We start from the raw sequence: 71846 nt of genomic DNA, 5'->3' as shown, positions 1-71846 counted from the left end.
TCTGCAACCCACTGCTAAATTGTGCTTCCTAGCTGTTTTTATTTAATCACTGAATCAAATCTAACTCTGATTACATCAGAAAAGGCCAGGTACCCTACACCATAACAGGGGGTTTGAAATTTTGACTTGTCTACTTAAAGATCACCAAAATCTGATAACAAGGTCAATTACGTCCCTGGGTGGGATTGAACCACCAACCTTTTGGTTAGTAGCCGGACACACTAACCGATTGCGCCACAGAGACACTTCACAAAAAGTACATACTGACAAAGGCTAATAAGCATACATCTAGAACATTTCCTAGAAAAACTTTAAAAAGTCAATAATCTGGAGAGTTTTTGTAAAATGTTTCTTCCATCAACCAACAAAGAAACACATTGGTACTTTCCCATGATGAGTGAGTGCTTCAGGATCTCTTGCACTTACATGTGCAGCAGAGTACTGCAATGGAAGCATACAGGGCCCATAATCCAGAGGTAGGCAGATTGAAACTATCCTTTGCTATATGCATTTTTTTTGTTAATTTAAGTAATCAAAACTGGGATTGATATTTTTGCTCTTTTATTTTTACTTGAAGTACAATAATTTTTACCATTTTAATTTGTTTAAATCCACTTAATTTTCTTTACCCTATTATTAAAAGGGTAATTGACAAAAACAAACTACATTGTCACCAGAAGAGCAATACAAAATGTACACGTGATATATTAAAATCATCTTTCCAGCTTGAATTTCAATGATGCATTGGGGCAACGATTTTGTGAGAAACATCTTCACCCTTAAATAAAGATTTTCTTAATTCCTTACCTGTGTGCTAATTAGATATCACCTTGTTTTCACATTAAACAGACTTCCACATGAGAAAGCAGCAAGGATGCAGTGGCGTTAATGTTTCCTGGTGTCAACCTGTATTATTTCAGTAGAAATTGAAATGAAGATGCATCTTGCTGCCTTTCCAATGAAGCAAGTTTAATTTAGTAATAGGTGAAAAACCATCCCTACAAAGGTGTTAATCAGAGACTTGGCTTTGTGGACACTTTTCAGAGAACAAATTTGTTAGCATAAAAATAAAGCCAGAAAATGAAGAGCTGTTTAATCACTCAATTGGATTTTTCTGCCAGCATATTTCTTTTTCTCTGCAAACCACTGCTAAATTGTGCTTCCTATCTGTTTTTATAAAATCACTGAATCAAATCTAACTCTGATTACATCAGAGAAGGCCAGGTACCCTACACCATAACAGGGGGTTTGAAATTTTGACTTGTCTACTTAAAGATCACCAAAATCTGATGACAAGGTCAATTACGTCCCGGGGTGGGATTGAGCCACCAACCTTTTGGTTAGTAGCCAGACACACTAACCGATTGCGCCACAGAGACACTTTGTAAAAAGTACATACTGACAAAGGCTAATAAGCATACATCTAGAACGTTTCCTAGAAAAACTTTAAAAAGTCAATAATCTGGAGAGTTTTTGTAAGATGTTTCTTCCATCAACCAACGAAGAAACACATTGGTACTTTCCCATGATGAGTGAGTGCTTCAGGATCTCTTGCACTTACAGATGTAGCCAACTTTATCTTGACTGTTTCTCCGCCGAGACGGGCGTCTAGCCACGCTAATGCGATAGCTGAGTTTCATCACAGGCAGGCGCGTTGAGACGATCTAGATACTCATCATGCATTACACATCTCCACCACTGTGTCGCTAATGCTCCACTAATCCAGTACTTTCGATCGTACAGTATAGCGGCGGATTGATCTACAGCTCTGGCAATACTGTAGGCGTAACGGGAGGCGGTGGAAAAAGTATGGAGTATTGTACAGTACAGTATGTGTATGGAGACGCAACTACAGTAATTGTGTAAAAGGAAGAATGTACAGTACAATGCATAAACACCGTGCTTTTAAAATATATGAGCGTCTGAGTTCGCTAATGCATAATGGGAATGGAGGACTAGCAGGAGGCGGAGGAAAACACCGTGCTTTACAAATGCGAGCGTCCGAGTCCTCTAAGGCATAAACCAACAGCAATGGGGCGGGGGCCGGGCGCTGTTTGCAGTACTTTCACACATGAAATTGGAAATCTCTCATGAGGCGTCGTGGGCTAGGGGTGAAGGCTCCCACCTCCCTCGCTGGGAGTCCAGGGTTCGAGACCTGATGTGCTTTCTTTCTTTTTTTTTTTTTTTCTGTAATAATGCACTGTATTATTTTATTTACATTGTAAGACAGTCAATGGAAGGATGCACACAGGTTTCACATAAATCAAAGTACATCTGCAGGAGCGATTCTTTACGCTAAATGCACCTAAACAGCGGGAATGAAATGAGTGTATTCTGACGCTACCAACTGAGCAAAACAGTACTGTAGATCTTCAGCGTTTGTGTATTGCACAGGACCTGAATTTCCTCCCTGTGCAGGCCCCCAGGGGGGAAGGGCGATGGGGGTAGGGGGGAGACGATGGAAAATACTGTGCCTTTGAAATGCAATTACAGTACATGAGCGTCCGAGTACACTACGGCATACTGTAAACCAACACCAATGGGAAGGAAGTGCCAACCTTATTTTTAATGTGTTCCCGTGACATTCACTTTAAAAAAAAAAAAATTCTCTCCAATACAGTACATCCAATGGAAGGATGCACACAGGTTTCACATAAATCAAAGTACATCTGCAGGAGCGATTCTTTACGCTAAATGCAACCTACAGTACGGTACTGTAAGTGAGCAAAATAGTACTACAGTGGGCGTTTGTGTATTGCACATGACCTGCATTCCCTCCCTGTCTACTGCATGATCTGTGCAGGCTCCCATGGGGGAAGGGCAACAGGCTAGCAGGAGGCGGAGGAAAACACCGTGCTTTACAAATGCGAGCGTCCGAGTCCTCTAAGGCATAAACCAACAGCAATGGGGCGGGGGCCGGGCGCTGTTTGCAGTACTTTCACACATGAAATTGGAAATCTCTCATGAGGCGTCGTGGGCTAGGGGTGAAGGCTCCCACCTCCCTCGCTGGGAGTCCAGGGTTCGAGACCTGATGTGCTTTCTTTCTTTTTTTTTTTTTTTTCTGTAATAATGCACTGTATTATTTTATTTACATTGTAAGACAGTCAATGGAAGGATGCACACAGGTTTCACATAAATCAAAGTACATCTGCAGGAGCGATTCTTTACGCTAAATGCACCTAAACAGCGGGAATGAAATGAGTGTATTCTGACGCTACCAACTGAGCAAAACAGTACTGTAGATCTTCAGCGTTTGTGTATTGCACAGGACCTGAATTTCCTCCCTGTGCAGGCCCCCAGGGGGGAAGGGCGATGGGGGTAGGGGGGAGACGATGGAAAATACTGTGCCTTTGAAATGCAATTACAGTACATGAGCGTCCGAGTACACTACGGCATACTGTAAACCAACACCAATGGGAAGGAAGTGCCAACCTTATTTTTAATGTGTTCCCGTGACATTCACTTTAAAAAAAAAAAAATTCTCTCCAATACAGTACATCCAATGGAAGGATGCACACAGGTTTCACATAAATCAAAGTACATCTGCAGGAGCGATTCTTTACGCTAAATGCAACCTACAGTACGGTACTGTAAGTGAGCAAAATAGTACTACAGTGGGCGTTTGTGTATTGCACATGACCTGCATTCCCTCCCTGTCTACTGCATGATCTGTGCAGGCTCCCATGGGGGAAGGGCAACAGGCTAGCAGGAGGCGGAGGAAAACACCGTGCTTTACAAATGCGAGCGTCCGAGTCCTCTAAGGCATAAACCAACAGCAATGGGGCGGGGGCCGGGCGCTGTTTGCAGTACTTTCACACATGAAATTGGAAATCTCTCATGAGGCGTCGTGGGCTAGGGGTGAAGGCTCCCACCTCCCTCGCTGGGAGTCCAGGGTTCGAGACCTGATGTGCTTTCTTTCTTTTTTTTTTTTTTTTCTGTAATAATGCACTGTATTATTTTATTTACATTGTAAGACAGTCAATGGAAGGATGCACACAGGTTTCACATAAATCAAAGTACATCTGCAGGAGCGATTCTTTACGCTAAATGCACCTAAACAGCGGGAATGAAATGAGTGTATTCTGACGCTACCAACTGAGCAAAACAGTACTGTAGATCTTCAGCGTTTGTGTATTGCACAGGACCTGAATTTCCTCCCTGTGCAGGCCCCCAGGGGGGAAGGGCGATGGGGGTAGGGGGGAGACGATGGAAAATACTGTGCCTTTGAAATGCAATTACAGTACATGAGCGTCCGAGTACACTACGGCATACTGTAAACCAACACCAATGGGAAGGAAGTGCCAACCTTATTTTTAATGTGTTCCCGTGACATTCACTTTAAAAAAAAAAAAATTCTCTCCAATACAGTACATCCAATGGAAGGATGCACACAGGTTTCACATAAATCAAAGTACATCTGCAGGAGCGATTCTTTACGCTAAATGCAACCTACAGTACGGTACTGTAAGTGAGCAAAATAGTACTACAGTGGGCGTTTGTGTATTGCACATGACCTGCATTCCCTCCCTGTCTACTGCATGATCTGTGCAGGCTCCCATGGGGGAAGGGCAACAGGCTAGCAGGAGGCGGAGGAAAACACCGTGCTTTACAAATGCGAGCGTCCGAGTCCTCTAAGGCATAAACCAACAGCAATGGGGCGGGGGCCGGGCGCTGTTTGCAGTACTTTCACACATGAAATTGGAAATCTCTCATGAGGCGTCGTGGGCTAGGGGTGAAGGCTCCCACCTCCCTCGCTGGGAGTCCAGGGTTCGAGACCTGATGTGCTTTCTTTCTTTTTTTTTTTTTTTTCTGTAATAATGCACTGTATTATTTTATTTACATTGTAAGACAGTCAATGGAAGGATGCACACAGGTTTCACATAAATCAAAGTACATCTGCAGGAGCGATTCTTTACGCTAAATGCACCTAAACAGCGGGAATGAAATGAGTGTATTCTGACGCTACCAACTGAGCAAAACAGTACTGTAGATCTTCAGCGTTTGTGTATTGCACAGGACCTGAATTTCCTCCCTGTGCAGGCCCCCAGGGGGGAAGGGCGATGGGGGTAGGGGGGAGACGATGGAAAATACTGTGCCTTTGAAATGCAATTACAGTACATGAGCGTCCGAGTACACTACGGCATACTGTAAACCAACACCAATGGGAAGGAAGTGCCAACCTTATTTTTAATGTGTTCCCGTGACATTCACTTTAAAAAAAAAAAAATTCTCTCCAATACAGTACATCCAATGGAAGGATGCACACAGGTTTCACATAAATCAAAGTACATCTGCAGGAGCGATTCTTTACGCTAAATGCAACCTACAGTACGGTACTGTAAGTGAGCAAAATAGTACTACAGTGGGCGTTTGTGTATTGCACATGACCTGCATTCCCTCCCTGTCTACTGCATGATCTGTGCAGGCTCCCATGGGGGAAGGGCAACAGGCTAGCAGGAGGCGGAGGAAAACACCGTGCTTTACAAATGCGAGCGTCCGAGTCCTCTAAGGCATAAACCAACAGCAATGGGGCGGGGGCCGGGCGCTGTTTGCAGTACTTTCACACATGAAATTGGAAATCTCTCATGAGGCGTCGTGGGCTAGGGGTGAAGGCTCCCACCTCCCTCGCTGGGAGTCCAGGGTTCGAGACCTGATGTGCTTTCTTTCTTTTTTTTTTTTTTTTCTGTAATAATGCACTGTATTATTTTATTTACATTGTAAGACAGTCAATGGAAGGATGCACACAGGTTTCACATAAATCAAAGTACATCTGCAGGAGCGATTCTTTACGCTAAATGCACCTAAACAGCGGGAATGAAATGAGTGTATTCTGACGCTACCAACTGAGCAAAACAGTACTGTAGATCTTCAGCGTTTGTGTATTGCACAGGACCTGAATTTCCTCCCTGTGCAGGCCCCCAGGGGGGAAGGGCGATGGGGGTAGGGGGGAGACGATGGAAAATACTGTGCCTTTGAAATGCAATTACAGTACATGAGCGTCCGAGTACACTACGGCATACTGTAAACCAACACCAATGGGAAGGAAGTGCCAACCTTATTTTTAATGTGTTCCCGTGACATTCACTTTAAAAAAAAAAAAATTCTCTCCAATACAGTACATCCAATGGAAGGATGCACACAGGTTTCACATAAATCAAAGTACATCTGCAGGAGCGATTCTTTACGCTAAATGCAACCTACAGTACGGTACTGTAAGTGAGCAAAATAGTACTACAGTGGGCGTTTGTGTATTGCACATGACCTGCATTCCCTCCCTGTCTACTGCATGATCTGTGCAGGCTCCCATGGGGGAAGGGCAACAGGCTAGCAGGAGGCGGAGGAAAACACCGTGCTTTACAAATGCGAGCGTCCGAGTCCTCTAAGGCATAAACCAACAGCAATGGGGCGGGGGCCGGGCGCTGTTTGCAGTACTTTCACACATGAAATTGGAAATCTCTCATGAGGCGTCGTGGGCTAGGGGTGAAGGCTCCCACCTCCCTCGCTGGGAGTCCAGGGTTCGAGACCTGATGTGCTTTCTTTCTTTTTTTTTTTTTTTCTGTAATAATGCACTGTATTATTTTATTTACATTGTAAGACAGTCAATGGAAGGATGCACACAGGTTTCACATAAATCAAAGTACATCTGCAGGAGCGATTCTTTACGCTAAATGCACCTAAACAGCGGGAATGAAATGAGTGTATTCTGACGCTACCAACTGAGCAAAACAGTACTGTAGATCTTCAGCGTTTGTGTATTGCACAGGACCTGAATTTCCTCCCTGTGCAGGCCCCCAGGGGGGAAGGGCGATGGGGGTAGGGGGGAGACGATGGAAAATACTGTGCCTTTGAAATGCAATTACATGAGCGTCCGAGTACACTACGGCATACTGTAAACCAACACCAATGGGAAGGAAGTGCCAACCTTATTTTTAATGTGTTCCCGTGACATTCACTTTAAAAAAAAAAAATTCTCTCCAATACAGTACATCCAATGGAAGGATGCACACAGGTTTCACATAAATCAAAGTACATCTGCAGGAGCGATTCTTTACGCTAAATGCAACCTACAGTACGGTACTGTAAGTGAGCAAAATAGTACTACAGTGGGCGTTTGTGTATTGCACATGACCTGCATTCCCTCCCTGTCTACTGCATGATCTGTGCAGGCTCCCATGGGGGAAGGGCAACAGGCTAGCAGGAGGCGGAGGAAAACACCGTGCTTTACAAATGCGAGCGTCCGAGTCCTCTAAGGCATAAACCAACAGCAATGGGGCGGGGGCCGGGCGCTGTTTGCAGTACTTTCACACATGAAATTGGAAATCTCTCATGAGGCGTCGTGGGCTAGGGGTGAAGGCTCCCACCTCCCTCGCTGGGAGTCCAGGGTTCGAGACCTGATGTGCTTTCTTTCTTTTTTTTTTTTTTTTCTGTAATAATGCACTGTATTATTTTATTTACATTGTAAGACAGTCAATGGAAGGATGCACACAGGTTTCACATAAATCAAAGTACATCTGCAGGAGCGATTCTTTACGCTAAATGCACCTAAACAGCGGGAATGAAATGAGTGTATTCTGACGCTACCAACTGAGCAAAACAGTACTGTAGATCTTCAGCGTTTGTGTATTGCACAGGACCTGAATTTCCTCCCTGTGCAGGCCCCCAGGGGGGAAGGGCGATGGGGGTAGGGGGGAGACGATGGAAAATACTGTGCCTTTGAAATGCAATTACAGTACATGAGCGTCCGAGTACACTACGGCATACTGTAAACCAACACCAATGGGAAGGAAGTGCCAACCTTATTTTTAATGTGTTCCCGTGACATTCACTTTAAAAAAAAAAAAATTCTCTCCAATACAGTACATCCAATGGAAGGATGCACACAGGTTTCACATAAATCAAAGTACATCTGCAGGAGCGATTCTTTACGCTAAATGCAACCTACAGTACGGTACTGTAAGTGAGCAAAATAGTACTACAGTGGGCGTTTGTGTATTGCACATGACCTGCATTCCCTCCCTGTCTACTGCATGATCTGTGCAGGCTCCCATGGGGGAAGGGCAACAGGCTAGCAGGAGGCGGAGGAAAACACCGTGCTTTACAAATGCGAGCGTCCGAGTCCTCTAAGGCATAAACCAACAGCAATGGGGCGGGGGCCGGGCGCTGTTTGCAGTACTTTCACACATGAAATTGGAAATCTCTCATGAGGCGTCGTGGGCTAGGGGTGAAGGCTCCCACCTCCCTCGCTGGGAGTCCAGGGTTCGAGACCTGATGTGCTTTCTTTCTTTTTTTTTTTTTTTCTGTAATAATGCACTGTATTATTTTATTTACATTGTAAGACAGTCAATGGAAGGATGCACACAGGTTTCACATAAATCAAAGTACATCTGCAGGAGCGATTCTTTACGCTAAATGCACCTAAACAGCGGGAATGAAATGAGTGTATTCTGACGCTACCAACTGAGCAAAACAGTACTGTAGATCTTCAGCGTTTGTGTATTGCACAGGACCTGAATTTCCTCCCTGTGCAGGCCCCCAGGGGGGAAGGGCGATGGGGGTAGGGGGGAGACGATGGAAAATACTGTGCCTTTGAAATGCAATTACATGAGCGTCCGAGTACACTACGGCATACTGTAAACCAACACCAATGGGAAGGAAGTGCCAACCTTATTTTTAATGTGTTCCCGTGACATTCACTTTAAAAAAAAAAAAATTCTCTCCAATACAGTACATCCAATGGAAGGATGCACACAGGTTTCACATAAATCAAAGTACATCTGCAGGAGCGATTCTTTACGCTAAATGCAACCTACAGTACGGTACTGTAAGTGAGCAAAATAGTACTACAGTGGGCGTTTGTGTATTGCACATGACCTGCATTCCCTCCCTGTCTACTGCATGATCTGTGCAGGCTCCCATGGGGGAAGGGCAACAGGCTAGCAGGAGGCGGAGGAAAACACCGTGCTTTACAAATGCGAGCGTCCGAGTCCTCTAAGGCATAAACCAACAGCAATGGGGCGGGGGCCGGGCGCTGTTTGCAGTACTTTCACACATGAAATTGGAAATCTCTCATGAGGCGTCGTGGGCTAGGGGTGAAGGCTCCCACCTCCCTCGCTGGGAGTCCAGGGTTCGAGACCTGATGTGCTTTCTTTCTTTTTTTTTTTTTTTTCTGTAATAATGCACTGTATTATTTTATTTACATTGTAAGACAGTCAATGGAAGGATGCACACAGGTTTCACATAAATCAAAGTACATCTGCAGGAGCGATTCTTTACGCTAAATGCACCTAAACAGCGGGAATGAAATGAGTGTATTCTGACGGACTGTGCATCTTCGGTATTTGTGTATTGCATAAGACCTGTGAAGGCTCCCAGGAGGGAAGGGCGTAGGGCAAGACAGTGGAAAATACTGTGGTCAAAGAAAGGGCATATTTAAAACTAAGGGAAACTGTCACAAAGTACAGTAACTACAGTACTGTACGTTGAATGCCTGGACCGCATGACGTCTGAGACGCACGACGTCTGAGGCGCACGACGTCTGAGACGCTCATTGAGCATAAGGACGGTTATGGCTGCTGCACGGGACCGTCCCTATGCTCTTGGTGAGCTGCGTCTCCTCGTTCGCTGGCGGGACAGAACTCTCGCCAGCAACGAGGAGAAAGTGAGGGCATACCGGAGGGCCAGCAGGGACATCCTCCGGAAGTATAACAGGAGGAGAACGGTGAGGTCTCTCCAGAGGAGGTGGAGTGACCTCGTGAGGCGGACCCCACGACGCCTGCAGGCCATAAGGGATTGTAAGTACAGTACATTACTGTAGATAACTGTACTTTAAGTTACTGTAGTTACAGGTACAGTACATTATAGCAGGGGCTGCTGTAGCAGCAGGTATCCGGTCTATACAGCACTGTACAGTATTTGTGGTAAACAAATGGTTAAACAAGGACCAAACATTAACCCGGGTCAAAAGGTCAATTTGTTTTTTTGCGTCGACCTAGATGGTGCGGCTTTTGAAATTGGTTGACACCAGTTACTGTAGGTTGACATGGTCGTTAAGTTGACATGGAAAAAGATCGACATGCGTTTTACAAAAACAATTGTTATTTTTTTAAACTTGTGTATATACAGTAGTTCTTTACAATCCAGGTGGTCTACGATTGTGCAGTGTACAGTATCATGCAGTGTACAGTATATGCAATGTATCACAGTGTATCGTGCTGCGTAATTGCAGCGTGTCATGCAGTGTACATTCAGAATATGGTATTGTGCAGTGATTGTAATACATAGTGAATCACATCGTGCAGCAGAGCCGGCCTTAGGCATAGGCAAACTACAGTAGGCAAATGCCTAGGGCATTTGCTATGCTTAGGGGCACCAGCAGCTTCTGCTGATTAAAATGATATGCGGCATGCCTATATTTTGCGTGACTGCGGCTGTATCTGTACCTGGCTAGGGCCAGCACTGTCGTGCAGTGTACTGTATACACATGTGGTAATTGCAGTTTTTTGTGTAGTGTACATTGTATCATATTTTGCAGGGAAATGTGCAGTTTGTCATATCACGCAGTCGTGCAGTGCATTGTGTGGTTTAATTGCAGTGTGCCGAAATTTGTGTTTCAGATAGTACAGTGTTCTAAGGGATGTTACTTTGGCAGAAATTATTCTAAGGGATGTTACAGTGGCCTAATGTGTTCTGACGTGCATTACTCTTGCATAAGGTTCATGACTGGCAGATCTCTACTTTGTGACGTAATGTGGATATACTACTGCACTACTGTGACGTACAGTAACGTGAATAAGGTGCTCTACTGTGTGACACAACGTGAATCAAGGACAGTACTGTGACGTGAATACGGTGCTCTACTGTGTGACACAACGTGAATCAAGGACAGTACTGTGACGTGAATAAGGTGCTCTACTTTGTAGGCAGACTTGCTGTGTGGATCTTCTCCGACCTTTCAGAAATCTCCTGATAATTTGCTCTCCGTTTCTGCCTTCGAAAACTTCTTCACAGGCCATACTGTTCCAGCTCATTGACACAGTTTCGTCATACAGTATTTGACCGGTAATTCTTTCATTTACAGTTTACAATTATTTATATACAGTACTGTACTGTACTGTACGTAAATGATGAATGTCCCTGTGCATTGCTCCATGGCCTGTACAACTTATCCCGGTGTATTTTAAAATGTATACCATCTCTCACTACATATCCGAGCGCTGCCACGTGCTGGGAGTTCACGGTCGGCGGCCATGTTGTCAGGTTGCTAAGCGATCCAGCTCGGTATACCGTAATGTGCATAGACCTCGCTTATCCCAATGTAATTGAGCTAGGGGATTGTGACGCTCCTTCAGCATTGCCCCCTGAACTGTGAAATGTATGCCATATTGTATCTCACTACATATCCGAGCGCTGCCACGTGCTGGGAGTTCACGGTCGGCGGCCATGTTGTCAGGTTGCTAAGCGATCCAGCTCGGTATACCGTAATGTGCATAGACCTCGCTTATCCCAATGTAATTGAGCTAGGGGATTGTGACGCTCCTTCAGCATTGCCCCCTGAACTGTGAAATGTATGCCATATTGTATCTCACTACATATCCGAGCGCTGCCACGTGCTGGGAGTTCACGGTCGGCGGCCATTTTGTCAGGTTGCTAAGCGATCCAGCTCGGTATACCGTAATGTGCATACAGTAGACCTCGCTTATCCCAATGTAATTGAGCTAGGGGATTGTGACGCTCCTTCAGCATTGCCCCCTGAACTGTGAAATGTATGCCATACTGTATCTCACTACATATCCGAGCGCTGCCACGTGCTGGGGGTTCACGGTCGGTGGCCATTTTTTGTGTGCATAGAACTCGCTTATCCACATAGGCCCCTGTGTTTTTAACTACTATATTGAGATGCACATTTCTAGGCCTACAGTATTTAATATACAGTAAGCAGCATTGTTGTTAGGCAATAATTGAAGAATTTACATACAGTACTGACATGTACTGTATGTAATGCTTGTACATCATGTCAGTCGACCCTTATGCTGTACACTACTGTAAGTCTCACAGGGCCCATGCACTTCCAAGGAGGGTTATTTACTGTACTGTATCTGTTTCATACAGGAAACTAATTGCAGTCCATAACACTGAAGTTGTATTTTCAGTACTGTACAGTATACAATACTTAAATTTGAACATCAGGTACTGGATAGTAAACATGTACAGTATTAACTTCTATCATAAAACTCTTATGCATTTTCAGATGTGTAAATTTTAGACTACAGTATTCACAAATGTTTTCTCTCCATACAGGAATTATAGTTGGACAACATGCCAGTAACTATCAACAAAACGATGAGCAAGATAATCGCCAACATGAAAAAAGAAAATAAAACCATCAAAGAGATCCATGCATGGCTCAAGGAAAGTGGCATTATAGTCACTTTAGAAACGGTGCGCTATCATGCATTCGAGAGAACAACGCCCAGATTTGTATTTCCTACAAAATGCACATGGTACGTACTGTACACTACTGTAATGTTTAAATGACTTGCTTTATACCATAAACATTTTTTTTGAAATAAAATTAAAACTTCATCAATTGTAACTGTGATTGTGCTGTTCATGAATTCATATTTTTCATACTGTATTGTACTGTAGGAGAGTGCAACAAATTGTGGAGGAACTAACTCGTGAGGATGATGAGCGTACTGCTCTGCAAATAAAACGAATTCTCCATTCCAAGTATGACCTGGACATATCGGCCACCAGCATCAGAAGGATGCGACGGAAAATGGGATGGACCTTTGGCGCAACAAGGTAAAATACTGAAAGCAGTATAAACCATACAGTAAATGCACTGTTAATAATCCCTTGATACGTGATATAATAATGCCATAAATCATTATACAGAGTGTGTACTTTATACTATATACAGTATGTGTGTGTGTATATACTGTATATACAGTATTCTATCCCAAAAGAGATACCTACTGTATAGGCACTCAGAGACAGCAATGAAGCAGAATGTCATTCAGGAAACGTAACCATATCTCTTTAAAACCACGCCCAAAGCATCCATTGAAAATCCATGTATGGGGAGGCATATCACGATTAGGAGCTGGTCCCCTATTATTTTTCGAAGGTACAGTACAGTACTATACTTTATTCTGTGCCTGTGTTCTGTAAAAATACATGTTGTACTGTAGAGTACGTGTAACTGCACAATAAAAGGAGTTGCTTATTAATGAACAACATTTTTTGATTTCTGTAGGAATCATGGATAAGAAATATTTCCAAGAAACAATAGTAGAGAAATGTATGGTGCCATTTGTGAATAAATATTACCCAACTCACCATAGGATATTCCAAGACAATGATCCTAAACACTCCGCCTCAGCCAAATTTATGGAAGAGAAAGGTATGAATTGGGAACGCACACCACCAGAGTGAGTATTCTTTCAACAGTGTACAAGTAAAATTTTGGATAGCACTCTAGTACTGTAAAAAAAAAATTTGTTTAATAAACAGTACAATATTGTATGTTTAATTTTCTCTATTTACTGTAATGTACTGTAATTAATTTTTTCTATACGCTTTTTTTTTTTTTTTAATTAGATCACCAGACATGAACCCAATCGAATTAGTGTGGGCTCAATTGAAGAGGTACGTTAGGAGTGTTGCAAAGCCAACAACAAAACAGCAACTGGTGGATGGGATAAAGAAATTTTGGCTAGAAGTACTCACACCTGAACATTGTAATAATTATATAAATCACCTGTATAAAGTATTACCTGTTGTAGTTGAAAGAAATGGTCAAGCCACAAATATGTAGTTCTGTATTTTCTGTTTAAAATTTTAAATTGGTGCATTATTAAAAAAAATGATAAAATTGCCTTTGTCTGATTATTGCATAAACTAATGTAGAATATTATACAGTAGTAATGTTATTGATGTGTACTGTATGAACAGTTATTTTCAGTTTTATAAGTCCTGAATAAGAGTACTGTACATTTTGATCAGTGCAGTACATGGAATCGGATGTTGTAATACTTTATTTTTACATTAATATTGATGTTTTTCCAATAAATATTCAATTTTACAGTATGGTACGGTACAGTACATGAGGGTACCTGTACAGTATGATACGTCATTATGGGGGAGAAATACTGTATCCACTAAATGTACAGTAAAATGTTTTTTTCTTATTACAAACACACAAATGCATCTCAGATGGAAATATGCTATACACAGCAGACAGCTTATGGTGACAGAACTTCCCTACTGTATCCCCACCCATAGTCGTGGTATATTTTAGATTGCCTAATGAGACACTCCTGCAGCATTGCCAATGATTCATGTAAAACCTGTGTGCAAACAGTATCTGTATTGAATGCAAAGTACAGTAAGAGTACAGTATACAGTATTATCAGAGCCAAACCTGACCAACATGATGCCCTAGGCTAGATTTTGGCTGATGCCCTCTTGCACAGATGCTACGTAGTTCCGCCTCTAACCCTGCACCCCTTTCCCAGCACCATCACCCATTTTGGCGCTCCTACCCCCTATAATCTAAATAAGAACAATGTGCACATTTAGTGCCAGCCCAAAACAGTGTACAGTATGTTCTTGCTGGGAAGGGGCATGGTAACACAATAATACCCGAAGATGAAATGACACAACACAGTACTGCAACTTTATTCACATTATATCATGCAGTGGTGTCTCTTATTCTCATGACATCATATCATAGTACCACATTACTCCTAACAGTAATGCCCCTTATTCACATTACACCCCACCACATTCATCTTTATTTACATTAGACCACAGGTTCTCAAACTCAGTCCTCAGGACCCCACACAGTGCAGGTTTTGCAGGTCTCACAGAATCACAAGTGAAAAAATTAGCTCCACCTACTGTATGGACCTTCTAAAATGTGTCAGTTAGTAATGAATACATCTGTGCACTTGCTGGTTTACCTGCAAAACATGCACTGTGTGGGGTCCTGAGGACCAAGTTTGAGAACCACTGCATTAGACCATGCAGTAGTGCCCTTTCCTTATGTTACACCAGAAAATATTGTAGTACACCTTATACACATACAGTACAGTAATGCCACACATTAGTAATGCATTTCATATTTAAATTTTCTGATTTAATTTCATAGAGCCGCAGTCACTCACAGAATATAGGCATGTACTGTAGCATCTCATTTTATTCTGCAGAAGCTGATTATTCCCGTTTGGCTAGTTTGCCGCCTCTGTACAGTACAGTATATCACAATAGAAAAAAGTTATAGTGTCAGTGAAAAAAGCACCTCATGACAGATACTGTACACAAGCTCATGTCTAAATACTGTATACTGTAAGCAGTGACATTAAGGGGTACAGTACTGTATATGCAATTGCAGTCGAATTCCGGAAGGAATACGGAAAAAATGGACACGGGATCCCCCATCTTTTTAGAACCAGCACCGGGCTCTGCGCCTGGTCCTGGTGCAAAAAATAAGGGGGACAAAAAAAGCGTAGGGGTTCCCCATATTTTTTGAATCAGCACTGGGCTCCACTAGCTGGACAGATAATGCACAGCCGGGGGAGACTTTTATACAGGTCCCTGCGGCCATGGAATTAAATACCCAACTAGTCACACCTGGCCGGAGTACCCTGGAGGAGTGGGGGCCCCTTAAATCAAGGGGACCCCCCTCCAGCCACTCGATTATCTCTATCACCCCTGTGTATTGTAGCTAGGGGATTGTGACGCTCCTTCAGCATTGCCCCGTAGCCTGCAAAATCTGTGCTGTTATTTGCTCCATAGCTGAGTGCCTCCTAGGAGCTACTGTAGGAGTCACAGGCGGTAGCCATTTCAATTGAGTCTGCCCTGCTATAGAATTGTACAGGTATGTGTACATTACCGTACGGTGCATAGAACCTTTACAGTAGAAACTCTCCTGCAGCTTTGGCCTGCTTTACTGTATGTACTGTAAAACTTGTGTTTTGTCAGTTTGCTATGCGACCGAGCCCGGTGTAACGTACTGTACAGTACTGTAATGTGCATAGACCTCGCTTACAGTATCTCTGTGTATTTTGGCTAGGGGATTGTGACGCTCCTTCAGCATCGCCCCGTAGCCTGCACAGCTTATGCCATTTCTCATTCCATACCCAACTGCTGCCTGCCACGAGGTGGGGGTTCAGGAGGTGGGGGTTCATGGGTAGTGGTCGTTTTGACAGTGTGCTATGCGATTGAGTCCGGTGTACCGTAATACTGTATGCAATCCTACAGTAGCTTATCCCTCCCCTGTGTATTTTGGCTAGGGGATTGTGACGCTCCTTCAGCATAGCCCCATAACCTGCACAAGGGTTCAGGGGCGGCGGCCATTTTGCCAGTGTGCTACAGTATGTCATCGAGTCCGGTGTACCATAATATGCATACTGTGTATTTTAGCTAGGGGATTGTGACGCTCATTCAGCATTGCCCCATAGTCTGTACAATCTGGACTATTACTTGCTCCGTAGCCTAGGGCCTCTGTGGGGCAAGGAGTCATAGGTGGTAGCCATTTCTATTCAGTCTGCCCAGCTACAGAATTGTATGTGTACTGTGTACGGAGCATAGTACCTTAACCTGCATAGAACCTGCAGATTATGGTACACCGGACTCGATCGCATAGAACCGCTCATGCAGCTACTGTATGCCCTGGTTTGCAGTATGTGAATAAAAAAAATAATAAAGTGTCTGAAAAAAACTACAGTAACATGCATTCGTACAGTACTTAAGGAATCGAACCCTGGACTCTGAGTATAGGAAGCGAAACACTTCACCACTTCGCCGCAGACAAATGTATAAATCCGTTGGTTTTGATTATGCTGTAATGGCTACGGGATTAGGACGATAACACTGTAGAAAATTCCTAATCTTGAGAGGCAATAGTGAACTTGTAACACACATCCATTTGCGACAGTGTACACTACTGGTTTTACAGTACTGTGTTTTGTCTGCGGGACTTGCACGCTCACATACAGTATTCATAAAGTATTGTAGATGGATCATATACTGTATGCTGTACTACTGTATTTGCGTCGGTGTCGTACTGTATATACTGTACAGTACTGTATTAAATAATGCAGCGTAATGAGTACAGTATTTGCTGTATGCAGCGTAATGAGACGCCTTAGTAAAGTAGTCCTTATTATGTATGTCAGTATTGTATTTTACGGGAGACCACACGCATGCGCAGTGGTGATTGTAAAAAGCGACATCTGGTGGCTGATCGCAGGTATTACACGTAAAGGTAACGCCAAACGTCAAATGTCTGTCTCCGTGCGATTAGATAGCCTCTCTGTGGCTAGGCGTGCCTCGCTACGCCACAGTACGCTGCGTATGGTCGAACGGGCCAACCGCCGCGGCCACTCAAGATAAAGGTGGCTACATCTGTACATGTGCAGCAGAGTACTGCAATGGAAGCATGCTGGGCCCATAACCCAGAGGTAGGCAGATTGAAACTATCCTTTGCTATATGCATTTTTTTTTTGTTAATTTAAGTAATCAAAACTGGGATTGATATTTTTGCTCTTTTATTTTTACTTAAAGTACAAAAACTTTTACCATTTTAATTTGTTTTAATAGTATATTGACAGTATAGTTTTCTTTAAAAAATCCACTTAATTTTCTTTACCCTATTATTAAAATGGTAATTGACAAAAACAAACTACATTGTCACCAGAAGAGCAATACAAAATGTACAAGTGATATATTAAAATCATCTTTCCAGCTTGAATTTCAATGATGCATTGGGGCAACGATTTTGTGAGAAACATCTTCACCCTTAAATAAAGATTTTCTTAATTCCTTACCTGTGTGCTTATTAGATATCACCTTGTTTTCACATTAAACAGACTTCTACATGAGAAAGCAGCAAGGATGCAGTGGCGTTAATGTTTCCTGGTGTCAACCTGTATTATTTCAGTAGACATTGAAATGAGGATGCATCTTGCTGCCTTTCCAATGAAGCAAGTTTAATTTAGTAATAGGTGAAAAACCATCCCTACAAAGGTGTTAATCAGTGACTTGGCTTTGTGGACACTTTTCAGAGAACAAATTTGTTAGCATAAAAATAAAGCCAGAAAATGAAGAGCTGTTTAATCACTCAATTGGATTTTTTTTGCCAGCATATTTCTTTTTCTCTGCAACCCACTGCTAAATTGTGCTTCCTAGCTGTTTTTATAAAATCACTGAATCAAATCTAACTCTGATTACATCAGAGAAGGCCAGGTACCCTACACCAGAACAGGGGTTTTGAAATTTTGACTTGTCTACTTAAAGATCACCAAAATCTGATAACAAGGTCAATTACGTCCCTGGTTGGGATTGAACCACCAACCTTTTGGTTAGTAGCCGGACACACTAACCGATTGCGCCACAGAGACACTTTGCAAAAAGTACATACTGACAAAGTCTAATAAGCATATATCTAGAACGTTTCCTAGAAAAACTTTAAAAAGTCAATAATCTGGAGAGTTTTTGAAAGATGTTTCTTCCATTAACCAATGAAGAAACACATTGGTACTTTCCCATGATGAGTGAGTGCTTCAGGATCTCTTGCACTTACATGTGCAGCAGAGTACTGCAATGGAAGCATGCTGGGCCCATTACCCAGAGGTAGGCAGATTGAAACTATCCTCTGCTATATGCATTTTTTTTGTTAATTAAAGTAATCCAAAACTGGGATTGATATGTTAGCTCTTTTATGTTTACTTAAAGTACAATAACTTTTACCATTTTAATTTGTTTTAATAGTATATTGACAGTATTGTTTTCTTTCAAAAATCCACTTAATTTTTTTTACCCTATTATTAAAATGGTAATTGACAAAAACAAACTACATTGTCACCAGAAGAGCAATACAAAATGTACAAGTGATATATTAAAATCATCTTTCCAGCTTGAATTTCAATGATGCATTGGGGCAACGATTTTGTGAGAAACATCTTCACCCTTAAATAAAGATTTTCTTAATTCCTTACCTGTGTGCTAATTAGATATCACCTTGTTTTCACATTAAACAGACTTCCACATGAGAAAGCAGCAAGGATACAGTGGTGTTAATGTTTCCTGGTGTCAACCTGTATTATTTCAGTAGACATTGAAATGAGGATGCATCTTGCTGCCTTTCCAATGAAGCAAGTTTAATTTAGTAATAGGTGAAAAACCATCCCTACAAAGGTGTTAATCAGAGACTTGGCTTTGTGGACACTTTTCAGAGAACAAATTTGTTAGCATAAAAATAAAGCCAGAAAATGAAGAGCTGTTTAATCACTCAATTGGATTTTTTTTGCCAGCATATTTCTTTTTCTCTGCAACCCACTGCTAAATTGTGCTTCCTAGCTGTTTTTATAAAATCACTGAATCAAATCTAACTCTGATTACATCAGAGAAGGCCAGGTACCCTACACCATAACAGGGGGTTTGAAATTTTGACTTGTCTACTTAAAGATCACCAAAATCTGATAACAAGGTCAATTACGTCCCTGGTTGGGATTGAACCACCAACTTTTTGTTTAGTAGCCGGACACACTAACCGATTGCGCCACAGAGACACTTTGCAAAAAGTACATACTGACAAAGTCTAATAAGCATATATCTAGAACGTTTCCTAGAAAAACTTTAAAAAGTCAATAATCTGGAGAGGTTTTGTAAGATGTTTCTTCCATCAACCAATGAAGAAACACATTGGTACTTTCCCATGATGAGTGAGTGCTTCAGGATCTCTTGCACTTACATGTGCAGCAGAGTACTGCAATGGAAGCATGCTGGGCCCATTACCCAGAGGTAGGCAGATTGAAACTATCCTCTGCTATATGCATTTTTTTTGTTAATTAAAGTAATCCAAAACTGGGATTGATATGTTAGCTCTTTTATGTTTACTTAAAGTACAATAACTTTTACCATTTTAATTTGTTTTAATAGTATATTGACAGTATAGTTTTCTTTAAAAAATCCACTTAATTTTCTTTACCCTATTATTAAAAGGGTAATTGACAAAAACAAACTACATTGTCACCAGAAGAGCAATACAAAATGTACAAGTGATATATTAAAATCATCTTTCCAGCTTGAATTTCAATGATGCATTGGGGCAACGATTTTGTGAGAAACATCTTCACCCTTAAATAAAGATTTTCTTAATTCTTTACCTGTGTGCTAATTAGATATCACCTTGTTTTCACATTAAACAGACTTCCACATGAGAAAGCAGCAAGGATGCATTGGCGTTAATGTTTCCTGGTGTCAACCTGTATTATTTCAGTAGACATTGAAATGAGGATGCATCTTGCTGCCTTTCCAATGAAGCAAGTTTAATTTAGTAATAGGTGAAAAACCATCCTTGCAAAGGTGTTCATCAGAGACTTTGCTTTGTGGACACTTTTCAGAGAACAAATTTGTTAGCATAAAAATAAAGCCAGAAAATGAAGAGCTGTTTAATCACTCAATTGGATTTTTTTGCCAGCATATTTTTTTTCTCTGCAACCCACTGCTAAATTGTGCTTCCTAGCTGTTTTTTATAATATTACTTAATCAAATCTAACTCTGATTAAATCAGAGAAGGCCAGGTACCCTACATCACAGGTTCTCAAACTCGGTCCTCAGGACCCTACACAGTGCATGTTTTGCAGGTAACCCAGCAGGAGTACAGGTGTATTAATTGCTCACTAACACATTTTAAAAGGCCCACAGGTGCAGCTAATTATTTCACTTGTGATTCTGTGAGGATACCTGCAAAACATGCACTGTGTGGGGTCCTGAGGACCGAGTTTGAGAACCTATGCCCTACATCATAAGAGGGGGTTTGATATTTTGACTTGTCTACTTAAAGATCACCAAAACATGATCACAAGGTCAATAACATCCCTGGGTGGGATTGAACCACCAACCTTTTGGTTAGTAGCCAAACACACTAACTGATTGCACCACAGAGACACTTTGCAAAAATGCATACTGACAAAGGCTAATAAGCATTCATCTAGAACGTTTCCTAGAAAAACTTTAAAAAGTCAATAATCTGGAGAGTTTTTGTAAGATGTTTCTTCCATCAACCAATGAAGAAACACATTGGTACTTTCCCATGATGAGTGAGTGCTTCAGGATCTCTTGCACTTACATGTGCAGCAGAGTACTGCAATGGAAGCATGCTGGGCTTATAACCCAGAGGTAGGCAGATTGAAACTATCCTCTGCTATATGCATTTTTTTTTATTAAAGTAATCCAAAACTGGGATTGATATTTTAGCTCTTTTATTTTTACTTAAAGTACAATAACTTTTACCATCTTAATTTGTTTTAATAGTATATTGACAGTATTGTTTTCTTTCAAAAATCCACTTAATTTTCTTTACCCTATTATTAAAATGGTAATTGACAAAAACAAACTACATTGTCACCAGAAGAGCAATACAAAATGTACAAGTGATATATTAAAATCATCTTTCCAGCTTGAATTTCAATGATGCATTGGGGCAACGATTTTGTGAGAAACATTTTCACCCTTAAATAAAGATTTTCTTAATTCCTTACACCTGTGTGCTAATTAGATATCACCTTGTTTTCACATTAAACAGACTTCCACATGAGAAAGCAGCAAGGATGCAGTGGCGTTAATGTTTCCTGGTGTCAACCTGTATTATTTCAGTAGACATTGAAATGAGGATGCATCTTGCTGCCTTTCCAATGAAGCAAGTTTAATTTAGTAATAGGTGAAAAACCATCCTTACAAAGGTGTTAATCAGAGACTTGGCTTTGTGGACACTTTTCAGAGAACAAATTTGTTAGCATAAAAATAAAGCCAGAAAATTAAGAGCTGTTTAATCACTGAATTGGATTTTTTTTGCCAGCATATTTCTTTTTCTCTGCAACCCACTGCTAAATTGTGCTTCCTAGCTGTTTTTATAAAATCACTGAATCAAATCTAACTCTGATTACATCAGAGAAGGCCAGGTACCCTACACCATAACAGGGGGTTTGAAATTTTGACTTGTCTACTTAAAGATCACCAAAATCTGATAACAAGGTCAATTACGTCCCTGGGTGGGATTGAACCACCAACCTTTTAGCTAACAGCCGTGCACACTAACTGATTGCGCCACAGAGACACTTTGCAAAAGTCAATCCTGACAAAGGCTAATAAGCATTCATCTAAAACGTTTCCTAGAAAAACTTTAAAAAGTCAATAATCTGGAGAGTTTTTGTAAGATGTTTCTTCCAACAACCAACGAAGAAACACATTGGTACTTTCCCATGATGAGTGAGTGCTTCAGGATCTCTTGCACTTACATGTGCAGCAGAGTACTGCAATGGAAGCATGCTGGGCCCATAACCCAGAGGTAGGCAGATTGAAACTATCCTCTGCTATATGCATTTTTTTTTAATTAAAGTAATCCAAAACTGGGATTGATATTTTAGCTCTTTTATTTTTACTTAAAGTACAATAACTTTTACCATCTTAATTTGTTTTAATAGTATATTGACAGTATTGTTTTCTTTCAAAAATCCACTTAATTTTCTTTACCCTATTATTAAAATGGTAATTGACAAAAACAAACTACATTGTCACCAGAAGAGCAATACAAAATGTACAAGTGATATATTAAAATCATCTTTCCAGCTTGAATTTCAATGATGCATTGGGGCAACAATTTTGTGAGAAACATCTTCACCATTAAATAAAGATTTTCTTAATTCCTTACCTGTGTGCCACTTAGATATCACCTTGTTTTCACATTAAACAGACTTCCACATGAGAAAGCAGCAAGTATGCATTGGCGTTAATGTTTCCTGGTGTCAACCCGTATTATTTCAGTAGACATTGCAATGAGGATGCATCTTGCTGCCTTTCCAATGAAGCAAGTTTAATTTAGTAATAGGTAAAAAACCATCCCTACAAAGGTGTTCATCAGAGACTTGGCTTTGTGGACACTTTTCAGAGAACAAATTTGTTAGCATTAAAATAAAGCCAGAAAATGAAGAGCTGTTCAATCACTCAATTGGATTTTTCTGCCAGCATATTTTTTTTTCTCTGCAACCCACTGCTAAATTGTGCTTCCTAGCTGTTTTTTTATAAAATCACTTAATCAAAACTAACTCTGGTTACATCAGAGAAGGCCAGGTACCCTACACCATAAGAGGGGGTTTGAAATTTTGACTTGTCTACTTAAAGATCACCAAAATCTGATCACAAGGTCAATTACATCCCTGGGTGGGATTGAACCACCAACCTTTTGGTTAGTAGCCAAACACACTAACTGATTGCACCACAGAGACACTTTGCGAAAATGCATACTGACAAAGGCTAATAAGCATTCATCTAGAACGTTTCCTAGAAAAACTTTAAAAAGTCAATAATCTGGAGAGTTTTTGTAAGATGTTTCTTAGATCAACCAACAAAGAAACACATTGGTACTTTCCCATGATGAGTGAGTGCTTCAGGATCTCTTGCACTAACATGTGCAGCAGAGTACTGCAATGGAAGCATGCTGGGCTTATAACCCAGAGGTAGGCAGATTGAAACTATCCTCTGCTATATGCATTTTTTTAATTAAAGTAATCCAAAACTGGGATTGATATTTTAGCTCTTTTATTTTTACTTAAAGTACAATAACTTTTACCATCTTAATTTGTTTTAATAGTATATTGACAGTATTGTTTTCTTTCAAAAATCCACTTAATTTTCTTTACCCTATTATTAAAATGGTAATTGACAAAAACAAACTACATTGTCACCAGAAGAGCAATACAAAATGTACAAGTGATATATTAAAATCATCTTTCCAGCTTGAATTTCAATGATGCATTGGGGCAACAATTTTGTGAGAAACATCTTCACCATTAAATAAAGATTTTCTTAATTCCTTACCTGTGTGCCACTTAGATATCACCTTGTTTTCACATTAAACAGACTTCCACATGAGAAAGCAGCAAGTATGCATTGGCGTTAATGTTTCCTGGTGTCAACCCGTATTATTTCAGTAGACATTGCAATGAGGATGCATCTTGCTGCCTTTCCAATGAAGCAAGTTTAATTTAGTAATAGGTAAAAAACCATCCCTACAAAGGTGTTCATCAGAGACTTGGCTTTGTGGACACTTTTCAGAGAACAAATTTGTTAGCATTAAAATAAAGCCAGAAAATGAAGAGCTGTTCAATCACTCAATTGGATTTTTCTGCCAGCATATTTTTTTTTCTCTGCAACCCACTGCTAAATTGTGCTTCCTAGCTGTTTTTTTATAAAATCACTTAATCAAAACTAACTCTGGTTACATCAGAGAAGGCCAGGTACCCTACATCATAAGAGGGGGTTTGAAATTTTGACTTGTCTACTTAAAGATCACCAAAATCTGATCACAAGGTCAATTACATCCCTGGGTGGGATTGAACCACCAACCTTTTGGTTAGTAGCCAAACACACTAACTGATTGCACCACAGAGACACTTTGCAAAAATGCATACTGACAAAGGCTAATAAGCATTCATCTAGAACGTTTCCTAGAAAAACTTTAAAAAGTCAATAATCTGGAGAGTTTTTGTAAGATGTTTCTTAGATCAACCAACAAAGAAACACATTGGTACTTTCCCATGATGAGTGAGTGCTTCAGGATCTCTTGCACTAACATGTGCAGCAGAGTACTGCAATGGAAGCATGCTGGGCTTATAACCCAGAGGTAGGCAGATTGAAACTATCCTCTGCTATATGCATTTTTTTAATTAAAGTAATCCAAAACTGGGATTGATATTTTAGCTCTTTTATTTTTACTTAAAGTACAATAACTTTTACCATCTTAATTTGTTTTAATAGTATATTGACAGTATTGTTTTCTTTCAAAAATCCACTTAATTTTCTTTACCCTATTATTAAAATGGTAATTGACAAAAACAAACTACATTGTCACCAGAAGAGCAATACAAAATGTACAAGTGATATATTAAAATCATCTTTCCAGCTTGAATTTCAATGATGCATTGGGGCAACGATTTTGTGAGAAACATTTTCACCCTTAAATAAAGATTTTCTTAATTCCTTACCTGTGTGCTAATTAGATATCACCTTGTTTTCACATTAAACAGACTTCCACATGAGAAAGCAGCAAGGATGCAGTGGCGTTAATGTTTCCTGGTGTCAACCTGTATTATTTCAGTAGACATTGAAATGAGGATGCATCTTGCTGCCTTTCCAATGAAGCAAGTTTAATTTAGTAATAGGTGAAAAACCATCCTTACAAAGGTGTTAATCAGAGACTTGGCTTTGTGGACACTTTTCAGAGAACAAATTTGTTAGCATAAAAATAAAGCCAGAAAATTAAGAGCTGTTTAATCACTTAATTGGATTTTTTTTTGCCAGCATATTTCTTTTTCTCTGCAACCCACTGCTAAATTGTGCTTCCTAGCTGTTTTTATCAAATCACTGAATCAAATCAACTCTGATTACATCAGAGAAGGCCCGGTACCCTACACCATAACAGGGGGTTTGAAATTTTGACTTGTCTACTTAAAGATCACCAAAATCTGATAACAAGGTCAATTACGTCCCTGGGTGGGATTGAAGCACCAACCTTTTAGCTAATAGCCGTGCACACTAACTGATTGCGCCACAGAGACACTTTGCAAAAGTCCATACTGACAAAGGCTAATAAGCATTCATCTAAAACGTTTCCTAGAAAAACTTTAAAAAGTCAATAATCTGGAGAGTTTTTGTAAGATGTTTCTTCCAACAACCAACGAAGAAACACATTGGTACTTTCCCATGATGAGTGAGTGCTTCAGGATCTCTTGCACTTACATGTGCAGCAGAGTACTGCAATGGAAGCATGCTGGGCCCATAACCCAGAGGTAGGCAGATTGAAACTATCCTCTGCTATATGCATTTTTTTTTTATTAAAGTAATCCAAAACTGGGATTGATATTTTAGCTCTTTTATTTTTACTTAAAGTACAATAACTTTTACCATCTTAATTTGTTTTAATAGTATATTGACAGTATTGTTTTCTTTCAAAAATCCACTTAATTTTCTTTACCCTATTATTAAAATGGTAATTGACAAAAACAAACTACATTGTCACCAGAAGAGCAATACAAAATGTACAAGTGATATATTAAAATCATCTTTCCAGCTTGAATTTCAGTGATGCATTGGGGCAACAATTTTGTGAGAAACATCTTCACCATTAAATAAAGATTTTCTTAATTCCTTACCTGTGTGCCACTTAGATATCACCTTGTTTTCACATTAAACAGACTTCCACATGAGAAAGCAGCAAGGATGCATTGGCGTTAATGTTTCCTGGTGTCAACCCGTATTATTTCAGTAGACATTGAAATGAGGATGCATCTTGCTGCCTTTCCAATGAAGCAAGTTTAATTTAGTAATAGGTAAAAAACCATCCCTACAAAGGTGTTCATCAGAGACTTGGCTTTGTGGACACTTTTCAGAGAACAAATTTGTTAGCATTAAAATAAAGCCAGAAAATGAAGAGCTGTTCAATCACTGAATTGGATTTTTTTGCCAGCATATTTTTTTTTCTCTGCAACCCACTGCTAAATTGTGCTACCTAGCTGTTTTTTATAAAATCACTTAATCAAAACGAACTCTGGTTACATCAGAGAAGGCCAGGTACCCTACATCATAAGAGGGGGTTTGAAATTTTGACTTGTCTACTTAAAGATCACCAAAACCTGATCACAAGGTCAATTACATCCCTGGGTGGGATTGAACCATCAACCTTTTGGTTAGTAACCGAACACACTATCTGATTGCGCAACAGAGACACTTTGCAAAAGTGCATACTGACAAAGGCTAATAAGCATTCATCTAGAACGTTTCCTAGAAAAACTTTAGAAAGTCAATAATCTGGAGAGTTTTTGTAAGATGTTTCTTAGATCAACCAACGAAGAAACACATTGGTACTTTCCCATGATGAGTGAGTGCTTCAGGATCTCTTGCACTTACATGTGCAGCAGAGTACTGCAATGGAAGCATGCTGGGCCCATAACCCAGAGGTAGGCAGATTGAAACTATCCTCTGCTATATGCATTTTTTTTGTTAATTAAAGTAATCCAAAACTGGGATTGATATTTTAGCTCTTTTATTTTTACTTAAAGTACAATAACTTTTACCATTTTAATTTGTTTTAATAGTATATTGACAGTATTGTTTTCTTTCAAAAATCAACTTAATAGTATCTCACCTGGCAGGTAAGTAGGAGTTGGGCTAGAGCTGGGGAGGGTCGCTGCTCGGGCACCCCCCTGTCAAGTGAAGGAGATCCAACTGAGGCAGCACAAGGGAACTCTCGAAAGAAGAACAAGGCTAGAGGAAGATCTGAGACAAAGAAATCTGACTTTTACCAGAGCTGACCAGAGGAAAGCACAAACACAGTCCCCCACTACCACAAATAATGCAGTCGAGTTTCCCACATTTGGGGAAATCACAGGGGTCAGCATACCCAGAATGCAATGAATGAACCTCACCCTGGGAGAACAATCTTCATGACCATGGTATCTCCTATGCAAAATAAGTATGATTTGGGATAGGGCTGGGGAGGGCCGCTGCTCAGGCACATCTCTGTCAAGTAAAGGAGATTCAACTGAGGCAGCACAAGGGAACTCTCATCTGGGGACAACAACTGCAGGGAGAACACATATTTTCAGATGAACATGGGAGGGCAGAAGGCTGCCTAATACTGAAGCACCCCCAAACAACAAACCAAATGCAACAACTAGGCAAGCATTCCTGGGGGAAGGCCTGCAGCAGATGGATTTGCATATGGTGATGTCATCAAAGCAGTGGGTCAAAGTTGGCTTCAACCCTCGTCTGCATATGAAAAGAGAAAAGGGGCGTGCAGGGCATGGCAGCCTTTTGCGGCGCTTGGAAGACCCCTAGTTCGCATTAAACACCTCCACCCTCCTTCGGTGTGGGGCTCATGTTGGCTATGCCCCAGCCCCTGAAGCATTCAAGCTGATTTCTTGCAGCGGCTGGGCACTGTAACAGCTCCAGAGCTGATCTGTAAGGCAAGTAAAAGGGTGTGGGCCCTGCAGCACTACCTGTAGTTCGCATTGTGCGTTGGAAGGCACAAATTAAGCAGACGGGAGAAGTCAGGATAGTGCGCAAGGGCATAGAAGGGAGTGGCTCAAGAAAAGAGAAGTGGAAACAGACAGCAAACTAGGCTGGAGAGAGACCTGAGACAAAGAGATCTGAATTATACGAGAGCCGACCAGGGGAAACACAAATTATGCAGTCAAGTGTCCAACATTTGGGGAAACCGCAGGAGCAGCACACCCAGAGTGCAATGGGTGAGCCTTGCCCTGGGAGAAGCACCTTCATGATCATAGTATCTCACCTGGCAGGTAAGTAGGAGTTGGGCTAGAGCTGGGGAGGGTCGCTGCTCGGGCACCCCCCTGTCAAGTGAAGGAGATCCAACTGAGGCAGCACAAGGGAACTCTCGAAAGAAGAACAAGGCTAGAGGAAGATCTGAGACAAAGAAATCTGACTTTTACCAGAGCTGACCAGAGGAAAGCACAAACACAGTCCCCCACTACCACAAATAATGCAGTCAAGTTTCCCACATTTGGGGAAATCACAAGGGTCAGCATACCCAGAATGCAATGACTGAACCTCACCCTGGGAGAACAATCTTCATGACCATGGTATCTCCTATGCAAAATAAGTATGATTTGGGATAGGGCTGGGGAGGGCCGCTGCTCATGCACATCTCTGTCAAGTAAAGGAGATTCAACTGAGGCAGCACAAGGGAACTCTCAGCTGGGGACAACAACTCCAGGGAGAACACATATTTTCAGATGAACATGGGAGGGCAGAAGGTTGCCTAATACTGAAGCACCCCCAAACAACAAACCAAATGCAACAACTTGTGCAAGCATTCCTGGGGGAAGGCCTGCAGCAGATGGATTTGCATATGGTGATGTCATCCAAGCAGTGGGTCAAAGATGGCTTCAACCCTTGTCTGCATATGAAAAGAGAAAAGGGGCGTGCAGGGCATGGCAGCCTTTTGCGGCGCTTGGATGACCCCTAGTTCGCATTAAACACCTCCACCCTCCTTCGATGTGGGGCTCATGTTGGCTATGCCCCAGCCCCTGATGCATTCAAGCTGATTTCTTGCAGCAGCTGGGCACTGTAACAGCTCCAGAGCTGCTCTGTAAGGCAAGTAAAAGGGCGTGGGCCCTGCAGCACTACCTGTAGTTTGCATTGTGCGTTGGAAGGCACAAAGTAAGCAGACGGGAGAAGTCAGGATAGTGCGCAAGGGCATAGAAGGGAGCGGCTCAAGAAAAGAGAATTGGAAACAGACAGCAAACTAGGCTGGAGAGAGACCTGAGACAAAGAGATCTGAATTATACGAGAGCCGACCAGGGGAAACACAAATTATGCAGTCAAGTTTCCCACATTTGGGGAAATCACAGGAGCAGCACACCCAGAGTGCAATGGGTGAGCCTTGCCCTGGGAGAAGCACCTTCATGATTATAGTATCTCACCTGGCAGGTAAGTAGGAGTTGGGCTAGAGCTGGGGAGGGTCGCTGCTCGGGCACCCCCCTGTCAAGTGAAGGAGATCCAACTGAGGCAGCACAAGGGAACTCTCGAAAGAAGAACAAGGCTAGAGGAAAATCTGAGACAAATAAATCTGACTTTTACCAGAGCTGACCAGAGGAAAGCACAAACACAGTCCCCCACTACCACAAATAATGCAGTCGAGTTTCCCACATTTGGGGAAATCACAGGGGTCAGCATACCCAGAATGCAATGAATGAACCTCACCCTGGGAGAACAATCTTCATGAAAATGGTATCTCCTATGCAAAATAAGTATGATTTGGGATAGGGCTGGGGAGGGCCGCTGCTCAGGCACATCTCTGTCAAGTAAAGGAGATTCAACTGAGGCAGCACAAGGGAACTCTCATCTGAGGACAACAACTGCAGGGAGAACACATATTTTCAGATGAACATGGTAGGGCAGAAGGCTGCCTAATACTGAAGCACCCCCAAACAACAAACCAAATGCAACAACTAGTGCAAGCATTCCCGGGGGAAGGCATGCAGCAGATGGATTTGCATATGGTGATGTCATCCAAGCAGTGGGTCAAAGTTGGCTTCAACCCTCGTCTGCATATGAAAAGAGAAAAGGGGCGTGCAGGGCATGGCGGCCTTTTGCGGCGCTTGGATGACCCCTAGTTCGCATTAAACACCTCCACCCTCCTTCGGTGTGGGGCTCATGTTGGCTATGCCCCAGCCCCTGAAGCATTCAAGCTGATTTCTTGCAGCAGCTGGGCACTGTAACAGCTCCAGAGCTGCTCTGTAAGGCAAGTAAAAGGGCGTGGGCCCTGCAGCACTACCTGTAGTTTGCATTGTGCGTTGGAAGGCACAAAGTAAGCAGACGGGAGAAGTCAGGATAGTGCGCAAGGGCATAGAAGGGAGCGGCTCAAGAAAAGAGAAGTGGAAACAGACAGCAAACTAGGCTGGAGAGAGACCTGAGACAAAGAGATCTGAATTATACGAGAGCCGACCAGGGGAAACACAAATTATGCAGTCAAGTGTCCAACATTTGGGGAAACCGCAGGAGCAGCACACCCAGAGTGCAATGGGTGAGCCTTGCCATGGGAGAAGCACCTTCATGATCATAGTATCTCACCTGGCAGGTAAGTAGGAGTTGGGCTAGAGCTGGGGAGGGTCGCTGCTCGGGCACCCCCCTGTCAAGTGAAGGAGATCCAACTGAGGCAGCACAAGGGAACTCTCGAAAGAAGAACAAGGCTAGAGGAAGATCTGAGACAAAGAAATCTGACTTTTACCAGAGCTGACCAGAGGAAAGCACAAACACAGTCCCTCACTACCACAAATAATGCAGTCCAGTTTCCCACATTTGGGGAAATCACAGGGATCAGCATACCCAGAATGCAATGAATGAACCTCACCCTGGGAGAACAATCTTCATGACCATGGTATCTCCTATGCAAAATAAGTATGATTTGGGATAGGGCTGGGGAGGGCCGCTGCTCAGGCACATCTCTGTCAAGAATTTATAAAGTCTATACATATATATAACCAAATGTCAATATATATATATAGAACCCAGCGCTCCTATCAAAACGTATCTATTTCACCAATTTGTTGCTTATTTAATCTTTATACATCTATTAATTTTCACCATATATTATAAAATGCTGCTCCCATAGGTAGTACTGTTCTACCAATAATAAACCAAATTTTAAAGATAATCACACTTGTTATCAAGGGAGCGCAAAAAATAAAATATACAAGCTCTTTATTTAAAAAAATATATATATAGACAGAAGAAACCCACATTCAATAAAATACAATGGAGTCAACATATATAGGCACCACTATCCATATCTAAATGTAATCAGTATCTATTTCATATTGCCCTTGATGACAACGGAATGTCTATTAAAGTGTCCAAAAAATCCTCCTGGATACAGCTGTTGTAATTTAATCGTTACTTTCCAATTGTAATTGATACATTAAATTCCTTCTTGTGGATGAACAGCAACAGTTGTAACCAACGCCTCTTATTTACTGCAGTTAAAGTTCATATGTAACTCACGTGAGTAATGAAAGAAAACAGGGGGAGAGCGCTGTGATGGTTGATGAAACACAGCGGTATGCTACGACCCCCGTTAACCGTGGCTGGATCTTATTGGCACTCGCGGTCGGGATATTCCTCCCTGCCGTGGGGTAGAGACCTCCTTTTGCTCGCTCTCAAATTGCTTTTTCCCCTTCACCGCTGTCTTTACATCAGACGTCCGCCGTGATGTAGCTCGTTCATGAACGTGCTTATATCTCAGCAATCAGAGTGTCCGGTAGTCACCTTCTTACGCGTTTCTCCGCTGTTATCCAAGAGCGGTTTCGTCAGAGGATACATCAGCAGCCTAGCAGGCTCTTTTTAAAATGCACCGGACCAATAGCATTACTAATTAGTTGATTGGATACATACATATACTAATTGGATGCATACATGTAATGACTCATATATGGAACAACTTTCTAATTGCAATTGCACATATAAAGGCATTTCATAATATAAAAATAAGCAACATGGTGATTAAAAATAATAATAAAATAAGCAACAAGGTGGTTTAAAAAATAACAGAAAATATATAATCTATATACAGATTAACCTCTAATCTTTCAATCAATACCTCATATCTATAATCACATATACATAATTCAGAAACTCAGCACTAAGGATCCCCATTTACTTATATAAAACCTTTTAGGGTAACATAAATCCATGCCACTATTAAAGCTGCTCTCGTGGCGCAGGGGAAACATCACCTGCACTCTATGCAGTGAGTCCCATGTTCGAATCCAACCCGCTCAGCTTAACATCCATATTATTTATTTACTTTTAATGGGATCATTCTATCAATTCATTTTTACCTTTAATTTTTGTTAATATTATTTCTATATTTCATTATTTTAACCCCTGGAATAATTACATTGCTGCTTAAACAACAAAAAGAATTGAAGAAAAAATAAATATTAAACAGACAATTTAAGGATTCGAAGATTTAAAGATTTAAAGATTTTAAAATTTAAAACAGGGAGGGGGGGAGGGAGGGGGGCCTTTTGGGAGAAGGAGGGGAAAAAAATAAAATAAAAATAAAAATATATATATATAGAACCAAGAGAAAGTGTAAAAAGAGGATGGAGGAAGAAATCTGATGTTCATCATTACTAGTGGATTTTACTAAAGAACTTTAAAGGAACACACACAACAGGATTATACAGTTTCATCCTAAGAGGAAAGCTGTTTCCAAAATAGCTACTTCTAATAATTTTGTTTATTTATTAAACATACAATAAATGGATATTCAATAAATAATATATTAGGTAAATCAATAGATAAAATCTTCAGAGACTGCCAATGTTGTTCAGTTCGATGCTCTCATTCAGACCATCAGGTGTAAGGGTACCCAAAGAATAAATCCAAAATGCCTCCCTTGTCAAGTAAAGGAGATTCAACTGAGGCAGCACAAGGGAACTCTCATTTGGGGACAACAACTGCATGGAGAACACATATTTTCAGATGAACATGGGAGGGCAGAAGGCTGCCTAATACTGAAGCACCCCCAAACAACAAACCAAATGCAACAACTAGTGCAAGCATTCCTTGGGGAAGGTCTGCAGAAGATGGATTTGCATACGGTGATGTTAGCCAAGCAGTGGGCCAAAGTTGGCTGGAACCCTCATCTGCATATGAAAAGAGAAAAGGGGTATGCAGGGCATGGCGGCCTTTTGCGGCGCTTGGGTGACCCCTAGTTTGCATTAAACACCCACACCCTCCTTTGGTGTGGGGCTCATGTTGGCCATGCCCCAGCCCCTGAAGCATTCAAGCTGATTTCTTGCAGCAGCTTGGCACTGTAACAGCTCCAGAGCTACTCTGTAAGGCAAGTAAAAGGGCGTGGGCCCTGCAGCACTACCTGTAGTTCGCATTGTGCGTTGGAAGGCACAAAGTACGCAGACGGGAGAAGTCAAGATAGTGTGCAAGGGCATAGAAGGGAGCGGCTCAAGAAAAGAGAAGTGGAAACAGACAGCTAACTAGGCTGGAGAGAGACCTGAGACAAAGTGATCTGAATTATACGAGAGCCAACCAGGGGAAACACAAATTATGCAGTCAAGTTTCCCACATTTGGGGAAATCGCAGGAGCAGCACACACAGAGTGCAATGGGTGAGCCTTGCCTTGGGAGAAGCACCAAATCATACTTATTTTGCATAGGAGATACCATGGTCATGAAGATTGTTCTCCCAGGGTGAGGTTCATTCATTGCATTCTGGGTATGCTGACCCGTATGATTTCCCCAAATGTGGGAAACTCGACTGCATTATTTGTGGTAGTGGGGGACTGTGTTTGTTCTTTCCTCTGGTCAGCTCTGGTAAAAGTCAGATTTATTTGTCTCAGATCTTCCTCTAGCCTTGTTCTTCTTTCGAGAGTTTCCTTGTGCTGCCTCAGTTGGATCTCCTACACTTGACAGGGGGGTGCCCGAGCAGCGACCCTCCCCAGCTCTAGCCCAACTCCTACTTACCTGCCAGGTGAGATACTATGATCATGAAGGTGCTTCTCCCAGGGCAAGGCTCACCCATTGCTGTCTTGTACCTTTGCATTTTTCTCCCAAACGAAGGAAACTACAAAGAAAATTTTAAAGCCTCCTGTTAGGCCATCAACTACACGGCATAGCCCTGAATTTTCCAATGCGCAGCTTTGTGCAAAAGAGAGATATTGGCAAGGAAAAGCTGTCTTGTACCATTGCATTTTTCTCCCAAACGAAGGACACTACAAAGAAAATTTTAAAGCCTCCTGTTAGGCCATCATCTACACGGCATAGCCCTGAATTTTCCAATGCGCAGCTCTTTGCAAAAGAGAGATATTGGCAAGGAAAAGCTGTCTTGTACCTTTGCATTTTTCTCCCAAACGAAGGACACTAGAAAGAAAATTTTAAAGCCTCCTGTTAGGCCATCATCTACACGGCATAGCCCTGAATTTTCCAATGCGCAGCTTTGTGCAAAAGAGAGATATTGGCAATTAAAAGCTGTCTTGTACCATTGGATTTTTCTCCCAAACGAAGGACACTAGAATGAAAATTTTAAAGCCTCCTGTTAGTGCTTCATCTACACGGCATAGCCCTGAATTTTCCAATGCGCAGCTCTTTGCAAAAGAGAGATATTGGCAAGGAAAAGCAGTCTTGTACCTTTGCATTTTTCTCCCAAACGAAGGACAATAGAAAGAAAATTTTAAAGCCTCCTGTTAGGCCATCATCTACACGGCATAGCCCTGAATTTTCCAATGCGCAGCTCTTTGCAAAAGAGAGATATTGGCAAGGAAAAGCTGTCTTGTACCTTTGCATTTTTCTCCCAAACGAAGGACACTAGAAAGAAAATTTTAAAGCCTCCTGTTAGGCCATCATCTACACGGCATAGCCCTGAATTTTCCAATGCGCAGCTTTGTGCAAAAGAGAGATATTGGCAATTAAAAGTTGTCTTGTACCATTGGATTTTTCTCCCAAACGAAGGACACTAGAATGAAAATTTTAAAGCCTCCTGTTAGTGCTTCATCTACACGGTATAGCCCTGAATTTTCCAATGCGTAGCTCTTTGTAAAAGAGAGATATTGGCAAGGAAAAGCTGTCTTGTACCTTTGCATTTTTCTCCCAAACGAAGGACACTAGAAATAAAATGTAAAGCCTCCTGTTAGGCCATCATCTACACGGCATAGCCCTGAATTTTCCAATGCGCAGCTCTTTGCAAAAGAGAGATATTGGCAAGGAAAAGCTGTCTTGTACCTTTGCATTTTTCTCCCAAACGAAGGACACTAGAAAGAAAATTTTAAAGCCTCCTGTTAGGCCATCATCTACACGGCATAGCCCTGAATTTTCCAATGCGCAGCTCTTTGCAAAAGAGAGATATTGGCAAGGAAAAGCTGTCTTGTACCTTTGCATTTTTCTCCCAAACGAAGGAAACTACAAAGAAAATTTTAAAGCCTCCTGTTAGGCCATCAACTACACGGCATAGCCCTGAATTTTCCAATGCGCAGCTTTGTGCAAAAGAGAGATATTGGCAAGGAAAAGCTGTCTTGTACCATTGGATTTTTCTCCCAAACGAAGGACACTAGAAAGAAAATTTTAAAGCCTCCTGTTAGGCCATCATCTACACGGCATAGCCCTGAATTTTCCAATGCGCAGCTCTTTGCAAAAGAGAGATATTGGCAAGGAAAAGCAGTCTTGTACCTTTGCATTTTTCTCCCAAACGAAGGACACTAGAAAGAAAATTTTAAAGCCTCCTGTTAGGCCATCATCTACACGGCATAGCCCTGAATTTTCCAATGCGCAGCTTTGTGCAAAAGAGAGATATTGGCAAGGAAAAGCTGTCTTGTACCATTGGATTTTTCTCCCAAACGAAGGACACTAGAATGAAAATTTTATAGCCTCCTGTTAGTGCTTCATCTACACGGTATAGCCCTGAATTTTCCAATGCGTAGCTCTTTGCAAAAGAGAGATATTGGCAAGGAAAAGCTGTCTTGTACCTTTGCATTTTTATCCCAAACGAAGGACACTAGAAAGAAAATTTTAAAGCCTCCTGTTAGGCCATCATCTACACGGCATAGCCCTGAATTTTCCAATGCGCAGCTCTTTGCAAAAGAGAGATATTGGCAAGGAAAAGCTGTCTTTGTACCTTTGCATTTTTCTCCCAAACGAAGGACACTAGAAAGAAAATTTTAAAGCCTCCTGTTAGGCCATCATCTACACGGCATAGCCCTGAATTTTCCAATGCGCAGCTCTTTGCAAAAGAGAGATATTGGCAAGGAAAAGCTGTCTTGTACCTTTGCATTTTTCTCCCAAACGAAGGACACTAGAAAGAAAATTTTAAAGCCTCCTGTTAGGCCATCATCTACACGGCATAGCCCTGAATTTTCCAATGCGCAGCTCTTTGCAAAAGAGAGATATTGGCAAGGAAAAGCTGTCTTGTACCTTTGCATTTTTCTCCCAAACGAAGGACACTAGAAAGAAAATTTTAAAGCCTCCTGTTAGGCCATCATCTACACGGCATAGCCCTGAATTTTCCAATGCGCAGCTCTTTGCAAAAGAGAGATATTGGCAAGGAAAAGCTGTCTTTGTACCTTTGCATTTTTCTCCCAAACGAAGGACACTAGAAAGAAAATTTTAAAGCCTCCTGTTAGGCCATCATCTACACGGCATAGCCCTGAATTTTCCAATGCGCAGCTCTTTGCAAAAGAGAGATATTGGCAAGGAAAAGCTGTCTTGTACCTTTGCATTTTTCTCCCAAACGAAGGAGACTAGAAAGAAAATTTTAAAGCCTCCTGTTAGGCCATCATCTACACGGCATAGCCCTGAATTTTCCAATGCGCAGCTCTTTGTAAAAGAGAGATATTGGCAAGGAAAAGCTGTCTTGTACCTTTGCATTTTTCTCCCAAACGAAGGACACTAGAAAGAAAATTTTAAAGCCTCCTGTTAGGCCATCATCTACACGGCATAGCCCTGAATTTTCCAATGCGCAGCTCTTTGCAAAAGAGAGATATTGGCAAGGAAAAGCTGTCTTGTACCTTTGCATTTTTCTCCCAAACGAAGGACACTAGAAAGAAAATTTTAAAGCCTCCTGTTAGGCCATCATCTACACGGCATAGCCCTGAATTTTCCAATGCGCAGCTTTGTGCAAAAGAGAGATATTGGCAATTAAAAGCTGTCTTGTACCATTGGATTTTTCTCCCAAACGAAGGACACTAGAAAGAAAATTTTAAAGCCTCCTGTTAGTGCTTCATCTACACGGTATAGCCCTGAATTTTCCAATGCGTAGCTCTTTGCAAAAGAGAGATATTGGCAAGGAAAAGCTGTCTTGTACATTTGCATTTTTCTCTCAAACGAAGGACACTAGAAATAAAAATGTAAAGCCTCCTGTTAGGCCATCATCTACACGGCATAGCCCTGAATTTTCCAATGCGCAGCTCTTTGCAAAAGAGCGATATTGGCAAGGAAATGCTGTCTTGTACCTTTGCATTTTTCTCCCAAACGAAGGACACTAGAAAGAAAATTTTAAAGCCTCCTGTTAGGCCATCATCTACACGGCATAGTCCTGAATTTTCCAATGCGCAGCTTTGTGCAAAAGAGAGATATTGGCAATTAAAAGCTGTCTTGTACCATTGGATTTTTCTCCCAAACGAAGGACACTAGAATGAAAATTTTAAAGCCTCCTGTTAGTGCTTCATCTACACGGTATAGCCCTGAATTTTCCAATGCGCAGCTCTTTGCAAAAGAGAGATATTGGCAAGGAAAAGCTGTCTTGTACATTTGCATTTTTCTCTCAAACGAAGGACACTAGAAAGAAAATTTTAAAGCCTCCTGTTAGGCCATCATCTACACGGCATAGCCGTGAATTTTCCAATGCGCAGCTCTTTGCAAAAGAGAGATATTGGCAAGGAAAAGCTGTCTTGTACCTTTGCATTTTTCTCTCAAACGAAGGACACTAGAAATAAAAATTTAAAGCCTCCTGTTCGGCCATCATCTGCACGGCATAGCCCTGAATTTTCCAATGCGCAGCTCTTTGCAAAAGAGAGATATTGGCAAGGAAAAGCTGTCTTGTACCTTTGCCTTTTTCTCCCAAACGAAGGACACTAGAAATTTTTTTTTAAAGCCTCCTGTTAGGCCATCATCTACACGGCATAGCCCTGAATTTTCCAATGCGCAGCTCTTTGCAAAAGAGAGATATTGGCAAGGAAAAGCTGTCTTGTACCTTTGCATTTTTCTCCCAAACGAAGGACACTAGAAAGAAAATTTTAAAGCCTCCTGTTAGGCCATCATCTACACGGCATAGCCCTGAATTTTCCAATGCGCAGCTCTTTGCAAAAGAGAGATATTGGCAAGGAAAAGCTGTCTTGTACCTTTGCATTTTTCTCCCAAACGAAGGAAACTACAAAGAAAATTTTAAAGCCTCCTGTTAGGCCATCAACTACACGGCATAGCCCTGAATTTTCCAATGCGCAGCTTTGTGCAAAAGAGAGATATTGGCAAGGAAAAGCTGTCTTGTACCATTGGATTTTTCTCCCAAACGAAGGACACTAGAAAGAAAATTTTAAAGCCTCCTGTTAGGCCATCATCTACACGGCATAGCCCTGAATTTTCCAATGCGCAGCTCTTTGCAAAAGAGAGATATTGGCAAGGAAAAGCTGTCTTGTACCTTTGCATTTTTCTCCCAAACGAAGGACACTAGAAAGAAAATTTTAAAGCCTCCTGTTAGGCCATCATCTACACGGCATAGCCCTGAATTTTCCAATGCGCAGCTCTTTGCAAAAGAGAGATATTGGCAAGGAAAAGCTGTCTTGTACCTTTGCATTTTTCTCCCAAACGAAGGACACTAGAAAGAAAATTTTAAAGCCTCCTGTTAGGCCATCATCTACACGGCATAGCCCTGAATTTTCCAATGCGCAGCTTTGTGCAAAAGAGAGATATTGGCAATTAAAAGCTGTCTTGTACCATTGGATTTTTCTCCCAAACGAAGGACACTAGAATGAAAATTTTAAAGCCTCCTGTTAGTGCTTCATCTACACGGTATAGCCCTGAATTTTCCAATGCGTAGCTCTTTGTAAAAGAGAGATATTGGCAAGGAAAAGCTGTCTTGTACCTTTGCATTTTTCTCCCAAACGAAGGACACTAGTAATAAAATTTAAAGCCTCCTGTTAGGCCATCATCTACACGGCATAGCCCTGAATTTTCCAATGCGCAGCTCTTTGCAAAAGAGAGATATTGGCAAGGAAAAGCTGTCTTGTACCTTTGCATTTTTCTCCCAAACGAAGGACACTAGAAAGAAAATTTTAAAGCCTCCTGTTAGGCCATTATCTACACGGCATAGCCCTGAATTTTCCAATGCGCAGCTCTTTGCAAAAGAGAGATATTGGCAAGGAAAAGCTGTCTTGTACCTTTGCATTTTTCTCCCAAACGAAGGAAACTACAAAGAAAATTTTAAAGCCTCCTGTTAGGCCATCAACTACACGGCATAGCCCTGAATTTTCCAATGCGCAGCTTTGTGCAAAAGAGAGATTTTGGCAAGGAAAAGCTGTCTTGTACCATTGGATTTTTCTCCCAAACGAAGGACACTAGAAAGAAAATTTTAAAGCCTCCTGTTAGGCCATCATCTACACGGCATAGCCCTGAATTTTCCAATGCGCAGCTCTTTGCAAATGAGAGATATTGGCAAGGAAAAGCTGTCTTGTACCTTTGCATTTTTCTCCCAAACGAAGGACACTAGAAAGAAAATTTTAAAGCCTCCTGTTAGGCCATCATCTACACGGCATAGCCCTGAATTTTCCAATGCGCAGCTTTGTGCAAAAGAGAGATATTGGCAAGGAAAAGCTGTCTTGTACCATTGGATTTTTCTCCCAAACGAAGGACACTAAGAAAGAAAATTTTAAAGCCTCCTGTTAGGCCATCATCTACACGGCATAGCCCTGAATTTTCCAATGCGCAGCTCTTTGCAAAAGAGAGATATTGGCAAGGAAAAGCTGTCTTGTACCTTTGCATTTTTCTCCCAAACGAAGGACACTAGAAAGAAAATTTTAAAGCCTCCTGTTAGGCCATCATCTACACGGCATAGCCCTGAATTTTCCAATGCGCAGCTCTTTGCAAAAGAGAGATATTGGCAAGGAAAAGCTGTCTTGTACCTTTGCATTTTTCTCCCAAACGAAGGACACTAGAAAGAAAATTTTAAAGCCTCCTGTTAGGCCATCATCTACACGGCATAGCCCTGAATTTTCCAATGCGCAGCTTTGTGTAAAAGAGAGATATTGGCAAGGAAAAGCTGTCTTGTACCATTGGATTTTTCTCCCAAACGAAGGACACTAGAAAGAAAATTTTAAAGCCTCCTGTTAGGCCATCATCTACACGGCATAGCCCTGAATTTTCCAATGCGCAGCTCTTTGCAAAAGAGAGATATTGGCAAGGAAAAGCTGTCTTGTACCTTTGCATTTTTCTCCCAAACGAAGGACACTAGAAAGAAAATTTTAAAGCCTCCTGTTAGGCCATTATCTACACGGCATAGCCCTGAATTTTCCAATGCGCAGCTCTTTGCAAAAGAGAGATATTGGCAAGGAAAAGCTGTCTTGTACCTTTGCATTTTTCTCCCAAACGAAGGAAACTACAAAGAAAATTTTAAAGCCTCCTGTTAGGCCATCAACTACACGGCATAGCCCTGAATTTTCCAATGCGCAGCTTTGTGCAAAAGAGAGATTTTGGCAAGGAAAAGCTGTCTTGCACCATTGGATTTTTCTCCCAAACGAAGGACACTAGAAAGAAAATTTTAAAGCCTCCTGTTAGGCCATCATCTACACGGCATAGCCCTGAATTTTCCAATGCGCAGCTCTTTGCAAATGAGAGATATTGTCAAGGAAAAGCTGTCTTGTACCTTTGCATTTTTCTCCCAAACTAAGGACACTACAAAGAAAATTTTAAAGCCTCCTGTTAGGCCATCATCTACACGGCATAGCCCTGAATTTTCCAATGCGCAGCTCTTTGCAAAAGAGAGATATTGGCAAGGAAAAGCTGTCTTGTACCTTTGCATTTTTCTCCCAAACGAAGGACACTAGAAAGAAAATTTTAAAGCCTCCTGTTAGGCCATCATCTACACGGCATAGCCCTGAATTTTCCAATGCGCAGCTCTTTGCAAAAGAGAGATATTGGCAAGGAAAAGCTGTCTTGTACCTTTGCATTTTTCTCCCAAACGAAGGACACTAGAAAGAAAATTTTAAAGCCTCCTGTTAGGCCATCATCTACACGGCATAGCCCTGAATTTTCCAATGCGCAGCTTTGTGCAAAAGAGAGATATTGGCAAGGAAAAGCTGTCTTGTACCATTGGATTTTTCTCCCAAACGAAGGACACTAGAAAGAAAATTTTAAAGCCTCCTGTTAGGCCATCATCTACACGGCATAGCCCTGAATTTTCCAATGCGCAGCTCTTTGCAAAAGAGAGATATTGGCAAGGAAAAGCTGTCTTGTACCTTTGCATTTTTCTCCCAAACGAAGGACACTAGAAAGAAAATTTTAAAGCCTCCTGTTAGGCCATCATCTACACGGCATAGCCCTGAATTTTCCAATGCGCAGCTCTTTGCAAAAGAGAGATATTGGCAAGGAAAAGCTGTCTTGTACCTTTGCATTTTTCTCCCAAACGAAGGACACTAGAAAGAAAATTTTAAAGCCTCCTGTTAGGCCATCATCTACACGGCATAGCCCTGAATTTTCCAATACGCAGCTCTTTGCAAAAGAGAGATATTGGCAAGGAAAAGCTGTCTTGTACCTTTGCATTTATCTCCCAAAGGAAGGACACTAGAAAGAAAATTTTAAAGCCTCCTGTTAGGCCATCATCTACACGGCATAGCCCTGAATTTTCCAATGCGCAGCTCTTTGCAAAAGAGAGATATTGGCAAGGAAAAGCTGTCTTGTACCATTGGATTTTTCTCCCAAACGAAGGACACTAGAAAGAAAATTTTAAAGCCTCCTGTTAGGCCATCATCTACACGGCATAGCCCTGAATTTTCCAATGCGCAGCTCTTTGCAAAAGAGAGATATTGGCAAGGAAAAGCTGTCTTGTACCTTTGCATTTTTCTCCCAAACGAAGGACACTAGAAAGAAAATTTTAAAGCCTCCTGTTAGGCCATCATCTACACGGCATAGCCCTGAATTTTCCAATGCGCAGCTCTTTGCAAAAGAGAGATATTGGCAAGGAAAAGCTGTCTTGTACCTTTGCATTTTTCTCCCAAACGAAGGACACTAGAAAGAAAATTTTAAAGCCTCCTGTTAGGCCATCATCTACACGGCATAGCCCTGAATTTTCCAATGCGCAGCTTTGTGCAAAAGAGAGATATTGGCAATTAAAAGCTGTCTTGTACCATTGGATTTTTCTCCCAAACGAAGGACACTAGAATGAAAATTTTAAAGCCTCCTGTTAGTGCTTCATCTACACGGTATAGCCCTGAATTTTCCAATGCGTAGCTCTTTGTAAAAGAGAGATATTGGCAAGGAAAAGCTGTCTTGTACCTTTGCATTTTTCTCCCAAACGAAGGACACTAGAAATAAAATTTAAAGCCTCCTGTTAGGCCATCATCTACACGGCATAGCCCTGAATTTTCCAATGCGCAGCTCTTTGCAAAAGAGAGATATTGGCAAGGAAAAGCTGTCTTGTACCTTTGCATTTTTCTCCCAAACGAAGGACACTAGAAAGAAAATTTTAAAGCCTCCTGTTAGGCCATCATCTACACGGCATAGCCCTGAATTTTCCAATGCGCAGCTTTGTGCAAAAGAGAGATATTGGCAATTAAAAGCTGTCTTGTACCATTGGATTTTTCTCCCAAACGAAGGACACTAGAATGAAAATTTTAAAGCCTCCTGTTAGTGCTTCATCTACACGGTATAGCCCTGAATTTTCCAATGCGTAGCTCTTTGTAAAAGAGAGATATTGGCAAGGAAAAGCTGTCTTGTACCTTTGCATTTTTCTCCCAAACGAAGGACACTAGAAAGAAAATTTTAAAGCCTCCTGTTAGGCCATCATCTACACGGCATAGCCCCGAATTTTCCAATGCGCAGCTCTTTGCAAAAGAGAGATATTGGCAAGGAAAAGCTGTCTTGTACCTTTGCCTTTTTCTCCCAAACGAAGGACACTAGAAATTTTTTTTTAAAGCCTCCTGTTAGGCCATCATCTACACGGCATAGCCCTGAATTTTCCAATGCGCAGCTCTTTGCAAAAGAGAGATATTGGCAAGGAAAAGCTGTCTTGTACCTTTGCATTTTTCTCCCAAACGAAGGACACTAGAAAGAAAATTTTAAAGCCTCCAGTTAGGCCATCATCTACACGGCAAAGCCCTGAATTTTCCAATGCGCAGCTCTTTGCAAAAGAGAGATATTGGCAAGGAAAAGCTGTCTTGTACCTTTGCATTTTTCTCCCAAGCGAAGGAAACTACAAAGAAAATTTTAAAGCCTCCTGTTAGGCCATCAACTACACGGCATAGCCCTGAATTTTCCAATGCGCAGCTTTGTGCAAAAGAGAGATATTGGCAAGGAAAAGCTGTCTTGAACCATTGGATTTTTCTCCCAAACGAAGGACACTAGAAAGAAAATTTTAAAGCCTCCTGTTAGGCCATCATCTACACGGCATAGCCCTGAATTTTCCAATGCGCAGCTCTTTGTAAAAGAGAGATATTGGCAAGGAAAAGCTGTCTTGTACCTTTGCATTTTTCTCCCAAACGAAGGACACTAGAAAGAAAATTTTAAAGCCTCCTGTTAGTGCTTCATCTACACGGCATAGCCCTGAATTTTCCAATGCGCAGCTCTTTGCAAAAGAGAGATATTGGCAAGGAAAAGCAGTCTTGTACCTTTGCATTTTTCTCCCAAACGAAGGACAATAGAAAGAAAATTTTAAAGCCTCCTGTTAGGCCATCATCTACACGGCATAGCCCTGAATTTTCCAATGCGCAGCTCTTTGCAAAAGAGAGATATTGGCAAGGAAAAGCTGTCTTGTACCTTTGCATTTTTCTCCCAAACGAAGGACACTAGAAAGAAAATTTTAAAGCCTCCTGTTAGGCCATCATCTACACGGCATAGCCCTGAATTTTCCAATGCGCAGCTTTGTGCAAAAGAGAGATATTGGCAATTAAAAGCTGTCTTGTACCATTGGATTTTTCTCCCAAACGAAGGACACTAGAATGAAAATTTTAAAGCCTCCTGTTAGTGCTTCATCTACACGGTATAGCCCTGAATTTTCCAATGCGTAGCTCTTTGTAAAAGAGAGATATTGGCAAGGAAAAGCTGTCTTGTACCTTTGCATTTTTCTCCCAAACGAAGGACACTAGAAAGAAAATTTTAAAGCCTCCTGTTAGGCCATCATCTACATGGCATAGCCCTGAATTTTCCAATGCGCAGCTCTTTGCAAAAGAGAGATATTGGCAAGGAAAAGCTGTCTTGTACCTTTGCATTTTTCTCCCAAACGAAGGACACTAGAAATAAAATTGTAAAGCCTCCTGTTAGGCCATCATCTACACGGCATAGCCCTGAATTTTCCAATGCGCAGCTCTTTGTAAAAGAGAGATATTGGCAAGGAAAAGCTGTCTTGTACCTTTGCATTTTTCTCCCAAACGAAGGACACTAGAAAGAAAATTTTAAAGCCTCCTGTTAGGCCATCATCTACACGGCATAGCCCTGAATTTTCCAATGCGCAGCTCTTTGCAAAAGAGAGATATTGGCAAGGAAAAGCTGTCTTGTACCTTTGCATTTTTCTCCCAAACGAAGGACACTAGAAAGAAAATTTTAAAGCCTCCTGTTAGGCCATCATCTACACGGCATAGCCCTGAATTTTCCAATGCGCAGCTTTGTGCAAAAGAGAGATATTGGCAATTAAAAGCTGTCTTGTACCATTGGATTTTTCTCCCAAACGAAGGACACTAGAATGAAAATTTTAAAGCCTCCTGTTAGTGCTTCATCTACACGGTATAGCCCTGAATTTTCCAATGCGTAGCTCTTTGTAAAAGAGAGATATTGGCAAGGAAAAGCTGTCTTGTACCTTTGCATTTTTCTCCCAAACGAAGGACACTAGAAAGAAAATTTTAAAGCCTCCTGTTAGGCCATCATCTACATGGCATAGCCCTGAATTTTCCAATGCGCAGCTCTTTGCAAAAGAGAGATATTGGCAAGGAAAAGCTGTCTTGTACCTTTGCATTTTTCTCCCAAACGAAGGACACTAGAAAGAAAATATGAAAGCCTCCTGTTAGGCCATCATCTACACGGCATAGCCCTGAATTTTCCAATGCGCAGCTCTTTGCAAAAGAGAGATATTGGCAAGGAAAAGCTGTCTTGTACCTTTGCATTTTTCTCCCAAACGAAGGACACTAGAAATAAAATTGTAAAGCCTCCTGTTAGGCCATCATCTACACGGCATAGCCCTGAATTTTCCAATGCGCAGCTCTTTGCAAAAGAGAGATATTGGCAAGGAAAAGCTGTCTTGTACCTTTGCATTTTTCTCCCAAACGAAGGACACTAGAAAGAAAATTTTAAAGCCTCCTGTTATGCCATCATCTACACGGCATAGCCCTGAATTTTCCAATGCGCAGCTTTGTGCAAAAGAGAGATATTGGCAAGGAAAAGCTGTCTTGTACCATTGGATTTTTCTCACAAACGAAGGACACTAGAATAAAAAATTTAAAGCCTCCTGTTAGTGCTTCATCTACACGGTATAGCCCTGAATTTTCCAATGCGTAGCTCTTTGCAAAAGAGAGATATTGGCAAGGAAAAGCTGTCTTGTACCTTTGCATTTTTTTTCCCAAACGAAGGACACTAGAAATAAAAATTTAAAGCCTCCTGTTAGGCCATCATCTACACGGCATAGCCCTGAATTTTCCAATGCGCAGCTCTTTGCAAAAGAGAGATATTGGCAAGGAAAAGCTGTCTTGTACCTTTGCATTTTTCTCCCAAACGAAGGACACTAGAAGAAAATTTTAAAGCCTCCTGTTAGGCCATCATCTACACGGCATAGCCCTGAATTTTCCAATGCGCAGCTCTTTGCAAATGAGAGATATTGGCAAGGAAAAGCTGTCTTGTACCTTTGCATTTTTCTCCCAAACTAAGGACACTACAAAGAAAATTTTAAAGCCTCCTGTTAGGCCATCATCTACACGGCATAGCCCTGAATTTTCCAATACGCAGCTCTTTGCAAAAGAGAGATATTGGCAAGGAAAAGCTGTCTTGTACCTTTGCATTTATCTCCCAAAGGAAGGACACTAGAAAGAAAATTTTAAAGCCTCCTGTTAGGCCATCATCTACACGGCATAGCCCTGAATTTTCCAATGCGCAGCTCTTTGCAAAAGAGAGATATTGGCAAGGAAAAGCTGTCTTGTACCATTGGATTTTTCTCCCAAACGAAGGACACTAGAAAGAAAATTTTAAAGCCTCCTGTTAGGCCATCATCTACACGGCATAGCCCTGAATTTTCCAATGCGCAGCTCTTTGCAAAAGAGAGATATTGGCAAGGAAAAGCTGTCTTGTACCTTTGCATTTTTCTCCCAAACGAAGGACACTAGAAAGAAAATTTTAAAGCCTCCTGTTAGGCCATCATCTACACGGCATAGCCCTGAATTTTCCAATGCGCAGCTTTGTGCAAAAGAGAGATATTGGCAATTAAAAGCTGTCTTGTACCATTGGATTTTTCTCCCAAACGAAGGACACTAGAATGAAAATTTTAAAGCCTCCTGTTAGTGCTTCATCTACACGGTATAGCCCTGAATTTTCCAATGCGTAGCTCTTTGTAAAAGAGAGATATTGGCAAGGAAAAGCTGTCTTGTACCTTTGCATTTTTCTCCCAAACGAAGGACACTAGAAATAAAATTTAAAGCCTCCTGTTAGGCCATCATCTACACGGCATAGCCCTGAATTTTCCAATGCGCAGCTCTTTGCAAAAGAGAGATATTGGCAAGGAAAAGCTGTCTTGTACCTTTGCATTTTTCTCCCAAACGAAGGACACTAGAAAGAAAATTTTAAAGCCTCCTGTTAGGCCATCATCTACACGGCATAGCCCTGAATTTTCCAATGCGCAGCTTTGTGCAAAAGAGAGATATTGGCAATTAAAAGCTGTCTTGTACCATTGGATTTTTCTCCCAAACGAAGGACACTAGAATGAAAATTTTAAAGCCTCCTGTTAGTGCTTCATCTACACGGTATAGCCCTGAATTTTCCAATGCGTAGCTCTTTGTAAAAGAGAGATATTGGCAAGGAAAAGCTGTCTTGTACCTTTGCATTTTTCTCCCAAACGAAGGACACTAGAAAGAAAATTTTAAAGCCTCCTGTTAGGCCATCATCTACACGGCATAGCCCCGAATTTTCCAATGCGCAGCTCTTTGCAAAAGAGAGATATTGGCAAGGAAAAGCTGTCTTGTACCTTTGCCTTTTTCTCCCAAACGAAGGACACTAGAATTTTTTTTTAAAAGCCTCCTGTTAGGCCATCATCTACACGGCATAGCCCTGAATTTTCCAATGCGCAGCTCTTTGCAAAAGAGAGATATTGGCAAGGAAAAGCTGTCTTGTACCTTTGCATTTTTCTCCCAAACGAAGGACACTAGAAAGAAAATTTTATAGCCTCCAGTTAGGCCATCATCTACACGGCATAGCCCTGAATTTTCCAATGCGCAGCTCTTTGCAAAAGAGAGATATTGGCAAGGAAAAGCTGTCTTGTACCTTTGCATTTTTCTCCCAAACGAAGGAAACTACAAAGAAAATTTTAAAGCCTCCTGTTAGGCCATCAACTACACGGCATAGCCCTGAATTTTCCAATGCGCAGCTTTGTGCAAAAGAGAGATATTGGCAAGGAAAAGCTGTCTTGTACCATTGGATTTTTCTCCCAAACGAAGGACACTAGAAAGAAAATTTTAAAGCCTCCTGTTAGGCCATCATCTACACGGCATAGCCCTGAATTTTCCAATGCGCAGCTCTTTGTAAAAGAGAGATATTGGCAAGGAAAAGCTGTCTTGTACCTTTGCATTTTTCTCCCAAACGAAGGACACTAGAAAGAAAATTTTAAAGCCTCCTGTTAGGCCATCATCTACACGGCATAGCCCTGAATTTTCCAATGCGCAGCTCTTTGCAAAAGAGAGATATTGGCAAGGAAAAGCTGTCTTGTACCTTTGCATTTTTCTCCCAAACGAAGGACACTAGAAAGAAAATTTTAAAGCCTCCTGTTAGGCCTTCATCTACACGGCATAGCCCTGAATTTTCCAATGCGCAGCTTTGTGCAAAAGAGAGATATTGGCAATTAAAAGCTGTCTTGTACCATTGGATTTTTCTCCCAAACGAAGGACACTAGAATGAAAATTTTAAAGCCTCCTGTTAGTGCTTCATCTACACGGTATAGCCCTGAATTTTCCAATGCGTAGCTCTTTGTAAAAGAGAGATATTGGCAAGGAAAAGCTGTCTTGTACCTTTGCATTTTTCTCCCAAACGAAGGACACTAGAAAGAAAATTTTAAAGCCTCCTGTTAGGCCATCATCTACATGGCATAGCCATGAATTTTCCAATGCGCAGCTCTTTGCAAAAGAGAGATATTGGCAAGGAAAAGCTGTCTTGTACCTTTGCATTTTTCTCCCAAACGAAGGACACTAGAAAGAAAATATGAAAGCCTCCTGTTAGGCCATCATCTACACGGCATAGCCCTGAATTTTCCAATGCGCAGCTCTTTGCAAAAGAGAGATATTGGCAAGGAAAAGCTGTCTTGTACCTTTGCATTTTTCTCCCAAACGAAGGACACTAGAAACAAAATTGTAAAGCCTCCTGTTAGGCCATCATCTACACGGCATAGCCCTGAATTTTCCAATGCGCAGCTCTTTGCAAAAGAGAGATATTGGCAAGGAAAAGCTGTCTTGTACCTTTGCATTTTTCTCCCAAACGAAGGAAACTACAAAGAAAATTTTAAAGCCTCCTGTTAGGCCATCAACTACACGGCATAGCCCTGAATTTTCCAATGCGCAGCTTTGTGCAAAAGAGAGATATTGGCAAGGAAAAGCTGTCTTGTACCATTGGATTTTTCTCCCAAACGAAGGACACTAGAAAGAAAATTTTAAAGCCTCCTGTTAGGCCATCATCTACACGGCATAGCCCTGAATTTTCCAATGCGCAGCTCTTTGTAAAAGAGAGATATTGGCAAGGAAAAGCTGTCTTGTACCTTTGCATTTTTCTCCCAAACGAAGGACACTAGAAAGAAAATTTTAAAGCCTCCTGTTAGGCCATCATCTACACGGCATAGCCCTGAATTTTCCAATGCGCAGCTTTGTGCAAAAGAGAGATATTGGCAATTAAAAGCTGTCTTGTACCATTGGATTTTTCTCCCAAACGAAGGACACTAGAATGAAAATTTTAAAGCCTCCTGTTAGTGCTTCATCTACACGGTATAGCCCTGAATTTTCCAATGCGTAGCTCTTTGTAAAAGAGAGATATTGGCAAGGAAAAGCTGTCTTGTACCTTTGCATTTTTCTCCCAAACGAAGGACACTAGAAATAAAATTTAAAGCCTCCTGTTAGGCCATCATCTACACGGCATAGCCCTGAATTTTCCAATGCGCAGCTCTTTGCAAAAGAGAGATATTGGCAAGGAAAAGCTGTCTTGTACCTTTGCATTTTTCTCCCAAACGAAGGACACTAGAAAGAAAATTTTAAAGCCTCCTGTTAGGCCATCATCTACACGGCATAGCCCTGAATTTTCCAATGCGCAGCTTTGTGCAAAAGAGAGATATTGGCAATTAAAAGCTGTCTTGTACCATTGGATTTTTCTCCCAAACGAAGGACACTAGAATGAAAATTTTAAAGCCTCCTGTTAGTGCTTCATCTACACGGTATAGCCCTGAATTTTCCAATGCGTAGCTCTTTGTAAAAGAGAGATATTGGCAAGGAAAAGCTGTCTTGTACCTTTGCATTTTTCTCCCAAACGAAGGACACTAGAAAGAAAATTTTAAAGCCTCCTGTTAGGCCATCATCTACACGGCATAGCCCCGAATTTTCCAATGCGCAGCTCTTTGCAAAAGAGAGATATTGGCAAGGAAAAGCTGTCTTGTACCTTTGCCTTTTTCTCCCAAACGAAGGACACTAGAAATTTTTTTTAAAAGCCTCCTGTTAGGCCATCATCTACACGGCATAGCCCTGAATTTTCCAATGCGCAGCTCTTTGCAAAAGAGAGATATTGGCAAGGAAAAGCTGTCTTGTACCTTTGCATTTTTCTCCCAAACGAAGGACACTAGAAAGAAAATTTTATAGCCTCCAGTTAGGCCATCATCTACACGGCATAGCCCTGAATTTTCCAATGCGCAGCTCTTTGCAAAAGAGAGATATTGGCAAGGAAAAGCTGTCTTGTACCTTTGCATTTTTCTCCCAAACGAAGGAAACTACAAAGAAAATTTTAAAGCCTCCTGTTAGGCCATCAACTACACGGCATAGCCCTGAATTTTCCAATGCGCAGCTTTGTGCAAAAGAGAGATATTGGCAAGGAAAAGCTGTCTTGTACCATTGGATTTTTCTCCCAAACGAAGGACACTAGAAAGAAAATTTTAAAGCCTCCTGTTAGGCCATCATCTACACGGCATAGCCCTGAATTTTCCAATGCGCAGCTCTTTGTAAAAGAGAGATATTGGCAAGGAAAAGCTGTCTTGTACCTTTGCATTTTTCTCCCAAACGAAGGACACTAGAAAGAAAATTTTAAAGCCTCCTGTTAGGCCATCATCTACACGGCATAGCCCTGAATTTTCCAATGCGCAGCTCTTTGCAAAAGAGAGATATTGGCAAGGAAAAGCTGTCTTGTACCTTTGCATTTTTCTCCCAAACGAAGGACACTAGAAAGAAAATTTTAAAGCCTCCTGTTAGGCCTTCATCTACACGGCATAGCCCTGAATTTTCCAATGCGCAGCTTTGTGCAAAAGAGAGATATTGGCAATTAAAAGCTGTCTTGTACCATTGGATTTTTCTCCCAAACGAAGGACACTAGAATGAAAATTTTAAAGCCTCCTGTTAGTGCTTCATCTACACGGTATAGCCCTGAATTTTCCAATGCGTAGCTCTTTGTAAAAGAGAGATATTGGCAAGGAAAAGCTGTCTTGTACCTTTGCATTTTTCTCCCAAACGAAGGACACTAGAAAGAAAATTTTAAAGCCTCCTGTTAGGCCATCATCTACATGGCATAGCCATGAATTTTCCAATGCGCAGCTCTTTGCAAAAGAGAGATATTGGCAAGGAAAAGCTGTCTTGTACCTTTGCATTTTTCTCCCAAACGAAGGACACTAGAAAGAAAATATGAAAGCCTCCTGTTAGGCCATCATCTACACGGCATAGCCCTGAATTTTCCAATGCGCAGCTCTTTGCAAAAGAGAGATATTGGCAAGGAAAAGCTGTCTTGTACCTTTGCATTTTTCTCCCAAACGAAGGACACTAGAAACAAAATTGTAAAGCCTCCTGTTAGGCCATCATCTACACGGCATAGCCCTGAATTTTCCAATGCGCAGCTCTTTGCAAAAGAGAGATATTGGCAAGGAAAAGCTGTCTTGTACCTTTGCATTTTTCTCCCAAACGAAGGAAACTACAAAGAAAATTTTAAAGCCTCCTGTTAGGCCATCAACTACACGGCATAGCCCTGAATTTTCCAATGCGCAGCTTTGTGCAAAAGAGAGATATTGGCAAGGAAAAGCTGTCTTGTACCATTGGATTTTTCTCCCAAACGAAGGACACTAGAAAGAAAATTTTAAAGCCTCCTGTTAGGCCATCATCTACACGGCATAGCCCTGAATTTTCCAATGCGCAGCTCTTTGTAAAAGAGAGATATTGGCAAGGAAAAGCTGTCTTGTACCTTTGCATTTTTCTCCCAAACGAAGGACACTAGAAAGAAAATTTTAAAGCCTCCTGTTAGGCCATCATCTACACGGCATAGCCCTGAATTTTCCAATGCGCAGCTCTTTGCAAAAGAGAGATATTGGCAAGGAAAAGCTGTCTTGTACCTTTGCATTTTTCTCCCAAACGAAGGACACTAGAAAGAAAATTTTAAAGCCTCCTGTTAGGCCATCATCTACACGGCATAGCCCTGAATTTTCCAATGCGCAGCTTTGTGCAAAAGAGAGATATTGGCAATTAAAAGCTGTCTTGTACCATTGGATTTTTCTCCCAAACGAAGGACACTAGAATGAAAATTTTAAAGCCTCCTGTTAGTGCTTCATCTACACGGTATAGCCCTGAATTTTCCAATGCGTAGCTCTTTGTAAAAGAGAGATATTGGCAAGGAAAAGCTGTCTTGTACCTTTGCATTTTTCTCCCAAACGAAGGACACTAGAAAGAAAATTTTAAAGCCTCCTGTTAGGCCATCATCTACATGGCATAGCCCTGAATTTTCCAATGCGCAGCTCTTTGCAAAAGAGAGATATTGGCAAGGAAAAGCTGTCTTGTACCTTTGCATTTTTCTCCCAAACGAAGGACACTAGAAAGAAAATATGAAAGCCTCCTGTTAGGCCATCATCTACACGGCATAGCCCTGAATTTTCCAATGCGCAGCTCTTTGCAAAAGAGAGATATTGGCAAGGAAAAGCTGTCTTGTACCTTTGCATTTTTCTCCCAAACGAAGGACACTAGAAATAAAATTTTAAAGCCTCCTGTTAGGCCATCATCTACACGGCATAGCCCTGAATTTTCCAATGCGCAGCTCTTTGCAAAAGAGAGATATTGGCAAGGAAAAGCTGTCTTGTACCTTTGCATTTTTCTCCCAAACGAAGGACACTAGAAAGAAAATTTTAAAGCCTCCTGTTATGCCATCATCTACACGGCATAGCCCTGAATTTTCCAATGCGCAGCTTTGTGCAAAAGAGAGATATTGGCAAGGAAAAGCTGTCTTGTACCATTGGATTTTTCTCACAAACGAAGGACACTAGAAATAAAAATTTAAAGCCTCCTGTTAGGCCATCATCTACACGGCATAGCCCTGAATTTTCCAATGCGCAGCTCTTTGCAAAAGAGAGATATTGGCAAGGAAAAGCTGTCTTGTACCTTTGCATTTTTCTCCCAAACGAAGGACACTAGAAAGAAAATTTTAAAGCCTCCTGTTATGCCATCATCTACACGGCATAGCCCTGAATTTTCCAATGCGCAGCTTTGTGCAAAAGAGAGATATTGGCAAGGAAAAGCTGTCTTGTACCATTGGATTTTTCTCACAAACGAAGGACACTAGAAATAAAAATTTAAAGCCTCCTGTTAGGCCATCATCTACACGGCATAGCCCTGAATTTTCCAATGCGCAGCTCTTTGCAAAAGAGAGATATTGGCAAGGAAAAGCTGTCTTGTACCTTTGCATTTTTCTCCCAAACGAAGGACACTAGAAAGAAAATTTTAAAGCCTCCTGTTAGGCCATCATCTACACGGCATAGCCCTGAATTTTCCAATGCGCAGCTTTGTGCAAAAGAGAGATATTGGCAAGGAAAAGCTGTCTTGTACCATTGGATTTTTCTCCCAAACGAAGGACACTAGAAAGAAAATTTTAAAGCCTCCTGTTAGGCCATCATCTACACGGCATAGCCCTGAATTTTCCAATGCGCAGCTCTTTGCAAAAGAGAGATATTGGCAAGGAAAAGCTGTCTTGTACCTTTGCATTTTTCTCCCAAACGAAGGACACTAGAAAGAAAATTTTAAAGCCTCCTGTTAGGCCATCATCTACACGGCATAGCCCTGAATTTTCCAATGCGCAGCTCTTTGCAAAAGAGAGATATTGGCAAGGAAAAGCTGTCTTGTACCTTTGCATTTTTCTCCCAAACGAAGGACACTAGAAAGAAAATTTTAAAGCCTCCTGTTAGGCCATCATCTACACGGCATAGCCCTGAATTTTCCAATACGCAGCTCTTTGCAAAAGAGAGATATTGGCAAGGAAAAGCTGTCTTGTACCTTTGCATTTATCTCCCAAAGGAAGGACACTAGAAAGAAAATTTTAAAGCCTCCTGTTAGGCCATCATCTACACGGCATAGCCCTGAATTTTCCAATGCGCAGCTCTTTGCAAAAGAGAGATATTGGCAAGGAAAAGCTGTCTTGTACCATTGGATTTTTCTCCCAAACGAAGGACACTAGAAAGAAAATTTTAAAGCCTCCTGTTAGGCCATCATCTACACGGCATAGCCCTGAATTTTCCAATGCGCAGCTCTTTGCAAAAGAGAGATATTGGCAAGGAAAAGCTGTCTTGTACCTTTGCATTTTTCTCCCAAACGAAGGACACTAGAAAGAAAATTTTAAAGCCTCCTGTTAGGCCATCATCTACACGGCATAGCCCTGAATTTTCCAATGCGCAGCTCTTTGCAAAAGAGAGATATTGGCAAGGAAAAGCTGTCTTGTACCTTTGCATTTTTCTCCCAAACGAAGGACACTAGAAAGAAAATTTTAAAGCCTCCTGTTAGGCCATCATCTACACGGCATAGCCCTGAATTTTCCAATGCGCAGCTTTGTGCAAAAGAGAGATATTGGCAATTAAAAGCTGTCTTGTACCATTGGATTTTTCTCCCAAACGAAGGACACTAGAATGAAAATTTTAAAGCCTCCTGTTAGTGCTTCATCTACACGGTATAGCCCTGAATTTTCCAATGCGTAGCTCTTTGTAAAAGAGAGATATTGGCAAGGAAAAGCTGTCTTGTACCTTTGCATTTTTCTCCCAAACGAAGGACACTAGAAATAAAATTTAAAGCCTCCTGTTAGGCCATCATCTACACGGCATAGCCCTGAATTTTCCAATGCGCAGCTCTTTGCAAAAGAGAGATATTGGCAAGGAAAAGCTGTCTTGTACCTTTGCATTTTTCTCCCAAACGAAGGACACTAGAAAGAAAATTTTAAAGCCTCCTGTTAGGCCATCATCTACACGGCATAGCCCTGAATTTTCCAATGCGCAGCTTTGTGCAAAAGAGAGATATTGGCAATTAAAAGCTGTCTTGTACCATTGGATTTTTCTCCCAAACGAAGGACACTAGAATGAAAATTTTAAAGCCTCCTGTTAGTGCTTCATCTACACGGTATAGCCCTGAATTTTCCAATGCGTAGCTCTTTGTAAAAGAGAGATATTGGCAAGGAAAAGCTGTCTTGTACCTTTGCATTTTTCTCCCAAACGAAGGACACTAGAAAGAAAATTTTAAAGCCTTCTGTTAGGCCATCATCTACACGGCATAGCCCCGAATTTTCCAATGCGCAGCTCTTTGCAAAAGAGAGATATTGGCAAGGAAAAGCTGTCTTGTACCTTTGCCTTTTTCTCCCAAACGAAGGACACTAGAAATTTTTTTTTAAAGCCTCCTGTTAGGCCATCATCTACACGGCATAGCCCTGAATTTTCCAATGCGCAGCTCTTTGCAAAAGAGAGATATTGGCAAGGAAAAGCTGTCTTGTACCTTTGCATTTTTCTCCCAAACGAAGGACACTAGAAAGAAAATTTTAAAGCCTCCAGTTAGGCCATCATCTACACGGCAAAGCCCTGAATTTTCCAATGCGCAGCTCTTTGCAAAAGAGAGATATTGGCAAGGAAAAGCTGTCTTGTACCTTTGCATTTTTCTCCCAAACGAAGGAAACTACAAAGAAAATTTGAAAGCCTCCTGTTAGGCCATCAACTACACGGCATAGCCCTGAATTTTCCAATGCGCAGCTTTGTGCAAAAGAGAGATATTGGCAAGGAAAAGCTGTCTTGTACCATTGGATTTTTCTCCCAAACGAAGGACACTAGAAAGAAAATTTTAAAGCCTCCTGTTAGGCCATCATCTACACGGCATAGCCCTGAATTTTCCAATGCGCAGCTCTTTGTAAAAGAGAGATATTGGCAAGGAAAAGCTGTCTTGTACCTTTGCATTTTTCTCCCAAACGAAGGACACTAGAAAGAAAATTTTAAAGCCTCCTGTTAGGCCATCATCTACATGGCATAGCCCTGAATTTTCCAATGCGCAGCTCTTTGCAAAAGAGAGATATTGGCAAGGAAAAGCTGTCTTGTACCTTTGCATTTTTCTCCCAAACGAAGGACACTAGAAAGAAAATATGAAAGCCTCCTGTTAGGCCATCATCTACACGGCATAGCCCTGAATTTTCCAATGCGCAGCTCTTTGCAAAAGAGAGATATTGGCAAGGAAAAGCTGTCTTGTACCTTTGCATTTTTCTCCCAAACGAAGGACACTAGAAATAAAATTGTAAAGCCTCCTGTTAGGCCATCATCTACACGGCATAGCCCTGAATTTTCCAATGCGCAGCTCTTTGCAAAAGAGAGATATTGGCAAGGAAAAGCTGTCTTGTACCTTTGCATTTTTCTCCCAAACGAAGGACACTAGAAAGAAAATTTTAAAGCCTCCTGTTATGCCATCATCTACACGGCATAGCCCTGAATTTTCCAATGCGCAGCTTTGTGCAAAAGAGAGATATTGGCAAGGAAAAGCTGTCTTGTACCATTGGATTTTTCTCACAAACGAAGGACACTAGAATAAAAATTTTAAAGCCTCCTGTTAGTGCTTCATCTACACGGTATAGCCCTGAATTTTCCAATGCGTAGCTCTTTGCAAAAGAGAGATATTGGCAAGGAAAAGCTGTCTTGTACCTTTGCATTTTTTTTCCCAAACGAAGGACACTAGAAATAAAAATTTAAAGCCTCCTGTTAGGCCATCATCTACACGGCATAGCCCTGAATTTTCCAATGCGCAGCTCTTTGCAAAAGAGAGATATTGGCAAGGAAAAGCTGTCTTGTACCTTTGCATTTTTCTCCCAAACGAAGGAAACTACAAAGAAAATTTTAAAGCCTCCTGTTAGGCCATCAACTACACGGCATAGCCCTGAATTTTCCAATGCGCAGCTTTGTGCAAAAGAGAGATATTGGCAAGGAAAAGCTGTCTTGTACCATTGGATTTTTCTCCCAAACGAAGGACACTAGAAAGAAAATTTTAAAGCCTCCTGTTAGGCCATCATCTACACGGCATAGCCCTGAATTTTCCAATGCGCAGCTCTTTGTAAAAGAGAGATATTGGCAAGGAAAAGCTGTCTTGTACCTTTGCATTTTTCTCCCAAACGAAGGACACTAGAAAGAAAATTTTAAAGCCTCCTGTTAGGCCATCATCTACACGGCATAGCCCTGAATTTTCCAATGCGCAGCTTTGTGCAAAAGAGAGATATTGGCAATTAAAAGCTGTCTTGTACCATTGGATTTTTCTCCCAAACGAAGGACACTAGAATGAAAATTTTAAAGCCTCCTGTTAGTGCTTCATCTACACGGTATAGCCCTGAATTTTCCAATGCGTAGCTCTTTGTAAAAGAGAGATATTGGCAAGGAAAAGCTGTCTTGTACCTTTGCATTTTTCTCCCAAACGAAGGACACTAGAAATAAAATTTAAAGCCTCCTGTTAGGCCATCATCTACACGGCATAGCCCTGAATTTTCCAATGCGCAGCTCTTTGCAAAAGAGAGATATTGGCAAGGAAAAGCTGTCTTGTACCTTTGCATTTTTCTCCCAAACGAAGGACACTAGAAAGAAAATTTTAAAGCCTCCTGTTAGGCCATCATCTACACGGCATAGCCCTGAATTTTCCAATGCGCAGCTTTGTGCAAAAGAGAGATATTGGCAATTAAAAGCTGTCTTGTACCATTGGATTTTTCTCCCAAACGAAGGACACTAGAATGAAAATTTTAAAGCCTCCTGTTAGTGCTTCATCTACACGGTATAGCCCTGAATTTTCCAATGCGTAGCTCTTTGTAAAAGAGAGATATTGGCAAGGAAAAGCTGTCTTGTACCTTTGCATTTTTCTCCCAAACGAAGGACACTAGAAAGAAAATTTTAAAGCCTCCTGTTAGGCCATCATCTACACGGCATAGCCCCGAATTTTCCAATGCGCAGCTCTTTGCAAAAGAGAGATATTGGCAAGGAAAAGCTGTCTTGTACCTTTGCCTTTTTCTCCCAAACGAAGGACACTAGAAATTTTTTTTAAAAGCCTCCTGTTAGGCCATCATCTACACGGCATAGCCCTGAATTTTCCAATGCGCAGCTCTTTGCAAAAGAGAGATATTGGCAAGGAAAAGCTGTCTTGTACCTTTGCATTTTTCTCCCAAACGAAGGACACTAGAAAGAAAATTTTATAGCCTCCAGTTAGGCCATCATCTACACGGCATAGCCCTGAATTTTCCAATGCGCAGCTCTTTGCAAAAGAGAGATATTGGCAAGGAAAAGCTGTCTTGTACCTTTGCATTTTTCTCCCAAACGAAGGAAACTACAAAGAAAATTTTAAAGCCTCCTGTTAGGCCATCAACTACACGGCATAGCCCTGAATTTTCCAATGCGCAGCTTTGTGCAAAAGAGAGATATTGGCAAGGAAAAGCTGTCTTGTACCATTGGATTTTTCTCCCAAACGAAGGACACTAGAAAGAAAATTTTAAAGCCTCCTGTTAGGCCATCATCTACACGGCATAGCCCTGAATTTTCCAATGCGCAGCTCTTTGTAAAAGAGAGATATTGGCAAGGAAAAGCTGTCTTGTACCTTTGCATTTTTCTCCCAAACGAAGGACACTAGAAAGAAAATTTTAAAGCCTCCTGTTAGGCCATCATCTACACGGCATAGCCCTGAATTTTCCAATGCGCAGCTCTTTGCAAAAGAGAGATATTGGCAAGGAAAAGCTGTCTTGTACCTTTGCATTTTTCTCCCAAACGAAGGACACTAGAAAGAAAATTTTAAAGCCTCCTGTTAGGCCTTCATCTACACGGCATAGCCCTGAATTTTCCAATGCGCAGCTTTGTGCAAAAGAGAGATATTGGCAATTAAAAGCTGTCTTGTACCATTGGATTTTTCTCCCAAACGAAGGACACTAGAATGAAAATTTTAAAGCCTCCTGTTAGTGCTTCATCTACACGGTATAGCCCTGAATTTTCCAATGCGTAGCTCTTTGTAAAAGAGAGATATTGGCAAGGAAAAGCTGTCTTGTACCTTTGCATTTTTCTCCCAAACGAAGGACACTAGAAAGAAAATTTTAAAGCCTCCTGTTAGGCCATCATCTACATGGCATAGCCATGAATTTTCCAATGCGCAGCTCTTTGCAAAAGAGAGATATTGGCAAGGAAAAGCTGTCTTGTACCTTTGCATTTTTCTCCCAAACGAAGGACACTAGAAAGAAAATATGAAAGCCTCCTGTTAGGCCATCATCTACACGGCATAGCCCTGAATTTTCCAATGCGCAGCTCTTTGCAAAAGAGAGATATTGGCAAGGAAAAGCTGTCTTGTACCTTTGCATTTTTCTCCCAAACGAAGGACACTAGAAACAAAATTGTAAAGCCTCCTGTTAGGCCATCATCTACACGGCATAGCCCTGAATTTTCCAATGCGCAGCTCTTTGCAAAAGAGAGATATTGGCAAGGAAAAGCTGTCTTGTACCTTTGCATTTTTCTCCCAAACGAAGGAAACTACAAAGAAAATTTTAAAGCCTCCTGTTAGGCCATCAACTACACGGCATAGCCCTGAATTTTCCAATGCGCAGCTTTGTGCAAAAGAGAGATATTGGCAAGGAAAAGCTGTCTTGTACCATTGGATTTTTCTCCCAAACGAAGGACACTAGAAAGAAAATTTTAAAGCCTCCTGTTAGGCCATCATCTACACGGCATAGCCCTGAATTTTCCAATGCGCAGCTCTTTGTAAAAGAGAGATATTGGCAAGGAAAAGCTGTCTTGTACCTTTGCATTTTTCTCCCAAACGAAGGACACTAGAAAGAAAATTTTAAAGCCTCCTGTTAGGCCATCATCTACACGGCATAGCCCTGAATTTTCCAATGCGCAGCTCTTTGCAAAAGAGAGATATTGGCAAGGAAAAGCTGTCTTGTACCTTTGCATTTTTCTCCCAAACGAAGGACACTAGAAAGAAAATTTTAAAGCCTCCTGTTAGGCCATCATCTACACGGCATAGCCCTGAATTTTCCAATGCGCAGCTTTGTGCAAAAGAGAGATATTGGCAATTAAAAGCTGTCTTGTACCATTGGATTTTTCTCCCAAACGAAGGACACTAGAATGAAAATTTTAAAGCCTCCTGTTAGTGCTTCATCTACACGGTATAGCCCTGAATTTTCCAATGCGTAGCTCTTTGTAAAAGAGAGATATTGGCAAGGAAAAGCTGTCTTGTACCTTTGCATTTTTCTCCCAAACGAAGGACACTAGAAAGAAAATTTTAAAGCCTCCTGTTAGGCCATCATCTACATGGCATAGCCCTGAATTTTCCAATCCGCAGCTCTTTGCAAAAGAGAGATATTGGCAAGGAAAAGCTGTCTTGTACCTTTGCATTTTTCTCCCAAACGAAGGACACTAGAAAGAAAATATGAAAGCCTCCTGTTAGGCCATCATCTACACGGCATAGCCCTGAATTTTCCAATGCGCAGCTCTTTGCAAAAGAGAGATATTGGCAAGGAAAAGCTGTCTTGTACCTTTGCATTTTTCTCCCAAACGAAGGACACTAGAAATAAAATTTTAAAGCCTCCTGTTAGGCCATCATCTACACGGCATAGCCCTGAATTTTCCAATGCGCAGCTCTTTGCAAAAGAGAGATATTGGCAAGGAAAAGCTGTCTTGTACCTTTGCATTTTTCTCCCAAACGAAGGACACTAGAAAGAAAATTTTAAAGCCTCCTGTTATGCCATCATCTACACGGCATAGCCCTGAATTTTCCAATGCGCAGCTTTGTGCAAAAGAGAGATATTGGCAAGGAAAAGCTGTCTTGTACCATTGGATTTTTCTCACAAACGAAGGACACTAGAAATAAAAATTTAAAGCCTCCTGTTAGGCCATCATCTACACGGCATAGCCCTGAATTTTCCAATGCGCAGCTCTTTGCAAAAGAGAGATATTGGCAAGGAAAAGCTGTCTTGTACCTTTGCATTTTTCTCCCAAACGAAGGACACTAGAAAGAAAATTTTAAAGCCTCCTGTTATGCCATCATCTACACGGCATAGCCCTGAATTTTCCAATGCGCAGCTTTGTGCAAAAGAGAGATATTGGCAAGGAAAAGCTGTCTTGTACCATTGGATTTTTCTCACAAACGAAGGACACTAGAAATAAAAATTTAAAGCCTCCTGTTAGGCCATCATCTACACGGCATAGCCCTGAATTTTCCAATGCGCAGCTCTTTGCAAAAGAGAGATATTGGCAAGGAAAAGCTGTCTTGTACCTTTGCATTTTTCTCCCAAACGAAGGACACTAGAAAGAAAATTTTAAAGCCTCCTGTTAGGCCATCATCTACACGGCATAGCCCTGAATTTTCCAATGCGCAGCTTTGTGCAAAAGAGAGATATTGGCAAGGAAAAGCTGTCTTGTACCATTGGATTTTTCTCCCAAACGAAGGACACTAGAAAGAAAATTTTAAAGCCTCCTGTTAGGCCATCATCTACACGGCATAGCCCTGAATTTTCCAATGCGCAGCTCTTTGCAAAAGAGAGATATTGGCAAGGAAAAGCTGTCTTGTACCTTTGCATTTTTCTCCCAAACGAAGGACACTAGAAAGAAAATTTTAAAGCCTCCTGTTAGGCCATCATCTACACGGCATAGCCCTGAATTTTCCAATGCGCAGCTCTTTGCAAAAGAGAGATATTGGCAAGGAAAAGCTGTCTTGTACCTTTGCATTTTTCTCCCAAACGAAGGACACTAGAAAGAAAATTTTAAAGCCTCCTGTTAGGCCATCATCTACACGGCATAGCCCTGAATTTTCCAATACGCAGCTCTTTGCAAAAGAGAGATATTGGCAAGGAAAAGCTGTCTTGTACCTTTGCATTTATCTCCCAAAGGAAGGACACTAGAAAGAAAATTTTAAAGCCTCCTGTTAGGCCATCATCTACACGGCATAGCCCTGAATTTTCCAATGCGCAGCTCTTTGCAAAAGAGAGATATTGGCAAGGAAAAGCTGTCTTGTACCATTGGATTTTTCTCCCAAACGAAGGACACTAGAAAGAAAATTTTAAAGCCTCCTGTTAGGCCATCATCTACACGGCATAGCCCTGAATTTTCCAATGCGCAGCTCTTTGCAAAAGAGAGATATTGGCAAGGAAAAGCTGTCTTGTACCTTTGCATTTTTCTCCCAAACGAAGGACACTAGAAAGAAAATTTTAAAGCCTCCTGTTAGGCCATCATCTACACGGCATAGCCCTGAATTTTCCAATGCGCAGCTCTTTGCAAAAGAGAGATATTGGCAAGGAAAAGCTGTCTTGTACCTTTGCATTTTTCTCCCAAACGAAGGACACTAGAAAGAAAATTTTAAAGCCTCCTGTTAGGCCATCATCTACACGGCATAGCCCTGAATTTTCCAATGCGCAGCTTTGTGCAAAAGAGAGATATTGGCAATTAAAAGCTGTCTTGTACCATTGGATTTTTCTCCCAAACGAAGGACACTAGAATGAAAATTTTAAAGCCTCCTGTTAGTGCTTCATCTACACGGTATAGCCCTGAATTTTCCAATGCGTAGCTCTTTGTAAAAGAGAGATATTGGCAAGGAAAAGCTGTCTTGTACCTTTGCATTTTTCTCCCAAACGAAGGACACTAGAAATAAAATTTAAAGCCTCCTGTTAGGCCATCATCTACACGGCATAGCCCTGAATTTTCCAATGCGCAGCTCTTTGCAAAAGAGAGATATTGGCAAGGAAAAGCTGTCTTGTACCTTTGCATTTTTCTCCCAAACGAAGGACACTAGAAAGAAAATTTTAAAGCCTCCTGTTAGGCCATCATCTACACGGCATAGCCCTGAATTTTCCAATGCGCAGCTTTGTGCAAAAGAGAGATATTGGCAATTAAAAGCTGTCTTGTACCATTGGATTTTTCTCCCAAACGAAGGACACTAGAATGAAAATTTTAAAGCCTCCTGTTAGTGCTTCATCTACACGGTATAGCCCTGAATTTTCCAATGCGTAGCTCTTTGTAAAAGAGAGATATTGGCAAGGAAAAGCTGTCTTGTACCTTTGCATTTTTCTCCCAAACGAAGGACACTAGAAAGAAAATTTTAAAGCCTTCTGTTAGGCCATCATCTACACGGCATAGCCCCGAATTTTCCAATGCGCAGCTCTTTGCAAAAGAGAGATATTGGCAAGGAAAAGCTGTCTTGTACCTTTGCCTTTTTCTCCCAAACGAAGGACACTAGAAATTTTTTTTTAAAGCCTCCTGTTAGGCCATCATCTACACGGCATAGCCCTGAATTTTCCAATGCGCAGCTCTTTGCAAAAGAGAGATATTGGCAAGGAAAAGCTGTCTTGTACCTTTGCATTTTTCTCCCAAACGAAGGACACTAGAAAGAAAATTTTAAAGCCTCCAGTTAGGCCATCATCTACACGGCAAAGCCCTGAATTTTCCAATGCGCAGCTCTTTGCAAAAGAGAGATATTGGCAAGGAAAAGCTGTCTTGTACCTTTGCATTTTTCTCCCAAACGAAGGAAACTACAAAGAAAATTTGAAAGCCTCCTGTTAGGCCATCAACTACACGGCATAGCCCTGAATTTTCCAATGCGCAGCTTTGTGCAAAAGAGAGATATTGGCAAGGAAAAGCTGTCTTGTACCATTGGATTTTTCTCCCAAACGAAGGACACTAGAAAGAAAATTTTAAAGCCTCCTGTTAGGCCATCATCTACACGGCATAGCCCTGAATTTTCCAATGCGCAGCTCTTTGTAAAAGAGAGATATTGGCAAGGAAAAGCTGTCTTGTACCTTTGCATTTTTCTCCCAAACGAAGGACACTAGAAAGAAAATTTTAAAGCCTCCTGTTAGGCCATCATCTACATGGCATAGCCCTGAATTTTCCAATGCGCAGCTCTTTGCAAAAGAGAGATATTGGCAAGGAAAAGCTGTCTTGTACCTTTGCATTTTTCTCCCAAACGAAGGACACTAGAAAGAAAATATGAAAGCCTCCTGTTAGGCCATCATCTACACGGCATAGCCCTGAATTTTCCAATGCGCAGCTCTTTGCAAAAGAGAGATATTGGCAAGGAAAAGCTGTCTTGTACCTTTGCATTTTTCTCCCAAACGAAGGACACTAGAAATAAAATTGTAAAGCCTTCTGTTAGGCCATCATCTACACGGCATAGCCCTGAATTTTCCAATGCGCAGCTCTTTGCAAAAGAGAGATATTGGCAAGGAAAAGCTGTCTTGTACCTTTGCATTTTTCTCCCAAACGAAGGACACTAGAAAGAAAATTTTAAAGCCTCCTGTTATGCCATCATCTACACGGCATAGCCCTGAATTTTCCAATGCGCAGCTTTGTGCAAAAGAGAGATATTGGCAAGGAAAAGCTGTCTTGTACCATTGGATTTTTCTCACAAACGAAGGACACTAGAATAAAAATTTTAAAGCCTCCTGTTAGTGCTTCATCTACACGGTATAGCCCTGAATTTTCCAATGCGTAGCTCTTTGCAAAAGAGAGATATTGGCAAGGAAAAGCTGTCTTGTACCTTTGCATTTTTTTTCCCAAACGAAGGACACTAGAAATAAAAATTTAAAGCCTCCTGTTAGGCCATCATCTACACGGCATAGCCCTGAATTTTCCAATGCGCAGCTCTTTGCAAAAGAGAGATATTGGCAAGGAAAAGCTGTCTTGTACCTTTGCATTTTTCTCCCAAACGAAGGACACTAGAAGAAAATTTTAAAGCCTCCTGTTAGGCCATCATCTACACGGCATAGCCCTGAATTTTCCAATGCGCAGCTCTTTGCAAAAGAGAGATATTGGCAAGGAAAAGCTGTCATGTACCTTTGCATTTTTCTCCCAAACGAAGGACACTAGAATGAAAATTTTAAAGCCTCCTGTTAGGCCATCATCTACACGGCATAGCCCTGAATTTTCCAATGCGCAGCTCTTTGCAAAAGAGAGATATTGGCAAGGAAAAGCTGTCTTGTACCATTGGATTTTTCTCCCAAACGAAGGACACTAGAATGAAAATTTTAAAGCCTCCTGTTAGTGCTTCATCTACACGGTATAGCCCTGAATTTTCCAATGCGTAGCTCTTTGTAAAAGAGAGATATTGGCAAGGAAAAGCTGTCTTGTACCTTTGCATTTTTCTCCCAAACGAAGGACACTAGAAATAAAATTTAAAGCCTCCTGGTAGGCCATCATCTACACGGCATAGCCCTGAATTTTCCAATGCGCAGCTCTTTGCAAAAGAGAGATATTGGCAAGGAAAAGCTGTCTTGTACCTTTGCATTTTTCTCCCAAACGAAGGACACTAGAAAGAAAATTTTAAAGCCTCCTGTTAGGCCATCATCTACACGGCATAGCCCTGAATTTTCCAATGCGCAGCTCTTTGCAAAAGAGAGATATTGGCAAGGAAAAGCTGTCTTGTACCTTTGCATTTTTCTCCCAAACGAAGGACACTAGAAAGAAAATTTTAAAGCCTCCTGTTAGGCCATCATCTACACGGCATAGCCCTGAATTTTCCAATGCGCAGCTTTGTGCAAAAGAGAGATATTGGCAAGGAAAAGCTGTCTTGTACCATTGGATTTTTCTCCCAAACGAAGGACACTAGAATGAAAATTTTAAAGCCTCCTGTTAGTGCTTCATCTACACGGTATAGCCCTGAATTTTCCAATGCGTAGCTCTTTGCAAAAGAGAGATATTGGCAAGGAAAAGCTGTCTTGTACCTTTGCATTTTTATCCCAAACGAAGGACACTAGAAAGAAAATTTTAAAGCCTCCTGTTAGGCCATCATCTACACGGCATAGCCCTGAATTTTCCAATGCGCAGCTTTGTGCAAAAGAGAGATATTGGCAAGGAAAAGCTGTCTTGTACCTTTGCATTTTTCTCCCAAACGAAGGACACTAGAAAGAAAATTTTAAAGCCTCCTGTTAGGCCATCATCTACACGGCATAGCCCTGAATTTTCCAATGCGCAGCTCTTTGCAAAAGAGAGATATTGGCAAGGAAAAGCTGTCTTGTACCTTTGCATTTTTCTCCCAAACGAAGGACACTAGAAAGAAAATTTTAAAGCCTCCTGTTAGGCCATCATCTACACGGCATAGCCCTGAATTTTCCAATGCGCAGCTTTGTGCAAAAGAGAGATATTGGCAAGGAAAAGCTGTCTTGTACCATTGGATTTTTCTCCCAAACGAAGGACACTAGAATGAAAATTTTAAAGCCTCCTGTTAGTGCTTCATCTACACGGTATAGCCCTGAATTTTCCAATGCGTAGCTCTTTGCAAAAGAGAGATATTGGCAAGGAAAAGCTGTCTTGTACCTTTGCATTTTTATCCCAAACGAAGGACACTAGAAAGAAAATTTTAAAGCCTCCTGTTAGGCCATCATCTACACGGCATAGCCCTGAATTTTCCAATGCGCAGCTTTGTGCAAAAGAGAGATATTGGCAAGGAAAAGCTGTCTTGTACCTTTGCATTTTTCTCCCAAACGAAGGACACTAGAAAGAAAATTTTAAAGCCTCCTGTTAGGCCATCATCTACACGGCATAGCCCTGAATTTTCCAATGCGCAGCTCTTTGCAAAAGAGAGATATTGGCAAGGAAAAGCTGTCTTGTACCTTTGCATTTTTCTCCCAAACGAAGGACACTAGAAAGAAAATTTTAAAGCCTCCTGTTAGGCCATCATCTACACGGCATAGCCCTGAATTTTCCAATGCGCAGCTTTGTGCAAAAGAGAGATATTGGCAAGGAAAAGCTGTCTTGTACCATTGGATTTTTCTCCCAAACGAAGGACACTAGAAAGAAAATTTTAAAGCCTCCTGTTAGGCCATCATCTACACGGCATAGCCCTGAATTTTCCAATGCGCAGCTCTTTGCAAAAGAGAGATATTGGCAAGGAAAAGCTGTCTTGTACCTTTGCATTTTTCTCCCAAACGAAGGACACTAGAAAGAAAATTTTAAAGCCTCCTGTTAGGCCATCATCTACACGGCATAGCCCTGAATTTTCCAATGCGCAGCTCTTTGCAAAAGAGAGATATTGGCAAGGAAAAGCTGTCTTGTACCTTTGCATTTTTCTCCCAAACGAAGGACACTAGAAAGAAAATTTTAAAGCCTCCTGTTAGGCCATCATCTACACGGCATAGCCCTGAATTTTCCAATACGCAGCTCTTTGCAAAAGAGAGATATTGGCAAGGAAAAGCTGTCTTGTACCTTTGCATTTATCTCCCAAAGGAAGGACACTAGAAAGAAAATTTTAAAGCCTCCTGTTAGGCCATCATCTACACGGCATAGCCCTGAATTTTCCAATGCGCAGCTCTTTGCAAAAGAGAGATATTGGCAAGGAAAAGCTGTCTTGTACCTTTGCATTTTTCTCCCAAACGAAGGACACTAGAAAGAAAATTTTAAAGCCTCCTGTTAGGCCATCATCTACACGGCATAGCCCAGAATTTTCCAATGCGCAGCTCTTTGCAAAAGAGAGATATTGGCAAGGAAAAGCTGTCTTGTACCTTTGCATTTTTCTCCCAAACGAAGGAAACTACAAAGAAAATTTTAAAGCCTCCTGTTAGGCCATCAACTACACGGCATAGCCCTGAATTTTCCAATGCGCAGCTTTGTGCAAAAGAGAGATATTGGCAAGGAAAAGCTGTCTTGTACCATTGGATTTTTCTCCCAAACGAAGGACACTAGAAAGAAAATTTTAAAGCCTCCTGTTAGGCCATCATCTACACGGCATAGCCCTGAATTTTCCAATGCGCAGCTCTTTGCAAAAGAGAGATATTGGCAAGGAAAAGCTGTCTTGTACCTTTGCATTTTTCTCCCAAACGAAGGACACTAGAAAGAAAATTTTAAAGCCTCCTGTTAGGCCATCATCTACACGGCATAGCCCTGAATTTTCCAATGCGCAGCTCTTTGAAAAAGAGAGATATTGGCAAGGAAAAGCTGTCTTGTACCTTTGCATTTTTCTCCCAAACGAAGGACACTAGAAAGAAAATTTTAAAGCCTCCTGTTAGGCCATCATCTACACGGCATAGCCCTGAATTTTCCAATGCGCAGCTTTGTGCAAAAGAGAGATATTGGCAATTAAAAGCTGTCTTGTACCATTGGATTTTTCTCCCAAACGAAGGACACTAGAATGAAAATTTTAAAGCCTCCTGTTAGTGCTTCATCTACACGGTATAGCCCTGAATTTTCCAATGCGTAGCTCTTTGTAAAAGAGAGATATTGGCAAGGAAAAGCTGTCTTGTACCTTTGCATTTTTCTCCCAAACGAAGGACACTAGAAATAAAATTTAAAGCCTCCTGTTAGGCCATCATCTACACGGCATAGCCCTGAATTTTCCAATGCGCAGCTCTTTGCAAAAGAGAGATATTGTCAAGGAAAAGCTGTCTTGTACCTTTGCATTTTTCTCCCAAACGAAGGACACTAGAAATAAAATTTAAAGCCTCCTGGTAGGCCATCATCTACACGGCATAGCCCTGAATTTTCCAATGCGCAGCTCTTTGCAAAAGAGAGATATTGGCAAGGAAAAGCTGTCTTGTACCTTTGCATTTTTCTCCCAAACGAAGGACACTAGAAAGAAAATTTTAAAGCCTCCTGTTAGGCCATCATCTACACGGCATAGCCCTGAATTTTCCAATGCGCAGCTCTTTGCAAAAGAGAGATATTGGCAAGGAAAAGCTGTCTTGTACCTTTGCATTTTTCTCCCAAACGAAGGACACTAGAAAGAAAATTTTAAAGCCTCCTGTTAGGCCATCATCTACACGGCATAGCCCTGAATTTTCCAATGCGCAGCTTTGTGCAAAAGAGAGATATTGGCAAGGAAAAGCTGTCTTGTACCATTGGATTTTTCTCCCAAACTAAGGACACTAGAATGAAAATTTTAAAGCCTCCTGTTAGTGCTTCATCTACACGGTATAGCCCTGAATTTTCCAATGCGTAGCTCTTTGCAAAAGAGAGATATTGGCAAGGAAAAGCTGTCTTGTACCTTTGCATTTTTATCCCAAACGAAGGACACTAGAAAGAAAATTTTAAAGCCTCCTGTTAGGCCATCATCTACACGGCATAGCCCTGAATTTTCCAATGCGCAGCTTTGTGCAAAAGAGAGATATTGGCAAGGAAAAGCTGTCTTGTACCTTTGCATTTTTCTCCCAAACGAAGGACACTAGAAAGAAAATTTTAAAGCCTCCTGTTAGGCCATCATCTACACGGCATAGCCCTGAATTTTCCAATGCGCAGCTCTTTGCAAAAGAGAGATATTGGCAAGGAAAAGCTGTCTTGTACCTTTGCATTTTTCTCCCAAACGAAGGACACTAGAAAGAAAATTTTAAAGCCTCCTGTTAGGCCATCATCTACACGGCATAGCCCTGAATTTTCCAATGCGCAGCTTTGTGCAAAAGAGAGATATTGGCAAGGAAAAGCTGTCTTGTACCATTGGATTTTTCTCCCAAACGAAGGACACTAGAATGAAAATTTTAAAGCCTCCTGTTAGTGCTTCATCTACACGGTATAGCCCTGAATTTTCCAATGCGTAGCTCTTTGCAAAAGAGAGATATTGGCAAGGAAAAGCTGTCTTGTACCTTTGCATTTTTATCCCAAACGAAGGACACTAGAAAGAAAATTTTAAAGCCTCCTGTTAGGCCATCATCTACACGGCATAGCCCTGAATTTTCCAATGCGCAGCTTTGTGCAAAAGAGAGATATTGGCAAGGAAAAGCTGTCTTGTACCTTTGCATTTTTCTCCCAAACGAAGGACACTAGAAAGAAAATTTTAAAGCCTCCTGTTAGGCCATCATCTACACGGCATAGCCCTGAATTTTCCAATGCGCAGCTCTTTGCAAAAGAGAGATATTGGCAAGGAAAAGCTGTCTTGTACCTTTGCATTTTTCTCCCAAACGAAGGACACTAGAAAGAAAATTTTAAAGCCTCCTGTTAGGCCATCATCTACACGGCATAGCCCTGAATTTTCCAATGCGCAGCTTTGTGCAAAAGAGAGATATTGGCAAGGAAAAGCTGTCTTGTACCATTGGATTTTTCTCCCAAACGAAGGACACTAGAAAGAAAATTTTAAAGCCTCCTGTTAGGCCATCATCTACACGGCATAGCCCTGAATTTTCCAATGCGCAGCTCTTTGCAAAAGAGAGATATTGGCAAGGAAAAGCTGTCTTGTACCTTTGCATTTTTCTCCCAAACGAAGGACACTAGAAAGAACATTTTAAAGCCTCCTGTTAGGCCATCATCTACACGGCATAGCCCTGAATTTTCCAATGCGCAGCTCTTTGCAAAAGAGAGATATTGGCAAGGAAAAGCTGTCTTGTACCTTTGCATTTTTCTCCCAAACGAAGGACACTAGAAAGAAAATTTTAAAGCCTCCTGTTAGGCCATCATCTACACGGCATAGCCCTGAATTTTCCAATACGCAGCTCTTTGCAAAAGAGAGATATTGGCAAGGAAAAGCTGTCTTGTACCTTTGCATTTATCTCCCAAAGGAAGGACACTAGAAAGAAAATTTTAAAGCCTCCTGTTAGGCCATCATCTACACGGCATAGCCCTGAATTTTCCAATGCGCAGCTCTTTGCAAAAGAGAGATATTGGCAAGGAAAAGCTGTCTTGTACCTTTGCATTTTTCTCCCAAACGAAGGACACTAGAAAGAAAATTTTAAAGCCTCCTGTTAGGCCATCATCTACACGGCATAGCCCAGAATTTTCCAATGCGCAGCTCTTTGCAAAAGAGAGATATTGGCAAGGAAAAGCTGTCTTGTACCTTTGCATTTTTCTCCCAAACGAAGGAAACTACAAAGAAAATTTTAAAGCCTCCTGTTAGGCCATCAACTACACGGCATAGCCCTGAATTTTCCAATGCGCAGCTTTGTGCAAAAGAGAGATATTGGCAAGGAAAAGCTGTCTTGTACCATTGGATTTTTCTCCCAAACGAAGGACACTAGAAAGAAAATTTTAAAGCCTCCTGTTAGGCCATCATCTACACGGCATAGCCCTGAATTTTCCAATGCGCAGCTTTGTGCAAAAGAGAGACATTGGCAATTAAAAGCTGTCTTGTACCATTGGATTTTTCTCCCAAACGAAGGACACTAGAATGAAAATTTTAAAGCCTCCTGTTAGTGCTTCATCTACACGGTATAGCCCTGAATTTTCCAATGCGTAGCTCTTTGTAAAAGAGAGATATTGGCAAGGAAAAGCTGTCTTGTACCTTTGCATTTTTCTCCCAAACGAAGGACACTAGAAATAAAATTTAAAGCCTCCTGTTAGGCCATCATCTACACGGCATAGCCCTGAATTTTCCAATGCGCAGCTCTTTGCAAAAGAGAGATATTGGCAAGGAAAAGCTGTCTTGTACCTTTGCATTTTTCTCCCAAACGAAGGACACTAGAAATAAAATTTAAAGCCTCCTGGTAGGCCATCATCTACACGGCATAGCCCTGAATTTTCCAATGCGCAGCTCTTTGCAAAAGAGAGATATTGGCAAGGAAAAGCTGTCTTGTACCTTTGCATTTTTCTCCCAAACGAAGGACACTAGAAAGAAAATTTTAAAGCCTCCTGTTAGGCCATCATCTACACGGCATAGCCCTGAATTTTCCAATGCGCAGCTTTGTGCAAAAGAGAGATATTGGCAAGGAAAAGCTGTCTTGTACCATTGGATTTTTCTCCCAAACGAAGGACACTAGAATGAAAATTTTAAAGCCTCCTGTTAGTGCTTCATCTACACGGTATAGCCCTGAATTTTCCAATGCGTAGCTCTTTGCAAAAGAGAGATATTGGCAAGGAAAAGCTGTCTTGTACCTTTGCATTTTTATCCCAAACGAAGGATACTAGAAAGAAAATTTTAAAGCCTCCTGTTAGGCCATCATCTACACGGCATAGCCCTGAATTTTCCAATGCGCAGCTCTTTGCAAAAGAGA

The 71846-nt window shown here is 41.4% G+C and overlaps 9 non-coding genes across 9 annotated transcripts; 1 reads left to right on the top strand and 8 right to left on the bottom strand.

Annotated features, from left to right (window-relative positions):
• Positions 1–170: 170 nt before the first annotated feature.
• Positions 171–244, bottom strand: TRNAS-ACU (transfer RNA serine (anticodon ACU)). Its single transcript has one exon. It is a non-coding gene; the product is annotated as a tRNA-Ser (tRNA).
• Positions 245–27378: 27134 nt separating this feature from the next.
• On the bottom strand, positions 27379–27542 carry LOC134986221 (U1 spliceosomal RNA). The gene has a single exon (XR_010192221.1). It is a non-coding gene; the product is annotated as a U1 spliceosomal RNA (small nuclear RNA).
• A 670-nt stretch (positions 27543–28212) lies between these two features.
• LOC134986171 (U1 spliceosomal RNA) lies at positions 28213–28375 on the bottom strand. Its single transcript, XR_010192185.1, has one exon. It is a non-coding gene; the product is annotated as a U1 spliceosomal RNA (small nuclear RNA).
• Positions 28376–28527: 152 nt separating this feature from the next.
• LOC134986026 (U1 spliceosomal RNA) lies at positions 28528–28691 on the bottom strand. Its single transcript, XR_010192059.1, has one exon. It is a non-coding gene; the product is annotated as a U1 spliceosomal RNA (small nuclear RNA).
• A 671-nt stretch (positions 28692–29362) lies between these two features.
• Positions 29363–29525, bottom strand: LOC134986136 (U1 spliceosomal RNA). Its single transcript, XR_010192155.1, has one exon. It is a non-coding gene; the product is annotated as a U1 spliceosomal RNA (small nuclear RNA).
• Positions 29526–29677: 152 nt separating this feature from the next.
• Positions 29678–29841, bottom strand: LOC134986001 (U1 spliceosomal RNA). The gene has a single exon (XR_010192036.1). It is a non-coding gene; the product is annotated as a U1 spliceosomal RNA (small nuclear RNA).
• A 671-nt stretch (positions 29842–30512) lies between these two features.
• On the bottom strand, positions 30513–30675 carry LOC134986180 (U1 spliceosomal RNA). Its single transcript, XR_010192193.1, has one exon. It is a non-coding gene; the product is annotated as a U1 spliceosomal RNA (small nuclear RNA).
• Positions 30676–30827: 152 nt separating this feature from the next.
• On the bottom strand, positions 30828–30991 carry LOC134986051 (U1 spliceosomal RNA). The gene has a single exon (XR_010192081.1). It is a non-coding gene; the product is annotated as a U1 spliceosomal RNA (small nuclear RNA).
• Positions 30992–33749: 2758 nt separating this feature from the next.
• Positions 33750–33913, top strand: LOC134986046 (U1 spliceosomal RNA). Its single transcript, XR_010192077.1, has one exon. It is a non-coding gene; the product is annotated as a U1 spliceosomal RNA (small nuclear RNA).
• The last annotated feature ends 37933 nt before the right edge of the window (positions 33914–71846 follow it).

Source organism: Pseudophryne corroboree (genome assembly GCF_028390025.1).
Source record: "Pseudophryne corroboree isolate aPseCor3 chromosome 7 unlocalized genomic scaffold, aPseCor3.hap2 SUPER_7_unloc_2, whole genome shotgun sequence".
In the NCBI taxonomy this organism is placed as follows: domain Eukaryota; kingdom Metazoa; phylum Chordata; class Amphibia; order Anura; family Myobatrachidae; genus Pseudophryne; species Pseudophryne corroboree.
This window is presented reverse-complemented; position numbering and strand designations above follow the sequence as displayed.